Source organism: Jaculus jaculus, chromosome 6, assembly GCF_020740685.1.
Source record: "Jaculus jaculus isolate mJacJac1 chromosome 6, mJacJac1.mat.Y.cur, whole genome shotgun sequence".
Lineage (NCBI taxonomy): Eukaryota > Metazoa > Chordata > Mammalia > Rodentia > Dipodidae > Jaculus > Jaculus jaculus.
This window is the reverse complement of record NC_059107.1, coordinates 134,189,072-134,261,160: the sequence shown is the minus strand read 5'-3', so window position 1 is coordinate 134,261,160 and position 72,089 is coordinate 134,189,072. Positions and strand designations below refer to the sequence as shown.

Here is a 72,089-nt window from a genome sequence, read left to right as displayed (position 1 = left end):
GAAATTATTTGCTGTGTTTATGATTTATGAGATCTTTTTGTGATGATAATAGCTGGCTGAGACTATCACACTTAACAGAAGTTTGTCAGGGAAACATTCTGACTGAGTTGCAACAGGACTCATTTCTTGGTTTAAAAAGTATGGCATGTGAGCTAGTTAAGCATCTCTCCTCCATTCCATAGGGAATGACTTGGGCTACTCTTGCTCACCACGTCCACCTGCACTTCGTTAGAGCACGGTATGTTCACATGCCATACCGCAAGAGCCCCACAGTGACATAACTCTATCCAGAGACTGGCGTGACTGGGCTGCTCTCCCCCTCCCCCCCCCACACACCCTCCTCAGCTCTTGTATCACTGACAATCTGGCAGGCAGTTCGTGCTCACAGAGTTTACAGCATATATTGGTGGATTCTTGTCCACACTGCATCTGCTTTAGGAATTAACGAAGCAGTGTCAGGATTGTAAGGTAAGTGCTCTTTTAACTATCGCCCAGGGGATGCTGTTAGGGGCAGCGTTTAATGTTAACAGCAACAGAAAAAAAAAAAAAAAAATCTCCAGAGTAACTTTGCCAAATGCCCTTCAACAGCAAATCCACAGGTTTGAATATTCAGTTTCAAATTTTGTTGAATATGCTTTCTGTGATTAATGGATTTGTGATACATTTCACACAATCTATGCTGTACTGAGGGGCAAGGAAAATTTTAAAATATTTTAGGGATGATAAAACAGTTGACCTAGACACTGAAAAGGTATGAATATTAAAGTGCTTGTTACATATTCTGATTCATTATGTAGGTAATAACTGTTGAAAATCTAATATTGAGGCAAAGAAAGGTCACTTCCATCAGCAGTGAACATATTTTGCAATAAATATCTTGTTACAAACTTTCTACATTATAGAATGTTAACTAAATTATTTAAACAGTTGTATTTATTGCTTGTTTTGATTTTGCTCATTTTAAAGATTTATGTTTGGGGATGTGACTTAAAGAGCATATTTTAAAAGATTTCTGGAACATGATTTATTTTTTTGCAACTTGCATTTCCTGTACAGCCACAGGTATTTAAAAGGGGGGAAGGGGAGAACACAGCTCTTGCCTCACAGTGGAGGCATTGTATAATTACAAACTCTCTTTAGATTCAGAACCTTAGCTTTTACTCTGCCCAAAGTAGTTAAGCATTTTTGTTGGTATGCATATTTAACTTAAAATTAAATAGAAGCTTAATAATAAAGATAAATCAAGATAAATCTTCACAGTACTAATACATTCTAACATAAAGAATACTCATAAAGTGTTATTGTATTCATATTAGTAGTTTGCATCCAATGTGAGCATGTTCTGAGAGCTAAAGTCTGCATCAAAATTATAGGGAACAATTTATTAAGAATCTGATTACAGATATTAGAAACTGAAGTGTTTCCAAAACGTTTTTTTTAGTGTTTATTCTGACACAAAGTTTATTACATTCCCAAATTAAAGAAAAGCAAATATGCTTCAAATTCATGATTCCTATATATTCCAAGCTGTTGCTCCACATAATGTGTTGTCTATGAGAATGTGGACTCTCACAGGAATGTCAAATGATCTGTAACATCACTGTATAAGTGTCAGCTCATATATTCTAGTTTTCCTCTGCTACACCATTCTTAGTAAGTGGAAATATTAATGACCCTCACTTTTTCATGAAAAGATAACTTCTGAAAAATATTTGAAATTTACATGCTTTTGTTTCTGTTTTTTTTTTTTTTTTTTTTTTGTTGTTGTTGTTGTTGGGTTTTTTTTTTTGTTGTTTTTTTTTTTGGTTTTTTTTTGAGGTAAGATCTCACTCTAACCCAGGCTGACCTGTAACTCACTGTGTAGTCTGAGGCTGGCCTCCAAGGTCATCCTCTTACCTCTGCCTCCCAAGTGCTTGGATCAAGGGCATGAGCCCCTGTGCCCATCTTCAAACTTGCATTCTTGATTGAATACTTCCCAAGACAGTTGATATTGCCAGTACAAAAAAAAAAAAAAAAAAAGCCCTCTCTTTTATTTCTCTTTCTCTCTCTTTCCATTGCATGGAGACACTAAACTTCATATCAACAGGTCATGCTATGGAACATGTTGATATGACTGAATCATTTAACACACAAACACACACACACACAAGAGAGAGAGAGAGACAGAGACAGAGAGAGAGAGAAACAGAGAGTGAGACACAGAGAGAGAACACTTTATTTCAAAAGTTAGAGGATATATTTTTCTCTGCCAGTTGGTTCTTTCTAGGTTTACAGAGTTCTTTAGGATATATCACATATTTCTGATGGGTAAACATTTTTCTAAAATTATTTTACTAAATATTAGCTTCAGAATACAGCTTTACACAGGACTTAAACTATGGAATACTAAACAAACGTGGGATACATGTGCACACCAAGAATTCCATGTTCCTTCCTCTGAAGCAGCAATGACAAGGCCTTTTGACAGGAAGGCGCCCCTGCATGCTTCTACCCTAACATGGAGTAATAAGAATAGTTTAAAAACCACAGACTGCCCATGTTCCCCATAAGGATCTTTTTAATGAGACACTTTAATGAGGTTGGATGGCTGAGTAAAGTGTGCAGTGTACAATTGTCTTCTAATTATCACTTCTCTGGCTTTGAGAAATGTTTTAAAGCACTGCTCTAGCTCAGTGGTAAATAGGCATTACCCACAAACCCCTCGAAGAAGGCATTTAATTAAGCAAGGGCAGAAAAAGAGATTGACTGGAACAGTTAGGTCAGTCACGCCCAGAAGGGGGCGCATGGGTATGCACCGGAAACCTGTTCTCTGCTCAAAATTATAAATGTACACCCTTATCCTCATACTTAAATAAAAACGTAAGATTCACCAAATACACTCGTTTTAGATGTACTAAAAAAAAAAACCCTCAGATTATAAACTAACAAAAATACACTTTTGTTGATAAGTTTAACATGGTAAATTGCAGTGTCCCTAAAGTATGTTATTTTGTTTTATTTTTTTAATAATTTGCATCTGCTTTATTTAGGCTTTAGCTGAAAATGAATCTAAGTGCCCTTAGTCTTGTCTTGGCATTAGTTTGTGGTGCTAATGCCCAGTACTATGACTATGACATTCCTCTCTTCATGTATGGGCACTTATCACCAAACTGTGCTCCAGAATGCAACTGCCCCCACAGCTACCCCAGTGCCATGTACTGTGATGAGCTGAAGTTGAAAAGTGTGCCCATGGTGCCTGCCGGAATCAAGTACCTTTACCTCCGGAACAACCAGATCGACCACATTGATGAAAAGGCCTTTGAGAACGTCACGGATCTGCAGTGGCTCATTCTCGATCACAACCTCCTGGAAAACTCCAAGATCAAAGGGAAAGTTTTCTCGAAACTGAAGCAACTGAAGAAGCTTCACATCAACCACAACAACCTGACAGAGTCCGTGGGACCCCTGCCCAAGTCTCTGGAGGACCTGCAGCTCACTCATAACAAGATCACCAAGCTGGGCTCCTTTGATGGACTGGTAAACCTGACCTTCATCCACCTGCAACACAATCAGCTCAAAGAGGATGCCGTCTCGGCTTCCCTGAAAGGTCTTAAGTCACTTGAGTACCTTGACTTGAGCTTCAATCAGATGTCCAAGCTGCCTTCTGGTCTCCCCGCTTCACTTCTCACTCTCTACCTAGACAACAACAAGATTAACAACATCCCCGATGAATATTTCAAGCGCTTTAACGGGCTGCAGTACCTTCGTTTATCCCACAACGAACTGGCTGATAGTGGCATACCCGGAAACTTGTTTAATATTTCATCTCTGGTGGAGCTGGACCTCTCTTACAATAAGCTCAAAAGCATACCGACTGTTAATGAAAACCTTGAAAATTACTACCTGGAAGTCAATGAACTTGAAAGTAAGTAGAGTGCTGTGGCTATGTTTGTTTTGATTAATGCATCTTCAAGTTTTTAAATACCCACAAGGGGCCCCACAAACAGTACAACTGGCTCCATTAAATAAAAGTGAACTAAGATATCAACAAAATATATCTTTAATTCAAGCATAGAAGAACTCTGGCTCAATTCTCTACCCAATAATTTCTAGCCTGTTTTTAGAATATCTAGATGAAACAATGGTTCAAGTAATAGATTTTATATAAATTTTCTTCAGATTCAATATTCTGGGCTAATTAGTGCTACAGTGTTATCTATTGTCATTTATCTGTTAATGCTTACTTACTTTAGGACTTAAATCGGTGCACTATGTTTCTCTCCTGGTAATATTCACCTGGGGGAAAGAAATAGACAAGTTCAGAAGAGGTTTAGTTAGCAAAGGCTGTCTCACATCCCTTCTACTTATCAGTCTCTCAATAGACCATGTTCTCATGAACTTCCCTCACATCTTGAGGTCCAGCATGGAGCTCTGCTGATGTGACCATCATCCACTTCTCTCATCTATTGTGATATTTATGACCTTCACAGTGCTCTGAGAACCTCAAGGCAGATTGAGAAACAAAACTCAATGATGTGGCATTGGGATACCTATTTCTTTTTAAAATAGCATCATAGACTCCTTATCTCTTTTTTTTTTAATTTTTTTTTTTTTTTGAGAGCGACAGACACAGAGAGAAAGACAGATAGAGGGAGAGAGAGAGAATGGGCGCGCCAGGGCTTCCAGCCTCTGCAAACGAACTCCAGACTCGTGCACCCCCTTGTGCATCTGGCTAAAGTGGGACCTGGGGAATCGAGCCTCGAACCGGGGTCCTTAGGCTTCACAGCCAAGCGCTTAACCGCTAAGCCATCTCTCCAGCCCTCCTTATCTTTTATTACACCATTCCTTCTCTTGCTGCAGTACCTTATTTTTCATTTACATTCTGGATGGATGTAATCTCCTTGTATTTTCTTTTGGTCTTCTGGATCACATTGCAATTTGGGCAGTATAGACTAATGTGGGAAATTAAAACATACCATTCATATTTTACTCTTTAACAGAGTTTGCCAAGAAAGTCATGGTTCCAAATAAATGCTGTTTTAGAATGAGGAGAAAACCAAGTGCAAACTGATTAGAATATATGAAGCAATTGTATCTGCAAAATTATCTACTAAACATCTTTAACTGATGAAACTTGGTCCCCTTTTCATACAGAATTGAGATTCGGGTATCAGAAAAATTATGTTGACCATTGTGACCACACTGCAATTCTGAAGTAATTCCATGTAACTTATGGGTTGGCATATTATCCTGAAGGAGACCATGATGACCAAGGCAAATAATATGAGCCCTTGGTTGAATTTTGAATGTAGACAAAGCCACATTTGGAAATATTCAACTATTATCTGATACATAGTTCAAATGATCATAACTGAACTTTTATAGTTGTTTCCAGTGCCACATTGACTACGTGGCAGTGCATGACTCTACATTTAAGCACTTGTGTTTAGACAAAAGGGAATCCCAACAAACCAACATGACAGACAGATTTGAGATAATTGAGAGCTGGAGCAGTCAATCAGGTTTGTTGGTAGGGCACAATCATAGTGGTAAAAGTATTGACGTCTCTGCTGTCATAAAGAGGAAGGATGGTGGTGGAGGCCTTTGCTTGTGTCAGCTGTCTGAGTGATGGATGGGAGAGCCAGGTAGGAAACAGGAAGTGATCAGTAGGAGAAAGACTGACAGACCCATAGTGTCAAGCTTCTACAGAAACCATAGTACCAGTGCACAGTGATCATTTGAACACATAAGATATGGTTACTTTCTTCTTTCCTTATTTACCCTTAAAATTTGATGAAGTAATGGTAATTAGTTTTTCTTTCAGCCTTTCAATCTAACAATCTAGTGTTATTTTGCATTTAATATGTATTCATATTAACAGTATCTTAATATAAATAAGCTCCCATATGCTTAAGGTCTAAGATTACATTTAATGACTAATATTTACAAAATATTCAGGCATCCCTTAGTACCTATAGAAAACTTGTTCCAGAGCCATCTTTAATATTAAAATCCATGGGTGCCCAACTTTTTTATATACACGATGTTATGGTTTCATGGGGCTCTATACACATCCTCCCAAATATGCTAAATCATTGGATATTAATTATTATATCAATACATTGTAAACTCTACCTAAATATTCATGCTCTGTGTTCAAGGACAATGGTAACAAAAAGTCTGAGAGTTAACTATAGATGCTATTAAAAAATATTTCTGGTCTGTGGTTGATTAAAAATATGGATCCAAAATACAGAGGGCCTATATGCCATGATAAAACAATTCTTCATAATTCAACCCTGAAAATATAAGATTTAACCTAATCTTCCTAAATGTGAAGTAATTTGGGAAAGAAAACCCTACTGAGACATTGGTAATTAGAGCTGGAGAGATGGCTGAGCAATTAAGGCACTTTCCTTTGAAGCCTTAAGGACCCAGATTCAATTCTCCAGGTCCCACGTAAGCCAGAGGCACAAGGTGGTACATACATCTGGAGTTTGTTTGCAGTGCCTAGAGGCCTTGGCACACCTATTGTCACTCACTATCACTCCCTTACTCTGTCTCTAATAAGTAAATAAAAATAAATCTTAAAAAGATGACAACATTAAGCCGGGTATGGTGGCGCACACCTTTAATCCCAGCACTCGGGAGGCAGAGGTAGGAGGATTGCCGTGAGTTCGAGGCCACCCTGAGACTACATAGTGAATTCCAGGTCAACTTGAGCCAAAGTGAGACCCTACCTTGAAAAACCAAAAAAAAAAAAAAAAAAAAAAGACAACATTAAAAGATATCAGTAATTACTTCTGGTACTCATACTACATGAATCCTTTAAATTAATTTCCATGCAACTCACTGAAGTACATGTATCAGATAGAAAGACTGGCGATGTAGTCCTAGGTCACTCAGCTAATTGCATACCAGGGATGGAAACCCAACACAAGCCTATCAACATCTGGTCTATACTTTCACAGAAATGGTTCCCATAGACAGATCCAATAGTTAGGCTTATGGGTTATTTAAATAAACATCTTAGAAGAAAGGATTCCAGTGTGCTTGCTTTTACCCTGACATCATTACTAACTAGAGTTTGAGAATGGAATACCAAAGTCCAGATAAGCTAAAGTTGAAATAGACTTTGCCAAACATAGATTGTTTCTGTGTGCCAACACTTACACAGTCTAGTAATAGTCTTAGTTTCTGTGTACATCTAGACTAGTTTTCATTAGTGGCAGCTTTTCAACCACAGAAGAACATTGGCTCAGATACTAGAAGTGTGATAATTTGGGTTTTGCCCCTGAAGATATAATTACCTGCCATGGTGTGTGGTCCCTGGGAATGACTGAATGATCGTCTACTTAAATATGTCATTTTCAAATGGAAAAACCAAGGATGGTATTGGTTCACTTGTGAAGTTGGCCATACCATGTGTTTTCCTTGAGCTCAGGTTAAACATTTAAAACAAATTCTTACTAAGTCATACCCATTGAATGTCATTCTAAAATATGCCCCTAATATTAAATTAGTTTTCTTGTTTATACAATAAAAATGATCTAAATTTTCTATTCTTTATTTTTCAGAGTTTGACGTCAAGAGCTTTTGCAAGATCCTGGGGCCATTATCCTACTCTAAGATCAAGCATTTACGTTTGGATGGCAATCCCCTCACTCGAACCAGTTTGCCAAATGATATGTATGAATGTCTACGTGTAGCAAATGAAATCACTGTTGATTAATATCTGCTATTTCCTACTTTATTGAAGTCTATTCTGGAGCAGTACTTTATCATTAGGTTTTTGTGAGAGTGTGTGTAAACTTTTCATACCTTTTTATTGCTGTTTATTATTTCATGAATTTTAAATAATGAAGGAAATGTTTTGTGAACATTTACCACTTTTTAGTAGTAGAAAAGATGAAAAGCAGGCCTATTTCATCACAAGAACACACAGAGATATTAAACTTTAGGCTATATTTATAAATTTAGTGTCTTCTGCATCTCTATGGGCAAGCAAAATGCAAAAGCCTTTTTAGCGGTTGTATTGAAGTCAACCAAACTTTATAATATTGACATCTGAATTTATTTTAACAGATTCAAAAATATGGAATAAATACAAATGGATATTTGCTACCTTTATCCAAAGTATCTTGATATGATCACATTTATTTTATTGAAAAATAGTTGTTAAATACTTTGAGACCAAAAACTACCAAAAAATTTATGAAGCCACATACACAAAAAGAAGTAAATTTAGTATTAAGCATTTTGTTTAATTAGTTAATGAAACATTTTTTCTTTTCTTGGATTGTTTTCAACTCTGTCATGTATATGTTTCTTTTTGATTATTTGCATGTTATGTTTAACAAGCTAATAGCAAAATAAAACATAGTAAATGGCACCACTTTTCTTGTAGAATTTATATCTATGTTACAAAAAAAAAACCACATTGAATAACACATTGGAATTCAAAGACATCTCTAGGACATAATTCTTTTACTGGTTTTAACATAGGATTTCCAACTATTTTTGTTTGACTTTACTATCTATTTAGGATGAATTGTAAAACTCAGTTTACAATATGCAATTCTATCTCACAGTTTCCACTTTTTGGATATCATTAATTCCAGTATACCATTCCAGCTATTTTTAAAACACATTTTTATTTGCAAGCAGAGAAAAAGACAGCCAGAAGGTGGGAGTGGGAAAGAAAGAGCACACCAGGGCCTCTAGTCGCTGCAAACAAACTCCAGGTGCATGTGCCACTTTGTGCATCTGGCTTTATGTAGGTCCTGGGGAATTAAAACCCTGGCCGTTATGTTTTGTAAACAAATGCCTTAACCACCAAGAAATTTCTCCAGGCTGATTCTAACTTTTTGTTTGTTTGTTTGTTTGCTTGCTTGTTTGTTTGTTTTCAGGGTAAAGTCTGACCTGGAATTCACTCTGTAATTTCAGGCTGCTCATGAAGTCATGGTGGTGTCCCTACCTCTGTTTCCCATGTGTTAGGATTAAAGGCGTGCTTCACCATGCCCGCCATTCTAACTATTTTTAATGAATAATATAAAATGACATCCTAAATAAGAAGATGCTGAAAATATTAGCAATTATTTCTTGATTCTTAAATTACATGGTGGCTAACTCCCAAGATTTTAAAAATTGAATAGCCATGCCTTTAAAATAGACATTTTAGGAGCTAGGGATATAGCTTAGAGGTTACAGCACATTCCTGCAAAGCCTAAGGATCCAGGTTCAACTGTGCAGGACCTGTGTAAGCCAGATGCATATGGTGACACATGCATCTGGAGTTTGTTTGCAGTGACAAGAGGTCCTGGTGCATCTATTCTCTCTCTCTCTCTCTCTTTGCCCCTCTCTCTCTCCCTCTCAAATAAATAAATAAAAATAAAAATATTTCGAAAAATAAAATAAAAAGAGATTTTAAAAATCAATATACTTTAATATGTGTGGTATATAGGACTTGATTTTCTAATCTAGTAATAACAGCTTTTAGCTTAGATTAAGGGCATCTATAATCCTGTACAACAAAAATAATCAGTAATAATATCCCATTACAGTATGATTGTTCCCAAACGCTATGGAGTGAGAAGTGCACTCATCCCATGTCAGTGTGCTGATATTCAAATCCAAACATATATCTCCCTAAAGTGTGATGCTTGAGTGGACAAGACTTACCGAATGCTACCTTATGGTCAAATCAACAAAGATGATAATTACTGAAGACTAAACTGACTGAAAGATATGCAAGATGCATATGACACCAGCTCTTGAGTACTTTTTAGTCTCATGCATTTCCTTCATAGAATCATTTTCCTTAACCTGTGACAGTTCTTACATCATCTCTTTGTAGAAACGTTGAAAGAAAACAACTTCTTTTGGGGCTAGAGAGATGGCTTAGCAATTAAAGGCACTTGATTGTAAAGCCTAATGATCTTGGTCTGATTCCCCAGTACCCACATAAAGCCAGATGCACAGAGTGGGGCATGTACCTGGAGTCATTTTCAGTGACAGGAAACCTGGTATGCCCATGTGTCCCTCCTCATAAATGAATAATTTTTTTTTCTTAAAAAAAAACAAACATACTATTTTTCCCATGCAAATACTAGCTAAGCCAGTACATGCATGCCTTATGAGATGAGATAAGGTTGTGCATCTCCAGAGTGGGGTGGCCACAGTCAATAGCATTGGCCAGGAAGCTAGAAAGAGGCCACAACAAAGAAGCAAGGAGAGGGCCAGGTGAGGTGGTGCATGCCTTTAATCCCAACACTCGGGAAGCAGAGGTAGGAGGATCAACATGAGTTCGAGGCCACCCTGAGACCTCATAGTGAATTCCAGGTCAGCCTGGGTTAGAGTGAAACCCCACCTCAAAAATAAAAATAATAATAATAAAAAAAGAAGCAGGGAGAGAGTAGTGAAGGTGACCATACATATAAGGAGGGAAACAGAATACAGGGCATAGAAAGGTTCAAATGGGAGTGAGGGAAAGGTAGGGAGGTGTTTAAGACTGGGGAGAGGAAAGGCAGTATGAAAAAGTCATGTAGAAGCCTCCTTCTTTGTTACTAAATATACATAACAGAGAGAGAGAGAGAGAGAGAGAGAGAGAGAGAGAGAAAATATTCTGCAGTAGAGGAATATGTTGTACCCAGAATCCTGGGGTTGTTTCAGATAAGGCCAGTAGCAGGAGTAGGTCTTCTCTTCCAGTGAGTCATTTGGTTATACAGGCCAATGAGCCTTCCAAAACAACAGAAGCTGTGGCTAAGGCTCTTTGTTGTTCATGAGAATGAGATGATAAGCCCTTGCTCTTGCAGACACCACCTGCTTCAGATACAGGGCACTGAGAAGTCAAGCTGGACGCTCTAGAATCTTCCTCCTTTCTGGCTGTCATAGGGTTGAGAATTTCTATGCAGGCTTCCAGAGGAGGAAAGTCATTAACAAATTAGACCAGCAATGTATTCTGCAAAATACACACTGCAGCAACTTTGAACAATGTGCCCACTGGTGTAATAGTGACATTTAAGCTATAGGACTAACCAATTTCTTCCTAATTGGATTTGAAGCCTGCTCCATGCAAGCTGGGTAGGCCTGCCTGATACTGATGAAGTAGTCAAAAGACTATGGCTTGGAAGGTTAGAGGCCATAGAAAGGAAACTATTATTGTTCTTTTCTAAACAGATACATTGTGTCCAACAAATTATCCACTATACAATTATATTTATTCTTAAAAATTTGGGCTATCCTCCTTTTGGTTAGACAATCTCATTATTGTAGATGGTGGCAAATCCTGGGGAGATTCAGGACTCATCAAGGTGAGAAGAAGAGACAGTTCAGCATCTAGCCATCCTATCACACCAGCCAGGAAGCAGGGAAAATTGCAGAGGTAATGGAAGAAAGGAAGGTGGTGGTGTTCACTGCTGACCAGAGAAGCTTCTCTATGGAGATGGCAGTAGTTACCTAGAACACTAATACCAAGGATACTATAAACTCATCAATGTACTAAAGATAACAGGTAGTGTAGAGCTGAGTGCTAAATGATACATTTCTTTCATGCACTCTAAGGCTCAGGGATCATTGCTAAAGGCAGCAACAAAGAATGGGTGGGAGGAATAATTTGGAGCATGAAGGAGCAGTGGAAAGGGAATATGATCAACTTACTATATGTTCATGTATTAAAATTCTTAATGAAATGTTAAACATTTTCCTCTCAAAAAAACTGTTTATAAAAGAAGTAAAAAATAACATTTCCTACCTCGCAGGGGGTAAAATTCATCATCAGTTCTTGGAAAGCTGCTCTCAGTTAGGTAGTAGACAAGGTAGTATCAACTCTAGCAAGTATGTGTGGAATTCAGTGAATGTTTGTCTTTATTCCATTTAGGCAAAATGGCTCAGCTGGCCATAAGTCTGCCTTTGATTTACCTCTATCTAAGTGGTGTTCTTGTCAAAAATTGTAAAACTAAAAACCGAAATTCGATTTGTAGTTTATTTGATTTGACAAGAACAAGATTAACAGTGGACAACAGTTCTTTGTAGAAGTGCCTGGTGTAGACAGTCAGACCCTGTCTGAGAATCCTTCTTCTTTCCAGAGCCTGGATTCCATCTCCTCAGTTCAGAGCTAACCAGATAAACTGCCAGCTCACTCTTCAGTCCCTGGGAAGGTTGACAAGAAGGGAATGCTGGAAACTCATTATATGTTCTTCCCTCATCACCCAAGTATGGTAATCTCTTCATAATGGACAGTGTCTAAAGAACAGGCAATGGCACTTTTACAAATACAGATTATTGGACAAGTATCCCAGATATGCAGATCTATAAAGTCAGATTCCTTGTTTTAGGGTCAGTCTCATAATGGTTCTCAGAAGCATATATTTTTGAAAATATTCACTCATTTTTTTTTTCAGTTTCTTCCTATCTAATTAAGCAAAGTTAATGCTAATTTTGAAAAGCTAGCATTAGACTATACTACCTCTGAACTCACCAGAGTTGGTCATACACATTTTGCTAGTCTATGTCCTTTTCCTTTCAGAATTGTTCAGTTTGGACTCTAGCAAGACAGATAGATAGCTTCAAATTCATTTGGATCAAATTTTCAAGAAGATATCATAGAAAATGTATTAAAATAGGATGAATTTAGGACAGGAGCATGTCTCAGTTATTTCATTTGGAATAAATTCTTCCATCAATGGAGAAAAGCTTCTTTTCCTAACTCTGATCACTCTGATCAAAGCCTCAAGTGTAGCTTCCTGTCTGAGTGGAAAGTAAAATGATCAGAAACCTCCCTTCTTGGTCTAAACAAGCCCGTTTCAAAATTATGGCTAGGTGGAGCCTTCATTATGAATTGAGAACTATAATGTATGCACACTGGAGGTTTATGAAGAATTGTCATATTCTATTAATGTACAAAAATAGACAAATAATCACTAGGTAGACCATAAGAATACTGATTTCTAGTTAAAAGTTCTTCTACCAGCCAGGTGTGGTGATGCACACTTTTAATCCCAGCACTCAGAAGGCAGAGGAAAGAGGATCACTATGAGTTCGAGGCCAGCCTGAGACTACATAGTAAATTCCATGTCAGCCTGAGCTAGAATGAAATCCTAACTTGGGAAAAAACAATCTTCTACCAGTAATAGCTTTGTTTTCAGTAATACTGGAAAGCTTAACATCTTAGGCTTACAATGACTGAATTTTTCTGCACTTGTGATCTTTTAAGCTTTGGACTCTTGTCTTTCCAAAGCAATAATTTTATCATAATGATGGTCTTAAATTTTTCTTCAGAGGGATTTTTGTTTAACATGCTCTTGCAGCAAAATAAGTAAATAAAAACATGCTCATGTGATTTAAAGGAAAATCAAAAACTAACAGAGCTAAAACTTATGAAAAATAATAATATCAGCACTATGAAATGAATATCAAGGCATTTAAAGATACCTAGTAAGTTAGATTTGTTTATTCACTCATATATTTAGTAGATTTTGTGTCTAGACAAGATTATGAGAAATAGAAATACAATGGATGAAGGGAAAGAAGAAATTTACATATCATACAAAAGTTCTTATGCAGATGATCTCACTTTTTACAGCCCTAAGATCTATATTTCATGTAGGAGTTCCTCTTTAAAATATTGCTTGCCTAAAAACTATACTTGACATTTTAAAAGTACCCAGCACTCTAAATAACTAATAGTTATGATTTTGTTAAGTTTTAGGAGTAGGAGAGTGGTGAGGGGTAGTGATTATTACTGAGATGGGTTTTTCTGGGGCATTAAAATGTTGCCTTTGATCCATAACTTTAAAATATTAAAATAATAATTCAATATACATTTTAAAATATTAACTTTTAAAGTATTAAATTATAGTCCAATAAAGTTATATAGCTGGTGAGATGGCTAAGTAGTTAAATGCACTTGCTTGCAATCCCTGCAGGCCTAAGGTTCAACTCTCCAGTACCCACATAAAGCCAAATGCATAAAGTATGTATGCATCTGGATTTTGTAAACATGCAGAGGCAAGAAGTCTTGGCATACCTATATTCTCTCTTTCTTTCCTTCCTTCTTTCTTTCTTCCTTCCTTCCTTTTCTCTATCTCTTTTCCTTCCTCCTTCTCTCTGCCATTCCCTTTCTTTCCCTCTTTGCAAATAAATAAATCACAATTTTTTAAAAAAGTTAAGTGGCTAATAAAAAGATATTTCTAGAAATAAACAAGAAGTTTTTTTTTTTTTTTTTTTTTTTAAGAAGCATGTTAAAAGATTTTCTAACAAAGAGTGAACAGGAAAAACCATAGGGAATAACCATAGTTAATTAGAAGGCTTTTACATGGACATACCCTCTCCTTTTAGCCAAAGAACAGTCAGTACAAGGGAGGACCAACAAACATAAGTATAACAAAAAAGAAAAATCAGCTGCCTCGCTTGAGACAAGTCATTTCTATCACATCTGCCAGGACCCAGAAAACATTATATAGGAAGCGGCAGATTAAATATGAATGCTGCATCCACTAATAGCCTGAGAACCTCCATCACAGAAGTTTCTTATTACAATGGACAGTGTTTAATGAGGAGATGCTTTGCAGGAAAAAAATGTCAAAAATAAGCAACTACTGTGTGCTCATTATCAAACAGGACAACCAAACTACACCGTAAAGACTCAGGGAACCTAAGGAAGAGGGAACAGATAGAATTCAAGAAAAAGGGAATGGTGAGGAGGGTGGCATATTGCTCTCTTCTGGATATGCCATAGCCATAGCTACTATACTTATGAATTTAAACACCTGTAGTTTCCTGTCAGGATAGGGCTTTAAATATTCTAGTATTAATGGGGAGAGGGTACATGAGGCCCCACATATTCCAGAAGAATGTTGATCAGTGGTACATACACTGGTAACTTGTCCATTCTATGACAAATAACTGTCCACTAATGATCATTAAAGAAATTCTCATTTAACTCAGTAAGTTAAAAAAAAATAATAACCTGATGTGATGCCCACACAAGTGCAATAGTGGCACACAGCCATGGTGGGGAACCATCTGCTCTTGATTTGGCTAACTGATCCCCTCAGTGGTAGGAGATCCATAGCTGGAGCTGGGAAACAAGTCAGAACCATACCCAAACATAAGCCCACTCTCCAATATCAAGCTACCATCAATCTTGGGGTACAAGAGGACCTACACCTATCAAACTCTCTATCAAAAAAGTAATTGTTATCTTAATTTTCCGGGTGCTAACTTACTCTCTGTTGGAGAATCTGCTTCTCTTTTTCAGATAGATGCAGATCCTAAGGAGAGAGCTGCCCCAACATACCTCAAAAGGGGCCCGACTGAAACTAAGCACAATTGGTGAAACAAGCAAGGGTGATGTTTTCCTGATGAACAGGATACCAGCACAAAGGGGAAGGAGACCAACCCGAGAAAAATCAACTCCTACCAAATCAGAGAGCCAGAGCCTCAGAGGCCCCCAACACCTCAGCACTGAAGCAGACCAAAAATGAACCCAACATGGCTCAGGGAAATTTTGCGGAAGAGGGGGGCGGAAAGATTGTCAGAGTCACATGTTGGGTCATGATATGCAGAGACATTTATTGTACCAATAACTGTGGGCTAACTCCACAATGCACGACCCATTTACATCAACAAGGAGGGTCCAATGGGAGGGGGTAGATCATGGATGAGCCTAAACAATGGTACCAAACTGCCTGTATTTGCTGAAAAGAAAACTAATAAATTAAATTAAAAAAAAAAAAAGACAAGCAGAGTTAGTACAAGGAAATCAACCTGTTTTTGTGTTTGCCACAGAGCCAATGTTTTATGCAGATGTTCAGTAGATACATAAGCAAGTATCATCCTTATGAGTTTGTCTAAAGTTCACTGTTTTGTGTACTACTCCAAATAAACATGTTGCTGATGCTACTAAAAAAAGTAAAAATAAAAAAAATAAAAAGCATAGGTGAAATAAATATGAAAATAAATATCTGTGGTTATATTCAGGATGGAGGCTCAGTTACAATCAGTAGCTCAGTAAGATGTAAAGCACAGCTATGTTGTAGATAAAGTTTGAGCTCCCTCCACACATACCAACTATAAACAAGCTATCATAGACGTTCCTACCTCAACTGGGAACTAAAAATATAGGAAATATCATAGTCCAAAGCAGTTAACAGTTCTTCTAAAACATATGATTGTTCTAATTGGATTTTAAATTCCTGAAATAAAGATCTTTCATGAACCACAAATAGCAAAACATATCTCAATAAATTTTATAAAGGTTAAATCAAAAAAAAAAGCATGAAAGGAAGGTGGGGATTATTAGAAAAAATGGTGTTAATGGAGTGGATGACAAGTGAGGGAAATATAAGGGGATAAAATAAAATTATATTATATGAAAATATCAAATCAGAAACAATGAATATAAATTCAAAGTAATTATGATTGGAAGAGAATGGCCTTGCCAATTTTGAGAGAAGTTTTCTTCTCAAGACCTTCATGGATTTTGCAGGCCTGCTTGGCATCCCTTTCTATACTTGTCCTGAAGAGCTCTGCTTACTTCAATTCCTAAATGGTGCTGTGAATAGATGACAGGAAGGTCTGGACATCATCTGCTTTACTGGTTAGTCTTGGCCAGTGCTTATTCCTTGAGCAGTTCTAGCTCCCCAGACAAATACAGATGGATATCTGGCCTCTTCCTATGGGATCTGAGCAATGTATTTGGTAATAGCACATTTTCTCTTCTATCGAGTGTGGTAGAATCTGTCTAAGATTTTATATTTACTTTTCAGATTACCAACTTAATGGCAAACAATAGTTCCATCTGTATCCCCATTTCTATTGCTTGGCATTTTCCCAGAAACAATCTTGGATGGATGTTACATTTTAACTTTATTTAATGGCCTAAGTACAAATCTTTTAATTCTAGGTTTATTATTCCACTTTTTTTTTGTTATTGTTCTGAGACAATAATGACCTTTAATTTGCCTAAGATGGCAACCACAAGCCTATGACTTCACTGCTATTAGGACACATAAGGAGGTGCTCACATGCCCCAGCCTTGAAAATGTCAAGGCATTGCCCAGATTCTTTGCCAAGACTTGTTTGAAGAAAGATTTTTTAAAATGAAAACAAAAGAAAAGCAAATGCCTTTTTGTTAACTTCTCTAGCCATGACTTACAATTTACAGAAGGGATATTGCCCAGGAAATAAATAGTGAATGATGCAAAAAATATCAACATACTCTCAGAGGCTGACATCTGGATTTATATTATTTTCCTGATGTATGTTTAAAGGCACCTTTGTGCAATGAGTTTTCATTTTCATTGTTGCCTCAGCTTTTCCTAAAGCTAAGCCTTTCTTCTCTGTAATTAGTTTTCTCTTGGCTGTTTGTAGAACTTTACCCACCCACCCCCAAACGAAAACAAAACAAAAACAAAAAATATGTTCTATCTAAATACCCCATTTCACTACTACAGTTACAAAGGTAATCAAATGAAATAGATTACCCGAAAAGAAATCTCATGCATACCAGACAGCAACTCTGGAGCAATAGTAGCCTGACTTTATGCAATAGATACATTTTAAAATATTCTCAATTTCAAAAAAAGATCCTGGGGTTGCCTTTATCTCTAGACTCTCCTTATCTTTCCCGAGGCATAAGAGCTATGCAGAGTTAGATTTCATTTAGGCCTTGACAAGTTATTGGAGATACATTTCAAGGCTATTTGTAACTGTGATACATATCTCACACTTAGCACCAAAGAAGTCTTTTATTTTTGTACTTTTTTTCCCCCTCTAAACTCTATCCAATTTTGTCTTCAAAGATAAAATATCATGCAGCAGCCTGCCTGGTTCCAAGAGATTCTCTTACTGAAGAATTTAAATGCTTTCTTTGTTACCGAAGGAAACCCATCAGGCATTGGTTCAGTTAATACACAATTCCAATAGCACAGGCCAGTTCTCCACGGGAAAGTTCACAAATGTTTAGATGGAGAAAGAAGAATCCACTTGTACCATTTCCATCTCAAATTCGGAACGAGGACAAAGATTAAAGGTTTCGTTATTCATCCAAAGTGTGGTAGCCTGTTCTTTCTCTTCCTCCTCCTTTACCTTCTCCCCTGCTCTTTCTCCTCCTCCCTCTACTATTTTTTCCATCCCTGCTCCAAGGACTACACAGTATAAATTGTGTCAATAAACATAAATGACACTGATATAATAATGCATTTTATATACACAACTTAAATACATTTTAAAAATAATTAGCATTTGAACTCAAAACCCTCATTGAACCATCTCCCATAATAAGTATACAGGTTCTAGGAGGCAACTAGCATTCTCATTGAACTACCTATGATTCTGTGGTTTAGAAGAAATAATCACCCAAATAAACTTCATAAGACAGTAAATTTTGAATCTTACATTTAACCTGTAATGAGTCTCATCCAAATAACTCTGAGCTGTATCATAGTCAAACCACATACTGGAAGAGAGAAAATAAAGTAAAATTTCCTCACTAAAAAGGCAGCTTCACACAGTGGAAATGGTGCATTTGGGGTGGGGGGGGGAGAGGCCTGGTTTAGGCAACTAAATATGTCACTGAGTTTTTACTTTTTGCCCTAAGGAAAAAAAAAATGAAGACTGGACTAGAGGGTCCTGCAGTCTTTTAGGCTTGAATATTCTGCGTCATGCATATAATGCCACAGAGGTAGACAACATTAGAATTCCTAAGGGTGTTGAGTATTGTCTCTGATGGTAAGTAAGAAAGAGAGACAAAAGGTACTGAGAAATCCCAGAGAGCATTGCTGAACTTGTGCTAACCTGCACAGGAGACAGAGTTGACATCCAGTTCATCTTGGGTGGCCTCTTCCTTTACCATCACCCTTAGGTCTATTTGTGGCGGCTGTCCACCCAGCCTCCAGGAACCAAACCCTACCAGAACACTGCTCGACACATCAAGTGGAGTGCCTTCAGCAATCTTTATTTATTTATTTATTTATTTATTTATTTATTTATTTGAGAGCGACAGACACAGAGAGAAAGACAGATAGAGGGAGAGAGAGAGAATGGGCGCGCCAGGGCTTCCAGCTTCTGCAAAGGAACTCCAGACGCGTGCGCCCCCTTGTGCATCTGGCTAACGTGGGACCTGGGGAACCGAGCCTCAAACCGGGGTCCTTAGGCTTCACAGGCAAGCGCTTAAACGCTAAGCCATCTCTCCAGCCCCCTTCAGCAATCTTGACCCAAACTGGTTCTTCTCTGACCTTATTTCAGTGACTTCAGCCCTCCAGAGGCTGCTGCACAGTGGACTTCCCCTGCCTGCCTTGGGTATGGTCGATTCAAGTGTGGCTTATGAAGACTCAGTGCAGCCTTCGCCTCTGTGCATTCCGTCTGGTTCCTGGAAGAGAGAGGTGTAATGACAACAGGTCAGCACAGACATGGGAACCCTTTCATTTTGACCACTCACTAAATTCTTATTAGATATAGGGAACTGAAAACTCAAGGGAAAAATCAAATGTTAAGAAATTACAACAAATTGAAATAGCTCGGAAGAAGCCAGATTCCCCCTTCCACATGCAGTTCATCATGTTTACTAGCATTACTGGAAAAGCAAAAGCTAAATTACAAATAAAGACAAGAAAAATGTGATGCCTACACGATCTCTTTTAAGGGCTTAAAAAAAAAAGAAAAGAAAGAAACCTTAGCAAGTAAAGAAAACCTTGTTTGAGAGCCCTAAAAAATAAGGTAGGGGGAAATGGGAGTTGCTTGTTTTATAACAAACTCTCAAAATGCTCAGCATTAGTTGTTTTACTTTTAATTTTTCGGTTTATATGGTTGCATGATATATGCATCTTTATGGCATGCATGTTCATGTGTGAATGTGGGCATGCATGTGCCATAGCACATACATGAAGGTCAGAGGATAATCTCCTATGTTTTTCCAGCTTGTTTGATGCAGGGGGTTTTGATTGCCAATGCATATGCCAAGCTAGTTTGCCCATGAGATTCTCTTGTCTCTGCCTTGCACCTGACCAAGAGAGTGCCGGCTTACAGACACTCACTTCTGAGTTCAGTTTAGTATGGATTCAAAGATTCAAATTCAGGTTGTCACACATTTATATCAAGGACTTTAACAGGCTGAGCCATCTCCCCAGCCCTACCTTTTTCGTTTTGGGTTTTATCAGCCCTTATGGACATACTTAGAGTTTGGGTTCCATGAAAGAGGTGTTTATTTCCATTTATTCAAATAAATATTGAGGGTAACACAGTTCCAAAAATTGAGGTAGGTTCAGGGGAACTCAAAATACTTCCTACCTACAATTTATTCAACTAATTCTGTGAACACATCTGCTGAGCTAGGCAAGCTAGGGAAAGGAATGGAGTTTCCTTTCTCGTGTCCTGGGAATAAGCTCATCTTAACAAGGGAATGTGCAACAAGGATTAATGTTAACAACTAACTAGTAACTTTTGTAATGATACATTTCCCCAGAGAAGGATGCAATGCTGATAAAGGAGGATCTTGTCAACACTGGAGCTGATACTCCGGATAGTCCACCCCACCCAGCCCAAGGGGCTTTTGTAAAGTGAAGTGTTATGATAGATTCCATCTGCTAAAATGGTAAGAAAGCAACCCGGGATTTTTGTTACAACCTCCCCCCCCCCCCATCAACATAAGAGCCAATTGGCAGGTTTTTAAGTTCAAGATTTTTCTACTCCTTTCTCTGCTTTTAGGCTATGGAAAGCTCTAAAACATTAAAGGATACAATTCAGAGGTGACAGCTAAAATCTATGACCTTCTCTCCACCTCAAGCTCAAAGAATGTGTTTCTGGGCCAGTTTCATAAAGCAGAAGAGATCTGAGTAGCCCCACCTGGTATTTGCTCTCTAAAGAAGCATGGGGCAAAGAGAATGATTAAACGTGTAGAACTACTATTTAATGCCAATACAAAGCAAGCACCTGCAGACTGTTGCTCTTGGCCAGTCTGAGTCAGCAAAACATTGTTCCCAAAGTATAGATTCTTTAAAACAATATTTATTTATTTATTTATTTATTTATTTATGAGAGATAAAGAGAAAAGCAGAAAGAGAGAGAAAGTCAGGGCATCCTGCCACTGCAAACGCCAGACCCGTGCAGCACCTTGTGCGTCTGGTTTTACGTGAGTACTAGGTCACTGGGCTTTGTCTGCAAGTCCCTTTAATCGCTGAGCCATCTCTCCAACCCAAAAGATATTATGTTTAAAAAAAGTCTGAGATTTTATCGTTGTTCTTGGACTCTATGAACTGAGAGAGAAGTTATGGTTTATATTTGAAGTTACGTTTTGGATACTCTCAGTAAGTTTCATTAGAAAGTATACATTTAAAGTTGTGCAATTCTGGACTGGAGAGATGGCTTAGTAGTTAAAGCATTTGCCTGCAAAGCCAAAGGACCCAGGTTTGAATCTCCAGGACCCACATAAGCCAGATTCTCAAGGTGGTACATGGGTCTGGAGTTCATTTACAGTGGCTGAAGGCCCTGGTGCCCCCATTCTCTCTTTATCTACCTCTTTCTCTGCTCTCTCAAATAAAGACAATAAATAATTTTTAAAAATGTGCAATTCTTCAGATATTAAAGGACTTGGTATGACAAATAATTTACATAATCTTCCATAAACTTATGGAACTGAGCTGAAATCCTAGAAATGAAGAGAGGGAGAGGAGACAGGGAGTCAGAGGAAATATAGAGAGAATTGAACATAAAGCTAATAAGACTTCTTTAGCAGCTTAAAATGAATTTTACAGTGAAAATATTTATAGTGTTTTGCCTAGAAATATTTCAAATTAAGTTGCTGGCTTAGGAAAAATTTGTAAAATGCATAGTCAAGCAAGTTGCCAGTTCTGTCAAAATCTCTGATACCCCAAATAAAAATCTACAAATCTTCACATAAAGGAAAGAGTATAAAAACTACTTGGTGGCTTATAGCCCAGCCAAGTCACTTTAGATTCCAACAGACTTGCTTTACTTTATAAGAATTCTTGTCTATAAATGTGTAGGCTTGTTCAATTCTATCCATATCATTTTTTATATAATTAAGTTCCTTTGGTAAAATTCCAAACCGTGGAACAATTCCAAACAGATGTTGGAATAACTTTGATTAGAATAGATCATATGAAAAACTGAATTAGCAACCATGTTATTTGAATATAGACCATTTTATTAACAAAATGCCTGAACTCACTACAAAGTTTCAGCCAAATGTAAAGAACTACTGCATCGGATGTGGGGAAAGCAAAATATCTTTGCAAAACCTAGTGTCTAGCAATCTGCTTGCTAGGGTGTGTCAGATTGTGGAGGTTACTTCAAAGGCCCAGTTGGTCACTCAATCCTGTCATCGTTCTTGTGGCCCAGCTAGTTAGGATTTTTTCCAGGAAAAAAAAAATACACAGGAGAGTGTAAAATAATAACATATTCAATCTGGTATTGGTACTCCCCTGGTAGTCTGGATGGTTAAAACCACTTTTAATAACAGCAAATCCCCACACATGTACATAAAAGATTAAAAAGTATTAAAGATTCTAGAAATAAGACATTATGAAATAGTAAACCCAGTTAAGATTATGGACAGCAATCATTTTGTGCAACTTTTCCAGTATAAATAAATATAAGGTTGTGAAATCAGAGAAAAAAATTAATTTTGTGATAGTTCAAGGTTACAAAGTTAATTATCTCCAAGAAACTGTACTCTAAGATCAACTAATATACTAGCATGCTTTTGAACTTATAATTATTTCATAATTGCCTTAAGTGGAAATTATGGCACAGTGACTTTGAGTGTCCCAGTTAATAGCTGACTGAGTAGAGAAATGGCTCAGTATCTCACAGCCCCACGTAACCGTCTCCTCTTTATGCCATTGATCCTTTGCTGCAGCTGGTAAGATTTATCATAGACTGCCAAGGTGAGATGGATTGATATAGAAATGAAATATTAACTATTTTATTAAAATAGGGCCCATTGTCCACAAAGTTAAAAAAAATCCCTCACCTTAAATTCAAGCTATCATATTCTTTCAATCTGCTTTCCTTTGTAAAAGAATGAATTATATTAATTCCATCAGTGATTGTCATCAAGTTTCAAATCACAACACAGGGACCAAATGAATTTCCTGATGGACTTTCCCCTTCCCATGTCCTCCTCCTCTTCCTTCTCTTTTTTCTTTCTCCAAGAAGCCCTGAATCATAGCTAATTTTTCCTGTTTTTATTTCATTCATTTAAGTACTAATTCAGGATTTTTTAAACCAAAGAATGCATAAGTTATACTGCATATAAAATTATAGAAATTAAGAGAGGTAAACATTAGTAATGAGGAATTTTAAATGAGAAAAGTGAGTTGATGAGGTTTGCTTATTGTTAGTGAAAAATGTCTTTTAAAGATTGGATAGAGAACAAAAGTCATCAGGTTGAGACCTTCACAATACATTTGCAATCACAATTTCTGTTTCCCCAATTTAGAGGGTGGAGAAACGTTGGCAGTTTTAGCATCAGTGCAGCTCTGTTCTTCAAGTTCAATAAATGACTTTTACAGTGGTTTCTGGAATCTCCATTACTATACTGGAACCAAGTACAAAATAAAAAACACACATTTTGTTTGGTTTTTCAAGAAAATCAAGGCTTACATACACAAACACACACACACACACACACACAAAGTAGGTTTGTGTCACACTTCCTTAGCATCAGTAATTACTATGACCAGTCAAGAGCACTGGGCATTATTCTTCTTTATGGTTTTTGAGATAAATTCTTTATTAAGTATTCAATTAGGAATAAGATCCTTTAATAGAAAAGAAGTAAGTAGCATCTTATAAAAAAATTATGAATATGGAAGTTATCTTTATCCTGGAATATGAATAGCTATTCCAAAAGAAAATGAAAAGTCAGAAAATCTTATAAAATATTCTAACTGCTATAAAATAAGTTTAAATTTACAAATAGAAGTCATGGATCAGTTGTATATATTAAAATACTGAATGATAAAATAAATAGTGAATTATTTAAAAAACAAAAAAGCTACATAGCAAGACTGTATCTAAGAAAAAATCCCAAAGGGGCTGGGGAAATTGCTTAGTGGTTAAGGCATTTGCCTGCAAAGCTGAAAGGCTCTGGTTTGATTCCCCAGGACCCACATAAGCCAGATGCACAAGGAGGCACATAGATCTGGAGTTCATATGCAGTGGCTGGAGGCCCTGGAGCACCTATACTCTCTATCTGCCTTTCTCACTCTTTCTCTCTCTCTCTCTCATATATAAATAAATAAAAAATTTAAAAAAATGAAAACACACTAATACAAAGCCTTGAATTTCATAGGAGAATACAGATACATGTTAATTATATTAAAAGTAATATATACTGCCAAGGCATTAATCAATTGACCCCTAGACGTGGGACTTCTCAGCTTCCACTGCTGTGAGAAATAAGTTTAAGATATTTTGTTTAGTAGTATGAAGAAAAAAGTGGAAGCCTGTGTTTGGAATGCTTCAAATACTAAATGATACTTAAATGTTATAATAACCTAATGAGGGGCTGCATAGACATCTCTGTGGTTAAGGCACTTTCCTGTAAACCTAATGACCTAAGTTCAATTCCCTAGTGCCTACATAAAGCCATACATACACAGTGGTACATGCTTCTTTGTTTGAAGTGGCTAGATGCCTTGGCATGCCCAATCTCTCTTCTCTTTCTTTGCTTGCAAATAAAAATTTAAAATGAAATTTTTAAAATAACATAACGTAGGGTGTTGATATTTTTTTTTTTTCCTAATAAGACTTAGTTGAATTATCCAAGATCATATGTAGTTACACATGGAAATTCAAGCACGGCTTTACCTCTGTATCTCAGGTCCCACCTAAACCTCTGTGCAGAGTTGTACTCAGTGTGCTTCACTCATTGCATACTATCTTTGTTATGAAGGCATTTAGTGCTATGAATTTTCCTCTGTGGATTGCCTTCATTGTGTCCCATGTTTTGGTATGATGTGTTCTCATTGTCATTCATCTCTAGAAATTTCGCAATTTCATTTTTTATTTTGTCCACTACCCATTTATTGTTTAAAAGTGTGCTGTTCAGTTTCCAGAAGCCAATGGGATTCTTAATGGGTCTTTTGTTATTAATTTTTTACAATATAGCATACATTTCCAGCTGTTATTTTAAAAAGTAAATCTGACCACTCAATAATAAAAGTAACAAAAGGCCCGTATTCAAAGGTGATTTTTTTGTACCAAAAGTTGTAATAACTAGAAACAAATAACAAAATACAAAAGAGAAATAATAAGGAAAGGTATTTATAGAGAATAATTTAATTGCAAAATTTATCTCTAGTATTTATAATCTGTAGCTATAAAAATTACTAATATGATGAAAGAAAATATACTGGTGATTCATATTAAATCATTGTATTTTTTTTTTTAAATAACTGATTCTTATAGCTCAGAAGAGTTAGGAAGTCAAAGCTTAACATTCAAGAGAGGTCTGGGGATGTAGCTTAGCAGTGGAACCCTAGCACCACAGAATTAATTAGCTAAATTCCAAAGGAGAAGCCAGCTGGGCATGGTGTCACATGTCTTTAATCCCAACACTTGGGAAGTAGATGTAAAAGGACTGCCATGAGTTCAAGGCCACTATGAAACTCCACTGTGAGTTCCATGTCAGCCTAGAATAGAGTGAAACTCTAACTCAAAAAAACAAAAAGTAAAACAAATATATAAAACAAATTTCAAAAGGAGAGGCCACATAAGGTTATTTTGCTAGGTGGGAAAAGGTGTCGGTTTATTTGAGCATTGACCACTTTTAATTTCTCTTTGTTATTGTAAGCACTTATACCAGCAGTTTCAGTTGTTGACAATAAAATAAGGAAAAATAATTTGTCAGGTTGAAGAAAACAACAGTGTATTAGCTAGTTCTCAGTGCTGTGAAAACTTATCTGACAAAAGCAAATTAAGGAAATAGAGGTAACTTTTCACTCACAGTTTGAGAGTACAGTGCATCATGGCAGGGAAGTCATGTCAATAGGAGCTTGTGATAGCTGGTCACATTACATCTGCAGTAAAGAAGCATAAACGATGAAAGCTAGTCTTTGATTGGCTTTCACTTTCTTATTCAGTTGAAGAATGAACTCCATGGAATGGTGTTGCCCATAATCAGGGTGTGTCTTTCCATCTCAATTATACCAATCTCAAAACTCTATCATAGTAAAAAGCCCAGGGATTTGTCTCCTAGGTGATTCTGATACTGACAAGTTGCATCACAACAGGTAATGACTTTATGTGCAAGCATCTGAGTCTACACACCACTGAAAGTGTTGTGTCTACAAGCAGCACAGGGGTGTGTGCCCCAAGGGCAGGAAGTACAGGGAAGTTTCCCAGAATAAGTGAGAGAGGAGTTACAGCAGAAAACATGTGGGAATTTTTGAAGAATAAGCAAGGGAAAAATAATGGAGGATACTGCTGGGCTGAAAAAAGTCCACTTTATCCCTTTCATCAGGTCGTTGCATAAGGCTTGATAAAAGTCCCAACTCCAACATGTCTTGCTGAATGTAAGGAATTGTCTTGATTATAATATGAGAGAAAACCAACAGCTAGCTCTCAAACATGTCTCCTCTACTTAGCCTCTAAAAGCCAGGGTGGAGTAGAATTACTCAAGCAGTTGTTGGTTCTTGGTTGAAAATCTATCTACAGTGATACCCTGTGGAGGCTGTCAGCAGGACCCCCTGCTCCTTCTCATGTGCAGTAATGAAATAATGGCAGATTATTTAAACTAGTCAGATCATTCAGACTTTCCAAGACCCTCCTACTTTCTGCCTATTTTTCAAATGAAGCTCTACATCCATCTCTAGTTTACTCCTTTAGTAGTATCCTATGGCTCAGGGAAATTCATAGAAGGGGGGGGAGATGGTTAGAACCACAGGTTGGGACATTGTGCACAGAGACATTGCCTCTTCCCTGTAATTGATAGCTAACCACACAATGCACCACCCACCATCCCCATGGGGAGAACTTGTATCCCCAACAAGGAGGGTTCCTTCAGAGGGGAGACAGGGATGAGGGTAAGGTTGGTACCAATATGTGTTGTTTACACACTGAGTATGTACATAACTAAAAAGAAAGAAATATTGATTGATTTGCATGGTTATTTATGTATTTACTTAAAACATTCAGTTACCACCTGGGGCTTAGAACACAGAGCAATACTTAATGAATATATTTGCCCCAAAATAAGTTACTGACCTCAGATATTTGGACAGGTTTTGAATGCAAAATTTGTTGGATACATAATTTAGGTATAAGGCAATAAAAACCCAGAAATGATTTTTGGAATAAGAATGTGGAAAACATTGGCTCACATATAATGGAGGTATTACATGTGCTTATCTGATGGTTTAACCCTTAGATATCAGACTTGGAGGGTCATGAAATGGGTTCAAGGAGCAAATAGCTTCATCAAAAAGCCTTCTAAACCACTGGAAAAGAGAGAATAGGGAAGTTCAAGTCTAAATTCTCAGCACATGCTTAGGAATTTAAACCTATGGAATATATAAAATTATTTTAAATATAAATATCTCATTTATTTCCATTTCAGGAGTGAGTCTTATGGGCTTGTTGTCTTGACTCAATGAAGTAACTATAACAAAACCTCAAAATGTGAGTAGCTTGTATGTAACAGGAATTTACTTCTTATACTCTAGAGTCTGGGAACCAAGGTCAAGGCACTGGAAGATTCAGGTTCTCCTTTCTGTATCATATAGTGACTTCTTGCTCTTCCATTCTGTGGTGGAAGGGCAGGGTATTTTCTCTTGGGACTCTTTTCAAAGAGCACTAATCCTTTTTATGAAGGCTCTTCTAACTCCATCACCTCAGTGGTTATAAGTTTTCAACATATGAATTGCTGAGATGAACACACATTCAGCCATTAGGATTGGTGAAAGGACTGACAGTAAAAACTGACAGCTTGATTTCAAGGAGGAAGTGTAAATCTAAAGTGGAAAGAGTCAAATAGTATCATTAACTGCCAGAGAGTGAAATGAATACATCTTCTATTGGCAGGTCTACACATAAAGTGAGAATGGTCTTACTGAAGTGAATTTAATAATGACAAATTAAGAAATACATTTCTAGTGCTGGGAAAATGGCTCAGTGAGTAAAGTGCTTGCTATGTAAACATGAAGACCTGAGTTTAAATACTCAGAACTCATGTAAAATGCCAAGCATGATGGACAACATTCTTGATTCACACACTGGGGAGAAAGAGACAGAAAAATACCTGGGGGTTCTTAGCTAGCTAGTCTCTTCAAGTAGGTAAAATCCATGCTCTGCAATCATTCCTGTCTCAAAGAATAAAGTGGAGTGAAATCGAAGACACATGATGTTGACTTCTGTCCTCCATTCACAGCTGCATGCACAAAAACATACCTACATACCCTCACAAAACATTAACACACACAAAAGAAGAAAGAAAGAAAGGGAAGGAGAGAGGAATAAAGAGGAGTTACATTGCCACATTTCTGGTAATCAAAGCTATGTGAACCCTTTTATAAATCTCCTTAACTTGTAAAATCAACACCATCTATGAGAACTGGCCATCAAAATATTTAAATGAGCTAATATGATATAAACATTGAATGTTTGCTCTTCGCTAAGACCTCAGTTCAATTATGGACCTAACAATCTCACAATGAAAAGAGAGCACCACATCCAGGTGTGGTGGTATATGCCTTTAATCCCAGCACTCAGGAGGCAGAGGTAGGAAGATCACTGTGAGTTCAAGGCCAGCATGAGACTACATAGTGAATTCCAGGTCAGCCTGAGCTAGAGTGAGACCCTACCTTGAAAAAAACAAAACACAACAAAACAAAAAAAAAAAAAAACAAAGAGCAGGACACTAGGAATAAGTAACTTTTTACTTAGTTGCTAGCATGTGTTTTCATTTATTGTCTTAGTTGAATTTTTCCCTAAAAAAGACCAAAGGCAATTTTGCCAGAATAATTGTGCTGAGAAGGAAAACATCATTTTGCAGCAAAACTAATGTCTGAAGACAGAAGTCACTTTTTAAGTCCAATACAAATAGCAGTTTGATGGTATTGGTATTAAATGTAAACCTTACCTGATTTGGGGGTGGAGGGATGGCTTAGTGGTTAAGGCAGGTGCATGTAAAGCCAAAGGACCCCAGTTCAATTACCCAGGCCCATGTAAACCAGATGGAGTAGAATTACTCAAGCAGTTGTTGGTTCTTGGTTGAAAATCTATCTACAGTGATGCCCTGTGGAGGCTGTCAGCAGGACCCCCTGCTCCTTCTCATGTGCAGTAATGAAATAATGGCAGATTATTTAAACTAGTCAGATCATTCAGACTTTCCAAGACCCTCCTACTTTCTGCCTATTTTTCAAATGCAGCTCTACATCCATCTCTAGTTTACTCCTTCAGTAGTATCCTATGGCTCAGGGAAATTCATAGGAGGGAGATGGTTAGAACCACAGGTTGGTACATTGTGCACAGAGACATTGCCTCTTCCCTGTAATTGATAGCTAACCACACAATGCACCACCCACCATCCCCATGGGGAGAACTTGTATCCCCAACAAGGAGGGTTCCTTCAGAGGGGGAGACAGCTTACCTTATTCTAGCTTCTCTCTTTTCTTATATTCCTTTTTCAAGTTCCCAGTTGGAAGATATGATTTCACAGAGTGCTTGCTTTCTCACATAGGCTCCATAGTTCCTGAAAGAAGGGTAATTTCATTTGAAAAGACCAAATTAATATTGCAAAGTTACTCTCTACTATAAAATATAAATAATAAAATAATTCCCTCAATAAAAGATTAAAAACATCAATGGACCCTTCCAAAATATATTTACCCAGGGTTAATAATTTCAAGATTCCTTTCAAAGTTTAAAGTTTGGCAGTGCAATGGATATATAATTTGAGAAGATAAAAATGGATTTTGTAAAGTTTAATTAGATAGCAACTCTTGTTCTAACTGCTGCTCCTTATGTACTTTGAATTGTTACAACTCTTAGTGCTTGTATGGAACATTTGACTTGAGTAATGTCTTTTTGTTCTATTCAGATAAACACAATTACTAGAGGCAATCTGCTTCCTTTCACTAAAAAATAGCAATATAATTTTACCATACTGTTCCTGAATTGTTTCAACTTTTGACTTTGTTCCATATTGTAGTCATCAGAAATTCCATCTCATATGATATCAAGGCATGCATTCCAGAGAGTAAACTTTATTAAGTAGGGACATGGGTTAGAAATGTGAATGCTAGCACATTGAATATAAATGTAATGGAAACTAAAGATCTACTCAGTAATTACTATAACTGGTTTTGCATTAAGAAAAGATCACACCCTCCAAAGAGAAAATGAATTGCTAAACACTATATATTGCTATGAGAACCATTGTCTGTTTTCTGAAATCCACATATCACCATATGTAAATGAGTTTCCTGGTGTTGTTTTGAAGCTGTAAAATTTGAGTTGCCCAAAAAGGCTGTGATGATAGTTGAGGGCAGAGTGAGTTCATCACCCATCAGCCATTAGATTAAATGATGTTTCAAGAGTGTGTTACAAATTAACATACCATGCCAAGTTATCTATAAGCCTGTATAGGTAAGTTAAGCCTCTTGTTTTTTTCAAACAAAGACATGATGTCTTTGCTAAATTTGGATTAATGCTTTGAGAAACTGGACCCTGGAATGCCTGAAAAATAAATCAGTGTTATCTTCTCATAGGTACACTGTTATCTGCTCTATCAATCTAAATTGTGCAAGAGAGTTGATTCAGTAAGGACACATTGTGCTTAGGAATGGCATCAGACTAGAATTAGTCCACTATCAGACTAGAATTAGTTACTAAAGACCTCGTGGGGTCTTTCTCTACACCAGAAGTTTGAGAAGACCCTAAATATAATTTGGCTATAACTGCCATTACATGATATTTAGAAATCAAAGGAGAGTGGACTGCTGTGGTAATGTCGCTCTAAGGCAGGGTGACCCAAAATAGGTATTTCCCAATTCTTAGCCTGTAGGAGGTTAAAGATGATGAGAATGGGTATATATAGGATTCAAAGGTCTCTCCTCAATATTAATAGAGACATTATGAGCCTAAAAGTATTTTCTCTACTTTCTGATGGAATGGTACCATCTACCAAATATTTTCTGAAGTATAGTTTTAAATTACAATATTTGTAAGCTTCCTAACCCATCATGTGATATCTCTGTACTCCCTGGAGGCCACTGTCCCTTGAAAGAAATGCAGAGGACTTGAGAACCTAGGGAAATGTGGTCTTCTGGCAAAATGGCTCTGGGCAGCTGCTCACAGATCACCAGAAACACTTGCAAGGACATTTTTATTACTATTTTAAAATTCAGCAATAAAAACTTTTCTATAGTGTCCTGGAGCAATTGGCACCAAAACAAGTCATAAATGTCAAGACTAAATCAAAATGTAAATAGCATAGACATGACCATGTTTATGAATATTTTCAGATCAGTTTGGGAATCAGCATTGTCTCAGATTTCTTCAGATGGGAAAGATAAGTAATGCTGTCTGTTTGCAATGATAGGAAGTATTTTTATTAATGTTAATTTAAAATTAATAGTTGTAATATGTCTTAAATTCACATGTTCATTTTTGTTAATTTATGCCTAGTATATATGTATGATCACATTCCGATATATAGTGAAGGTGAGAGAAAAGAAGAAGAGGAGGAAGTGAGAGGACAGAAGGTAGGGGTTGAAAGATAGTTTCAATAAATAAAATACTTATTGATTAACTCTGCATGCCTTAGTTAATATCCTGAGAGCCACATAAAAGGGAAGCTGGGCAAACTTCTATAATCTCAGTGTGACTAAAACAAGAAAAAAAAGTAGTGACATAATTTCCCAAGCTCCCCAGTGGAGTGCTTAACAATTACAAGCCCTGCCTTAAAAAAGCTGCAAGCCAACAAGTGATCTGAGAGTTATCCTCTCACCTCCGTGTATAGTGTGTGATGGATATGGGCATGCCTACACTTATAGACATGAATACAGACATACACGTGCACACAGGAATACACACACAAACACAACAAATAAGTAAATATTTAATGATATTTATTTATTTATTTATTTGACACAGAAAGAGAGAGAGAGAGAAAGAGAATGGGCATACCAGGGCCTCTAGCCACTGCAAGCAAACTCCAGACACATGAGACACCATGAGTATTTGGCATATGTGGGACCTGGAGAATCAAACTTGCGTCCTTATTCTTTGCAGCCATGTGCCTTAACTGCTAAGCCATCCATTTCTCCAGCCCAAATAACTGGTTTTTTTTTTTGTTTGTTTGTTTGGTTTTTTTTTTGTATTTCGAGGTAGGGTCTCACTCTATCTCAGGCTGACCTGGAATTCACTATGTAGTCTTAGGTGGCTACAAACTCATGGCAATCTTCCTAACTCTGCCTCCCAAGTGCTAGGATTAAAGGCGTGTGCCACAATGCCCTGCAAATAACTATTTTTTTTTAAATAAAGTTGTATACATGTATGTGTGTGTGTGTAGAAATTTAATAACAACAGAGAAGATAACTATGAACATAATTGGGACTTGATGTCTACAATGACTTAGGATAGTCTGTACATTGTCATTCTGAAAAGAAGCTAAAAAACACTGCCAATTTTTATGGATCTTGCAAAGTCATCAACAGAGGTGAGTGGAATGTCCAGTATGAGACATCTCTAGAATTAAGGCCAAAACAAAGGGAAAAACAAAGAAAAGTAAGCAAAACTATTGCAAACAGCTAAAACATCACAAAACCGTATAGTTAACAGAGTGAATGGAATAAGGAAAATAATCACTATATGAAGAGGAAAAAAATTGGGTCCTGGGGAATAGAACCTGAGTCCTTTGGCTTTTTAAGCAAATGTGTTAACCACTAAGCAATCCCTCCAGCTCATGCACAGTTTTTGACCAAGTGATTTTCTCAAAAGAAAATAAGAATTAACAATACCTAGGATAACATGAGATAGTAAACATATGTATCCCATTAACACTACGCAGTGATCCAGGACAGGATAGAACACCATATGAGTGAAGTAGGAAGTCAAATAACAGAGGATAGCTAGATAATGTGATGCCCAAGACTATAGCAATTCCATAGGCCCAGGAAGCAGTGTTTTATTACCCATAAATAAACTTAAAATCAAAATATTGCAAGAGATAACCAATCATTATAGCTAGACTTAGTGAACATTTGAAGGAACATTAAAACAAAGACATTCTACTGTACTTGAATACATATTGTAAATACATGTCAATGATATGAGTTACAACTACCTTGCAAGTTCATTAGATGTAATATATCCATATAAAGGAAGGTCTCCTATAAGAACCCTGTGACAATGAGGCAACTGACATATTGACTAGAGAATCTGGTAATAGTTAAACTGCCAAATTCTTTCAGGTTTGTAATAGTGATAAGATGTCACTGAAGTGGGAGATGGCAAATGACAGAACTAGCAATCAGGACAAAAGTGAACTTAAGATACCTGATTTCATCTATCAGTACATTTATAACACTTAATTTTTTTAAGATTGTATTTTTATTTATTTGTGTGTGTATGTGTGTGAAGAGAGAGAGAAAGAGAGTGAGAGAATGGGCACATCAGGGCCCCTAGCCACTCCAAAGGAACTCCAGATACATGTGCATCTGGCTTACGTTGGACCTGGAGAATAGAACCTGGGTCCTTAGGTTTCACAGGCATGCACCTTAAATTCTAAGCCATCTTTGTAGCCCAACACTTTATATTTGAATTGTCAGTTTCTTTAATCTTCATTGCCACAGTATGAGGCAGATACTTTTACTATTACTATTATCACTTTTCAAAAAATGGACAAAGAGACTGAGGCAAAGAGAAATAGTTTTCCAGGGCATCATTTTTATTTGGGACACAGACATATATACACCAGAGTACAGGTCTTGTTCTAAGACTGGGTCAGAGATATTGATTTAGGAGTTATACTAATAGAAGGGGAAGTTAGAACAATGGATATGGTGCAGGAAGCGGGTATAAGTCAAGAAGATCACGGGGCACAAGATGGAGCCTCAGAGTTGTACACTTTTGAAAACAGTTCTAATGTTTTACAGTGTGATGGGTAGAGGACACAACTTCAAGATGGAGACTGCAAGAAGAAAGTAAAAAAGAAGAGAAAGGCCTGGAGAGAATATCGCCATCAGAACTTAGAGGAGCATTTAATGGGAGAAGAGGATGGCTATTGCCCAAAGTTCTAGGTGAAATAAGAGAAATAGGAAAAAACTTGACTGGATCAGCATATATGAATACCATTGCTGATTTTTTGTCAGAACAATGCAGGAAGTTGCAGAACTACAAATCATGTTTTAGGGAGTAGATAGACCATGTAGTGGAACTGGTAGGAGAAAATAGACTGCAGGGAAACTGAAGGGCCATAATTTTGCTATAGTGAACAAAGAGCAGATAAGTGCAATAAGGTTAATAAATGACTGAAATCAATTTTCCTAAAAAAGAAAATACATAGTAGCAAGATGGGACAGTGAATATTTTAACACCATTTGTTTATATCCTGCTGTTGTTTCTCTTTTCTGCTTCTTAACAAGGCAAATAGGAAAAATGTAGTGGACAAAGGATATAGTTTTCATTATAATTCAAATAGCTCTTAATTGTTTTCTTGATATGATATGATATGATATGATATGATATGATATGATATGATATGATGTTCCTTAAGGAAAAGATATATTGCAATAATACCTTAGTATGTAAGAACACTTTAACATGAATACATTTTCCAGTTGGCAATGTGGTTGCTAATATCAGAGAAAGGTCAGTCTTTCGATGGCAAAGCCTAACTTCTAGCAATCTGCCTAAAGTAAGGCAGAAGGAAAGGCATGTCTCATAGTTGTTGTTTTTTTTTTTTTCCTACTCCAGTATGTTACCTTTGTTTCAAGTAGCCTTTGCTACAACTCATGTGAGCAGTGTTGATGGAACATATGTATTCAACTCCATCCTAGGGAAATAATGCATACATTTAAAAATTATTACAATCAGCAGAATACTGTCTGAAAAGAGAGCTTTCTTAAAATTGTGTGTCTGTAGTATGTGGGGTGTATGTATGCAGATGTGTAGACCATGAAGTTGTAGGGAAGAATATTTGAGTGTCCTACTTTATTATCATCCCTCTGGATTCCCTGCAGGTTCACTGAACCTGAAGCTGCCATCCACACTGTCTGGCAAGCTAGCCCCAGCAATTCGCTGGTGTCATGACCAACAGGACTGGGGATACCAACATGTATGACCCGGACCCTCTGTTTACCGGGTACTGGGGAAATCTGCTCCTTTTAGGCCCTTAGGTTTGTGCTTCTTTAGGCTAAGGCATCTCCCCAGCACCAAGGAGAGTTGTTTTTTTTTTTTCTTTTTTTCTTTATGTCTTTCCTTGTGAAGTTTAGTAATTTTCTCTTGACTGTAAGAGAAGGAAGACCTTAATTTAGGCATATGTTAAAGGAAAGAAATCCAACACAATGTATTGCAAGGCTCTAAATGTAAAACATGTGTTATATTATAATAGTAAACATCGTTCCATTTTAATCATTATGTGGAATATATTATTAAAGAATAAAATAATAGAAATTCAAAACAATTCTGTAAACAAATTAGATTACCAGTTCTAGTATCAAAATCAAATATAACTATACAAATAGAATTTTAATTTTTTTCAAACATGGTTTTCTCTTTTTCTTTTAATCAAAATATGGTCACATCTGTTTTATATCATAAATGAGTAAAATATGTCCATAAAGCAGAGGAAATTGGACTTTATTATTTTGTATTTATTGTTTTTTTTTCTTTAAAGATCATCTAGAAAAATATTTCAAATCCCTTTTTGTCATAGTCAAAATTAAAATTCTTTTAAGATGCCAGCCTAGTGGGTCAGATCTATACATCTGAAACATTATAACATCATTGGAATTGTGAATTAGGAGTGAATGTTGCTTTGAATATTATAATGCAGTTTTGAATTTAAAATAAGAATGTTCTTTGCTGAGCTTTCTGGGCATCAAAATGCTGTAATTGTCTTAGGGGTTAAGGTTGGAACCACTGTTGCATATATATCATGGAGAATTCATAAAATCCCAACAGCAGAGACTGGGTCAATCCATTCCTGTGAACAGGCAGTGACCAATAGGAAAGCAAGACGAAGATCCAAGAAATCTGAGGTAAGGCATCTCCCGAAGCCCTGTCAAAGTGGAAATGATACATCTAAGGTGTTCAGGGTAACTGGTCCAGGGGCTTTATGATTTTTTTTCTGATAGGAGGCTTACCAGCATAAAGACAAATAAAAAATTTTCCAGTCTCTCTCTCTTTCTCTTTTTTTTTTCAACTCATTTTACCAAGCTGCTGACCGAGATACAGAACTGAACGGGTATTCCTGGAAGGCAAGGTAAATGATTTTGTGCTTTTTACAACATCAAATTTGGAATTCAGACTTTTGATTCATAAGATGTAAGATTACATCTTCAATAACTAAAGTAAATCCCTATTAGAAAAAAAAAAAAGTGTCTCTATTGGAAGAAGGCCAGAGCAGCTTTCTGGAATCAGAGGAAATTTAACAGCTTGTAGAAACATCTCTGCACATGTCATTTTATACAATTTAATGACAAATGAAAGATCAGCATTTTGTTAATGATTAAGTTTATCTATTCCCAAGAAACCTCTAAAATTTATTGCATGATTAGTATCATATAGTTTAACTTATGTACTTTGATCAATTTATTTATAAATATATATGTAATATACTTTATAAGTTAATATTTATAATATGTATTATATATACATGTATTTCTGTTTAAATGGTATTTTTGTGATCATAATTTCTAATGATACTCAGTTTATATCCCTTAAATGTATAACATATTAGGAAGCAGTAGCCTAGTATTTGTTATTTTCCACACAGAAAATAGGTAATTAATTTCTTGTGTCATCAATGTATTTCTTGTTGTGTTTCTTGTTGAGCATAATACTGATACAGCTGTATATACATATACAGCAAAATTACATAAATGGAATTTCCAACTCTATGTAAACTCTCTGTGTTATATATAAGTATGTGTGTGTGCATGTGTATCTCACAGAGAGCATATGAAAGGGGGATTATATGACAGAGGGATTATATAAGATTTATAACCCAGTTTCTTGGCTGTACAGCTTGATTCTGGTTCTGTACTTAAAATTATACAAGTTTTTCCTCTCTACTAAAAATGAAATTTACCTGAAAGATTCAGCAATACAAAAGGAGATTAATCACATACTTTTCTTCAAATCCAAGAACTTTCCATCACAATAAAATGCTAAAGCGTTCTTTCATCTCTTCATATTTTTTTGTTATTTTAAGGACTAGGGAGGCTGAGAAATCTCCTCCAGATGTGATGCTCATTTAAGGAGAAAAATAAAAGCCATAAGCATATGTCTACCTCTTTAGAAAAACCCAGACTCTAAATATGAGTTATTATATAACTTTCATACTCATATTCAACTACTGGTTTCAGTTAAATTCCTTGAATTAAATTATTTGAAAGGAAAAAGTATTTAAAGCTGCTAAAAGTTGTTTCCCATCCCCAATTTTCACTGTGATTCAATTCAAACCAGAACATTTAAAGTCAGTAAATTTGTTTTGATGTTTGCACAATGCCTTGCAAATGAAACCTACTATTAGTATGTACTAGTGTATAGTTATGAGTGAAAAGTTGTTATGCTCACTTCTCCTGTATAGAAGCAGTGTTCACTGATCATTCTGGTGCATGCTATTATATAAGGGTCAAGATCTCTAAATATTTAACAATTATGTCTCTTATTCTATAGGCACTACAATGGCAACCACAGTATGTTTCATCATCTGGGTGTTATTCACCACAGATACTGTGTGGACTCAAAGTGTGAGACAGGCCTATGAGGTCCGTGAGCCAGAGGACTGGGATGTGGATGACTATGACTGTCCCAGGGAATGTTTCTGCCCTCCCAGTTTCCCCACTGCTTTATACTGTGAAAATCGAGGTCTCAAAGAAATCCCTGCGATTCCTTCAAGGATCCGGTATCTCTACCTTGAAAACAATCTGATAGAAACCATCCCTGAGAAGCCTTTTGAGAATGCCACCCAGCTGAGGTGGATAAACTTAAACAAGAACAAAATCACCAACCGTGGAATTGAAAAGGGAGCTCTGAGCCAGCTAAAGAAGCTGCTTTTCCTATTCCTGGAGGACAATGAGCTGGAGGAGGTGCCTGCCCCACTGCCAAGGAGTTTAGAACAGTTACAATTAGCTAGAAACAAGGTGTCCAAAATTCCTCAAGGGACCTTCAGCAATCTTGAAAACCTGACCCTTCTTGACCTGCAGCACAATAAGCTGTTAGATAATGCCTTCCAAAGAGACACATTCAAGGGACTCAAGAATCTCATGCAGCTAAACATGGCCAAGAATGCCCTGCGAAACATGCCCCCAAGATTACCCGCCAACACCATGCAGCTGTTTCTAGACAACAACTCCATCGAAGGAATACCTGAGAACTATTTCAATGTGATTCCTAAAGTGGCCTTCCTGAGACTCAACTATAACAGACTGTCCGACACAGGTCTCCCATCGAGAGGTTTTGATGCTTCATCCATTCTAGAACTTCAGCTGTCTCACAATCGGCTCACCAAGTTTCCCCGAATCAGTGCTTTCCTGCAGCACCTCCACCTTGACCACAACAAAATCAAAAGTAAGTGACTATCAGGGTGCGTCTATGATCGAAATGTTCATCAGTATAACCTTTGAATCAATGCTGTGCTCCCTGACCAAAAAGTAATAAGCTCACATTTTAAAAAGTATTTTCGGTTATAATGACTATCCTTTATCTACTCACTCCAAATGAACCAAGAAGTCTAAATCCTCAAACTCAAGGTTGAAAAGTAGAACTTGGTAATCTAATGTGCTCTTTTCTATCAGACAAAGTAAAGATGTCAATGTTCTTTTACTTTTAGATTCTGATATTTCTGCCTCTGTAAGTATAGTTATTTTATTCCTTTCTTTTCTTTTCATTATTTTCTTCTGTTTAAACAGAGCCCTAATGGCCTCGAACTCAAAAGCATCTTCTTGCATGGGCCTCTTAAGTACCTGCTTTGCAGGTTGTGCTACTTAAGTGAACAAGTTTTTCATGATGCAAGTTATGGTCTTCTATAAGTGAATTCCTTACCCAACACAAAATCCCCACAGACAATTGGTGTCAGATAATAATTTAAAGTGATTTTAAATAGATACCTGTTTGTGACATGGAGATTACACCCTGAGAACTTGAGAATGAGGGTGATAGGGGTAAGGAAGCATTGTTGAAAGAAATTTGAAGAGCAGAGCATTCTGTCTTTCCTCTACTGAATTTTTACAGATTTTTGTACATCTTTATATTTCAATCATTCTCATATCTTAGCATCAGATTTTTCTGTGAGCTTGTGAAATGTTTCTGGGTCCCCCACACTCCTAAGGGATTATGAATTGTGAGTCTAAGTTGGAGCCTAACTGTAATTCTTGAGTTATCCCAAGACCTTCATGTGACATTATTAAGCAATTCTACAAAGAAGAAACTGAATCTCAACTGGTTACAGATATTTGTCCAGTGACAAAGACCAAACGCACAGCCATCAGGCCTGAGGCCAGTACTTCTCATATTACATGAAATGAAATCATTTCTCCTCCTTTAGAATTAATCATAGTTTAAGGCCTCCGTATACAATAATTGAGAAAAAATTCTTTAAGTCATACTGTAGCTACATCAATAGAGGGCAACTAAAATTTTACACATTAATGAATATTTCAAGTATGATCATTTCTACATTCCAAAAAAATAAGTATAAAACAAGAATTTCCCCAGCTGGAATTATTGGACCATAAGTATATCATACTGTGTTAAAATAACTACTAATGTACTTAGTTCCTCTTGCCACATTATCCCATTGTTAATAGCATTGTTCCTAAGATACATACCTTTTACATTAACCTAAAGAATTTACCAAGAACTGTCTTTTTACAGTATGATAAAAGTATATTTATCTCTTCTATACATAGTAAAAGACCTAAAACGTGGTGGGAAAGTATATAACTCTTCAGGTGAGTTACATCCTTGCATCCTTTAAGAAACACAAATTGTAATTTATGAAAATATAACTAAAATTAGAACCCTTATTTCTTATATACTATCTATTGAGTAATGCTCTAGTTGTGAGGTCTGACTGTGATAGGCAGAGCAAATGAGATGATGAAAGGTGCACAGTCTCCACAGTAGATAACAGATCCAAACAGAAGAATGTTCCAACATTCCCAGGTGGGAAGATGAAACAAGCAAGAATGTGAGAAAAATAAGTTTAAACACAAAACTGCTCTACATATGTGACTCATTATATCTATCAAGTTACATTCACTTAGGCATAAGGTTTGAATAAGCATACTTACTCTAATGATGAAGTATTCCATGAAGATGAATGTGCAAGCACAGCAGAACACAGATGAGAGTCTCCGCCCCAGTTGATCGTTCTAATTAGGAACGAACTCTTGCTCAAAACAATTTGAGAAAGGCAGTATGACATATGGATTCATGTTTTAAATCAACCTGTACAGACTTATCTAAATTGATAATCTAACATCCATTCTTTTTTGGAATTGTGCCCCTAAACCTCAGAATAGCTGTTGTTGCCCAGGGGTCTGATCCAAAGCAGGTGTACAATTTCTTCTATCATGGCCATGTGAAAAGGTTGATAGGATATTTCTTGGCTTCAATCCTTTGTAATTCAAATATTACTAAATGGGCTCTCTCCAATTAAATATATTTAACTGTGGTGATTCATGGCTATAAGTACCACATATGGAAATTTACATTAATTTCACTTTTACAAACTTATATATCATTTCATCTTTTAAGGAAACTTTCAAGCATATTCCCTGATAGTAGGTTATTCCCCTGCCACCATCAATCACCAATCCATCCACCCATTTGTTACTTTTTTTTATCCACACACTTCTTAACAATTTTCTCAATACAAGGTCTGAACTGTTGTCTCCATCTCTAATCCCCTGCATAATATCTGTCATATACTATAATTATAGTATAGCAATTTAAACAAGTTTTGTCTCACCTGTAAACTTAGAAGAGTGATATATCATATACTTTGGTTTCTCTTACAGTTCTTTACTTTCTAATGTTCACTGCACTAAATATAGGAAGATGTGGAGTGAGGAGACAGTAGTAACTAAGTCATACAGTTTTTCAGCATTATATGAACAAAACAGTTATGAATATTAACATGCTCAACAATGGCTTGTATCTCTATCTCTTTCATACACAAAGTCACTTGCTATTCATTAGTACCTGTGTCTCTCTCTGAGCTCTAGTCCTTCCTGTGTTCTGTTCAGTCATCCGTTCTATCTTGGACTCCATAGGTGTGAACATCTCTGTCATATGCCCTACTGCCACTCTGCGTGCAGATCAAGATGCCTTCATTCATGGACCCCAACTGAGCTACCTGCGTCTGGATGGAAATGAGATCAAGTCACCAATCCCAATGGATTTAATGTCATGTTTTAAGCTTCTTCAAGCTGTCATTATATAAACATATCCTCACAAATCCAAACTTGGTTCAAGAGCCAGTGTGTGTGAAATTAAATCTGGTTACTACTCTTAGATCTACACAAAGGCACTCACATTTCCACTTGCTCTTGGCCACCAATTTCAACTGTGCAGCTTCTGTTTTGCTAATCTAAGATGCTTCCGCCACTGACACAAAGGTACAGCTTTATCCGTTTGCTTTTCTTTAAGGAAGAGAAAACAGACACAGAGTTGAAATAGATTTTTCAGCTCAAAGGTAGTTATTTTTTCTGTCTCTCACAGTTATTCACATCAAATAATTCACTTACATTGTTACACACTGAAAACAATTTATTTGTGTGTGCTTAAATTTATTCCTGCAGGGGTTGCATTTGCTGGGTAAGTGCGGCAGTGGGGAAGAACTGGGTAGACCTGAAGAAAATAAACAATTAAGTATTGCTTGATTTTGATTGTAATGAATTTAGTGCAAATGATGAGTGGTAGAGACCCATGCAAGCTTGGCATTTAGCTCGGGAGTGGGTATCAAAGAAACCAAGAGCTTTGTGAAGAGTCTTCTAGTCAGTTGATCTTAAATAACAAAGCAGAGATATCATCAGTAGTTCGCTGCCATTTCCTAGTGATGTTTTTCTTAGATCTGGCACACTATTCTCCAAGTAAAATCCTATATTTTGCACTTATTATAACACATTGCTCACAAGAAAATGTTATTTTAACAGTAGAAAATTATTCAAATTGCAAATATGCAGCTCTTCATTGGACCATGATTGTTGGATTTTTCTTAATAAAAAGAGCAAATGCTTTCTAACAAAACAGAAGTATAATACTTTTTAAAGACCATTACTCTTAAATTTTATTTAGGGACATATTTTAAATAAAAAGTGTCATAATATAAATTATTTTTCTCACATAAAAATAAACAAATAAGGTTTTCCCCATTATGTTTTTCTTCTTTTTCTCTAAAAAAAAGAACATCAGAAATATATTCTATTACAGGACATAGTATTCCCATTTTGGATGGATGAGTGTAGAAATCCCCTGTTTTCATTATGCAACTAAGTATACTTTGCCTTAGCATTCTAATTTTATATCTTATAATTAATAAATAATGAACATGGAGATGCACATATGCCTTTTGATATGTTTTCTAAGCAGTTTCTTCAACACTACTAGGAAGTTTGAACTTTTCCCTATTACAAGGATCATATATGTTTGTGAAACACTAAGTTAAAGAAAATCTAACTGTGCCTGGGAAGTTAGCTCTGTCAGTAGATTACTTGCCCTGTAAACGTGAGGGCATGAGTTCATTTTGCAGAACCAACATAAAAAAATGGGGTGTATGTGACCTAAATATACTGCATGCACATATGGAACTGTCAAAAATATAAATAAGAAGAACATGGCTATACTGGTGGGTGCTTATGACCCCAATGCTGGGGAAACAGAGACAGGTGGGTCATTGGTGCTCACTGGCCTGCTAATATAGACCATTTGCTGAGTTCCAGCTCTATGAAAGTTTTTGTCTCAAAAAAAGGAAGTGGACAGCATTCCTAAAAATGACGTCCAAAAGTTTACCTCTGATCTTTACACATAGGCATACACATGTGCACTTGCACACAGGAACACACAGAGAAAGTCCAACAGTTTCTGATACCCCAAAGCGCCTCCAAAACTTACATTATTCTGTAACATGAATCCTCATGGGAGAATAGAGTACGCAACACTATCTATTTATTTTCATACCAAAACTTATTTAGGATAAGGGGAGAAAAAACAATTAATACAATTGAACATATATTTTTAAAAATGCAATCTGAAGGTAAGAAATCAAAATTAATACAATTTTTTAACCTTAAAGCATATAAATAAATTATACAATTTATGTCGTATTTATTTAGTTCCTAAAAATTTGAAATATTGGACACCAGCAGACTTGGAAAAAATAACACATGTAAAAAACATACAAGTTTAAATATTTAAAATCTTATCATTTGAAGATAGTTCGCAAATCTCTAAAATGAATAGTTTAACTTATCAGTTAAACTTAAAATGACTCATATTTTAGTTCCAGCAAGTATAGCTTTTCTAAAATGACATTCTGTCCTTATCTGCAGTGTTGCTTTTTACAGTTTCAATTGCCTTTTGTTAACTGTAATTTGAAAGCACTAATAGCAACATTCATATTACAACATCATAAAGAAAGAGGGCTGGGAAGATGACAATGGTTAAGGGCACTTGTTTTTAAAGACTGTCTGGCCTTCCTTGGTTCAATTCCTGAGCCACCCACATAACCTAGGTGCAAAAAGCGATACACGTGTATGGTGTTCATTTGCAGTGGCAAGAAACTTTGGTGCTCCCATAAACATACATGTGCATGCATGCATGCATGCACACATGAACATACACACACATGAATGAATATATAAAAATTGTAATTAATGGAATAAAGAAACTAACTATAAGTTTTAAATTCTGCATTATTTTGAGAACAATAATGAACTATCCCATTGCATGGTATTATTTCTTCCATATGAAGCATTTCTTTGTCCAGAGTATTCATACCATATAACCTACCCACCTTTAGACACTCTGTAATCATCTGAGTTATCAGATCTGCCATCACAGTGTCATATATTCATACCCAAGAATCACATACTCAGCAGAGAAACACAACCTCACAGGCCCTACGTTGTCCTCACTTCATTTTATTCTGTAGGCACTGTGACATCTCCCATCATTATCAGGAAGGTCTGTGAGAACAAAGCTGTACTGGGGAAGACCTCCACATGACTTTCATTATAGTATTTTTAAATCATTGCTCCCTCTTCTTAGTTGCTATTATGAATCTCTTACTGAACCTAACATAAATTAAATGTTGACATATGTATGTATGTATGCATGTATGTACAGGACACAATATACTTATAGTTTTGTACTGTCAAAGGTTTTAGGTATAGGTTGAGTGTGTGAGAACATACCCTTCACAAATAAGAAGTGACTACTATATTCATTCAGAATTTCCCAGTAACATTTTCTATCCCTTCATTTTTTTTTTTCTGGAAGTACAGTTCACCAGTGGAATAGTTAAAGTAACTAATTGTTGATGATTCAAGAGAAAGAAGATAAAAAGTATTCCAATATAAAATAGATTTGTTTTGAAATGCTTCTGGCAGATCTTTATGACTCACAATTGCTTTCTTTCCTTCTTTTATCCTTCCTTTTCTTTTCCTTCCCTTCCCTTTTCTTTCCTTTTTCTCTTCCTTTATCTCCTCTCCTCCCTTCCTCTACCTTCACCTTCTGTCTTTCTTGTTTCATTATCTTATTTAGTTCAAGGATATATTGAGCAGCATGCATATGCCGATGCATATACACATCAGATTATATCATACAGAGACGATCTAATTAATTCAGCTTATACGATGCAAAAATTAACTGAATAATTAAAACCTATATAGAATTTTTATCTGTGATAAATGTCAAAAAGAGCTTCAGGCTGCAAGGGAAGCAGTGTGCATGATTTAAAAGATGGAAGGATTTTCTAAAGATGTAATCACTAGGGCTGGAGAGATGGCTCAGAAGATGCCCGTGAAGCCTAAGGACCCATGATCCATTTCCCAGTACCCACATATCCCAGATGCACAAGGTGATACGTGTGCTGAAGTTTGTTTGCAATGGCTGGAGGCCCTGGCACTCCCATTTTTTTTTCTCTCTCTCTCCCTTTCTCACTCTCAAAAATGAATAAATATGGGCTGGAGAGATGGCTTAGCGGTTAAGCGCTTGCCAGTGAAGCCTAAGGACCCCGGTTCGAGGCTCGGTTCCCCAGGTCCCACGTTAGCCAGATGCACAAGGGGGCGCATGCGTCTGGAGTTCGTTTGCAGAGGCTGGAAGCCCTGGCGCGCCCATTCTCTCTCTCTCCCTCTATCTGTCTTTCTCTCTGTGTCTGTCGCTCTCAAATTAAAAAAAAAAAAAGAATAAATAAATATTTACAAGAAGAAACAATGACTAAGGAAACATAAAACATGAAGGTATTTAGCAGCACAAGAGGGGTGAAAAGGGTTTTCCAGGTAGAATTTAAAGACCATAATCCCTAGGAACCATTTAGAAGTTGCAGAGGTGGTTTTAGGTAAAAGGTATTATGTTTGTGATTGTTAACATCATATAGTGGGAAAAAAATCAACCAAAATACTAAAGTTGTTGAGGTTAGATTCTAACTTCACCCACTTAGTAAAAAAGTGGTCTAGTTTAGAACTTTAAAATTCTCTGTAACTCAGTTTATTTTCATCTGTAAAATAGGGACAAGTAATTTTACCTGCCGTATGGTGAGGGTTAAATAAGTGACAACACTGGAGAAGTCTGGAAGGACCAAAAAAAAAAAAAAAAAAAAAAATCGAGCAAGCAAAAGAGAGAGAGAAAGAGAGATTTGGAATAATAGGAGACTGCTACTTGTGCTATAAATAGCATTAGACAAATAGTAGAGCCTCAGTGGGCAAACTTGTTAAGATTTGGTAATGGACTGGGGAGAGGAACAAGAAGAGAGAAGAGGCTGGAGAAGATGGCTTAGAAGTTAAAGTGTTTGCCTGCAAAGCCAAAGGACCCAGGTTTGATTGCCCAGGACCCATGTTAGCCAGATGCACAATGGGGCTCATGTGTCTGGAGTTCCCTTGCAGTGGCTGGAGGCCCTAATGTGCCCATTCTCTCTCTCTCTCTCTCTCTCTCTCTCTCTCTCTCTCTTTCTCTGTCAAATAAATAAATAAAAATATTTAAAAAGAAGGAGGAAAATGTTAAGGTTTCTGTCTCAAATAACAAAATGCATGGCAGTTCATTTTTCTAGTGAGACATGTTCATAGAAGGTCATTTTATTTTTGGCTATTCAAAATGGCTTTGATTTAATTAACTGTTGAATAATATTTCTAATTAAAAGATGTCTATATGAAATTATAAACAGGACATTTTTTCAATCAATCTAATAATCTTAGAATAATGGGCATGGGAAGAATGATGTAGTGAGACTGGTCAAGGGGGGAAAAGATTAGGAGCATGCAAGAGAACTAACAAATGAAGCTATGAGAAGTGAGCTAGTCTTCCTGTCTAAAATTTCTGGACATATTTACAAAGTTATGAATTTTCTAAAGATTTTAAATGATATGCTACTCTTTTTCCATTGTGGTTCTGATGCAACCATCATAAAATATTAAAGTGTAATAACAAAGAGAAGCTTAAACCATTTTTTAAACATACATATTTAGAGGACAATTTGATTGTCATAGTATATCTATTTAAGAAAACTATAGTGGTAAATTCTCTCCCCCATGGCCTCGCACACATAGGCTTTTGACCAGGCTTGCAGCACCAGACATGAATTCCCTCCTGTGTAATGAGCCACAAATCCAATCAGAGAGCAGTCAGTTGTCCCTATAAGAGTCATGTCACTATGATATCAGTAGGCACATTTTCCCAGTTTTGCAGCTTGTAAAATCTGTCACTAGATTACTTTGTTGATGACTTCCACCCCGCCCCCAAAAGCCTGTATAGCACTTTCTAACACTATAACATCTAGACAGCAAGGAGGAAGATTACAGCTCAACTCCAGTTTGATTTCTCAGTGTCCTGCAACTGAAGCATATGGTATCTTCAGCAATAAGGTCTTATCATCTAGTGCAGGTGGGCAATCAAGAGTTCTGCCACCAGACCCTATTGTTTTGAGTGGTCAGGACCTCCCTGTCAAGCCATTTTTCTAAAAAAAAAATATTTTTTTAATTAATTAATTTATTTATTTGAGAGCGACACAGAGAGAAAGACAGATAGAGGGAGAGAGAAAGAATAGGCGCACCAGGGCCTCCAGCCTCTGCAAACGAACTCCAGACACGTGCGCCCCCTTGTGTATCTGCCTAACGTGGGACCTGGGGAACCGAGCCTCGAACTGGGGTCCTTAGGCTTCACAGGCAAGCGCTTAACCGCTAATCCATCTCTCCAGCCCAAGCCATTTTTCTAAATGATGAACTCTTAAGGACAGACAAGCATACAATAAGCAAAGCCAATAGATTACCCACAGAATGGGAGAAAATATTTGTGGGATATCCAGCTGATAGAGGCCTAATCTATAGAATCAACAAAGAACTCAGAAATCGAAAAAATAAGAAGTCAAACACCCCACTTACAAAATGGGGCAAAGAGCTGAATAGGCAGTTCACAGAGGAAGAAATACAAATGGCAAACACATACTTAAGAAAATATTCATCATCCCTAATCATCAGAGAAATGCAAATTAAAATAACTATGGTCATCCATTTTGATAATATAATTAAAACACCAAACAAACATGTTGTCTCTTATATGTGGATCATAGATACAAATGTATAGACTTGTGTATAAGCTGGAACCAAAACTCAGTAACAGAGGCCCATAAGCTAGCAAAAGGCTATAAGAAAGGGAGGATAGGGAAGAACGTTAGGGCCTGATATTGTATAGATGTAATTAGAAGAACAGATTGCAGGGAGGAGAAAGGCCTAAGTGAGGTCAGGGGAAGACATTGTATATAAAAGAAGGGTGGGGGAAGAGGGTCAATCAAAATTCAAGATATTCTGAATAAGACATATGAAAATCTACTTTCTTGAATCATGGCACATACAGAAGCCATAGATTGTTGCTAGAAAATTTTCAGTGCCAGGAATGGGATACCTTCCAGTGAGTTGTTGGCTAGGGAGGTCACTGTTGCCTCCAAAACGTTATAGGTTTTGGCCGAGGCCCTTGGTTTTCTATGAGAAAGAGATAGTAAGACCCTATTGCTGAAGACTTCACATGCCTGAGCAGCAAAGTCACTGAGAAATCAAGCTGGTACTGAGCAGAAAACCTTCTTCCTGTAGCCCAGCCAACTGAAAGCTTGAAAAAAAGCTGCACTGTATGCAGCCTTATGGGAGACAGAAGTCATCAGCGGTGAAAACAATGGACACTGGAAGCCTCAAGTTTGGCCAGACAGGCCAAATGACTGAATGAGTGCAATACTGGCATGTCTGCTCTGGGGGAAACCGATTGTTCTCTAGTTGGACTGAAGGCCCACTCTATGGGAGGGAATATATGCCTGGTACTGAAAATCTAATCAAAAGCCTATGACAAGGGAGAGCATGTGTCTTAGGGATGTAAAGCCTACTCTTGTCTTGAAAAATGCATATATTACTTTCACCAAGTTGCCGGGAAAGCACTACACTTAATGTTCATTTCATATATTAATGCTAATCTCACTTCTGGTTAGAGAAGCTTCTCTTTTCAGATGGTGATGACCACTGGCATTACCCGAAAGGTAACATAGTGTTGAGAAAAAGGGATGGATAAGTGTCCAGCACTGAAATATCTTACACCTTCCAAGGCTCAGGGTCCACTGCAAAAAAGGTAGTGGAAAGAATGTAAGAGCCAAAGGAAGTGTACCACTCCTTACATACAACTGTCTGGACAGAAATTGAACTCGATATCCAAAACTTCGTAGTGCCTAGCAATACCTACATAAGACCCTCATAATAGGAGAAAAAGAGAAAAAGATGATGACACAAAATTAAAAGAGAGACTAATGGAGAGAGGGAGGGGATATGATGGAGAGCAGAGTCATGAAGGGGAAAGCAGGAGAGGGGAGGGAAATACCATGGTTTTTTGTCTGTAAGTAGAGAAGTTATATATATATATATAAACACAATTTTATCTATGGCCTTTTTAGAATGCCACATAAACTTGATGCACAGGCAAGAAGAAAAGTACATAAATCAAAGGAAAATAAATTTGAAATTATAGAATCTCCATTTATAAATCATGATCTTAAAATATAAGCTTCTGTAGTAAAATCTCTGTGCCAGAGACTGTTTTCATTGATTTACCCAAATTCTTTTTAAAACTAAATAGAAAAACTTAAATGGAATAGTGAATTTCTCTTGTGACTTCTTTGAACAAAAGTAGAATCAAAAAATCTAATTAACTCTCAATTCAATAAAATGTTTATATGTGTGTAGGATTGTGCACGTGTATACGTAAGAAATTGGAGGGCTGGGGAGAGAGCTCAGTGGTATAGTGTGCTTCCTACACAAGCAGGAAGGACAGAGTTTGAGAACCAGATCCCACAGAAACATCTGGGCATGGCCATGTACACCCATTATCCAGTGTTAAAAGGAAGCAAAGATTCCAAGGAATGACCCAGGCTTATGTAAAATAACCAACTCTGTTCTCAGTAAGGAGACTCTGGCTCAAGTAAGAATGGGCTGAAGAGCAATGGGGTGAGAAAACCTCACTTTGGCTCAGGCCAGCAAGGGTGAGCCCTAACTTCACAGGTAACACATGGGGGTGCCACAAGCTGAAATGGATGCACATATACCACATAACACAAACATGTGTACACATGACTATGTGTGTATGTGTGATAGAGAGGCTATAAAGAAAAAAGGCAGATTTTCCCCCTAATTTTATGATCAAAACACAGCATTTCATATTTTGGCACAAACATGTGTAGAGACTTTTCTCCAGTGAATATCAGCCAGGTGTCCTACAATTAGTCATTGCTCACAACTGATGATGGCAGTTCCTGCAAGCCTACGCTTGAGCCCCAGAAGAATGAGTTTCTGTTGCCCCTTACACCTCCCAGCAACCACTGGAGTTCCACGACTCCCTCTTTAGGCATCTTTTTCTATGATTCACAGACATCTATCTTATTTTGACATTGCAAAGGACACAGAAGAAGTCTTTAGGAAAAGATGCATTGGGTAAGGAGGGTGATAGAGGGGCATGGAGTTCCAGAGCAAGAGTAACAAGGGGCGCCCAATCCAGGTACACTTACCGTTCTAACACATAGATGTTCAGCAATTGGACAACTCTCCAAAGCTCGCGCTTAGTTTTTCTGTACCTTATGGAGGGATGTAATGATGAGTGATGGTTCATTTTCTGCTAGTGGTCACCTCATCCTTAGGTTCCTCCTACCTCAATAGAGATTCAGGAGAGGAGGTGAAAGTCCCAGACCTTTAAGCATAAGATGGGTCTGCTTGAAAAGTACCTATCCCGAAACTACCAGGAATTGACACTTTAGAAAAAGATACTTTCTTCCTATTAAAAATTTAAGGGGGCCTGGAGAGATGGCTTAGCGGTTAAGCGTTTGCCTGTGAAGCCTAAGGACCCGGGTTCGAGGCTCGGTTCCCCAGGTCCCACGTTAGCCAGATACACAAGGGGGCGCACGCGTCTGGAGTTCGTTTGCAGAGGCTGGAGGCCCTGGCACGCCCATTCTCTCTCTCTCCCTCTATCTGTCCTTCTCTCTGTGTCTGTCGCTCTCAAATAAATAAATAAAAAATTTAAAAAAAAATTTAAGGGATCTAGGAGCTGTGTCAATAACTAGGTTCAATGTGCAAGTTTTAAAAGAGAACAGCTACATAGTTTTCTCATCTACAAGTGGCACTGCTCTGTGTTAGAGCTCAGGAGAAAAGAATAGTATTTGTTTGATAAATAATTACAGAGTGATATTTGAAATTCAAAAGGACTGATATCACTGTTTTGGTTGGATCCTTAGGTTTATTGGCTAAGGAAAGTGATTTTTTTTTTTTTCAGTTACTCAGCATAGAGTCAGATAACTGCCAAGCTAATGCAAAAGAAGAATAAAACTGGATTTTTTTATGGAATCCAACAGGAGTAATTAGAAAGCTTAGCAACAAGAACAGAGATAGTGAATTCATATAATTAAATGACATTTTAAACCATGTGTATCAGTAAGCACATATACAAAGACTACTCGCTACTCTGCAAGAAAAGATAGAATTTCAAATCCAGTCTATGCCCTTTACCACTTCTTTGATCTTTTACACAGGTCTGAGCCTTTCTAAGCACTGGATTCTCATCTGTAAAATAAGGAGCACTATCATCTATCTCACAGGATTGCTGTGAGAATCTAGAAAAAGAACAGATGTTGAAGTTTTATCACCTAACACATGGAACCTACCCAACACATGGTTAAGTTACAGTTTTATTCTCAATGAGCACTCATATACACATAATAGTTTGGATTTTTCTCCCTGAAGTAGACCAAAACACAAAGCAAGAAAGGAGCAAAATTAATGACTTGTGTGCTTCATGTTAAGGTTTGAAGTTTTGATTCTCTGTGTGTGTAAAGAGTCAAGTGAAGTCAGGAGCGATAAGAAGGAGCTGCTGGAGACTGACATAAATGTTGTATCATAAAATAAATTAATTTAGTGGAAACATTATTTGGAGGCTCACTTGAATGAAGTACAGATATGAGTGGAATTGTGATACATGTGAGCTAGAAAAAAAAAGTAGTTATCCTAACCTGACAGATTATAATTTAAGAAGTCTTAAATGGCTCAAGGCTGAGAAATGAAAAAAAAAAAAATTCTGAGTGGGGACTGTGGAAAACAATTACTAATAAAAATGGAATAAAGGCTTATATAAGTCAAAAGTGCAGAGAACCACAATATTTACACAAACCTGATGCAAATGCTTATAAAAGAACCAGTGCAAAATGATGAAATTTCTGAATTATTCTAATAGTGGTTGATCAGATTTCAAGTTGTTTGGCTTCAGAACCCCCTCCTTGCTTTGGAATTGAATACTATACCATTTTCTTATGAAATGCTGTGCCATCATAGTTTCTCAAAAATAAAAAAAATATATTCTATATGTGCCTATAGCAATTGTTTGTTAAAATAGCAGCTGAAGGTCTGGAAAGATGACTCAGTACTAAGTGCACTTACTGTGCAAGCCTGAGAGACTGATGGGCTGTGAGTGCCTGTGTTTGAATCCCCAGAACCTACATAAGCAGCTGGTGTGGCCACTCACATCAGTAACTCTAGTCTTTTGGAGAGCAGAGATGAGAGAATTGCAGGGACGAGCTTACAGCATGCTCCAGAAGCAGTAAGAAATGCTATTGCAAGGAAAACCAGGTAGGTGAGCAATGGAGTGTGGGGGTTACTTCAGAGAGATTAACAGCTTAACATCTCTCTCTCTTTCTCCCTCTCTCTCTCCCCTCTCTCTCTCTCTCTCTCTCTCTCTCTCTCTCTCTCTCTCTGACATACACACTAAACCACAGCATACATACAATGGCAGGCAAAAAGGTTATGCTATACCAGTTTAAAATGTCTACGTGCTGTTAAATAATATTTGGTCCAATATTTGAAACATTGATTTAACAAAAGAGTAAATTGTCTTATTCACACAAAACTCTAAAAAAATTCATTCCCCATAAATTTTAATAGGGAAATGTCTTCCTAAGAATAATTCTATGTTGGGAAAAGAAAGAAAATAATACATAAAATTATTATAGAATCCAAGCCTTCCAGGTAAATTTAAGACATAATTACAAAATCAGATGATTATTTTGTTTGTATGTATTATTCTGTCTTCAAAATATCTTTTTTTTCTGACACTCAGCTGAGCAAAACAATTTTAGTAAGGAAAGTCACTGTCTGAGTTTTCATAGGCTTTTGAAGGCAAGTTAACATTTTCCTGGATAAAGATCAGAACAGTAAAATCACTAACAGGACTGAGTATTGTTTTTTTTTTTTTTTTCTTTTCTTCTCAAAAATCATCTGAAAAGTTATCCATAGTATATGATGCCAGAGTTTGTTGCCAGGTATTCCATTTTCAGGCCTTTTGCTTGCATTCAATAAATGACATAACAAAGCTGTTGGTCACCAAGAGTAGAGATGGGAGACATTATCCAGATGGAGAGGTAGAGACTCTGCCCTAAACAAATGGACATAAAGATGAGCAAACAGTATTTTTACATAAGCCACACCACCTCTGCAAATTTCAAACATTTACAGTCTTAAATATAATTGGAAAAACATTGAAACTTCTTCAAGTGCCTTACGATCATGAATGGTGAAGTATAGTAGGAAGACATAGATGCCAGTACTAAGGTAACTGCTTGGAAGTTTACTGATTTGACTGAAATGATCAGTGTTTACCTAGATTATTTTCCAATCAGAAGTAAATAGAAGGATATAAACTTATACATCTCAAGAAATAAAATCTGGCCACTGTGCAGTAAGTGGATATGACAGATACCACTTCTGGACCAAAGGATTACAGCATATACGTGCACCACATTGTTCCCTTCCCCTTGCTGTGGGAGAGGGAAGTTTGCATGTTCCAGGATGCAGATGGTGGAGGGACTGCCATTCCATCAGCTCAGCCTGGCTTTATAGGAGATACCAGGTGCAAGACTGCTCTGCTGACTGGTGTGGAAGACTTGGGGTCTTTTGTAGTAAGCCAGTGAGATTTGTGGTATTTGTTATTATAGCATATTAGGCAATCTTGCATAACTCATTTATAGTTTGTATATATTTTTGGTGCAATAAATTAATAAATTAAAAACAATCACTGTTATAAAATGGTTGTAATATTTGCAATTAAATTTCTAAATGACATAGGGACTTGGTAAAAAGTTGTATAGCTAGGAAAACCACGCAGTGTGATATCCAGTTTGTGTCCCAGCTCCTCTTTCTCAGTCTAAAGGTGTCGAGGCAGCCACGTTAATTATTCCTGGTTTTATTTTCTTTAGGTTTTCTCTATATGGCTGGTATTATGTTGTTCTATCTCTTTGATTTCACCACTTTAAGCAAATTAAATTACATGGACCCAGTTATGGAAGACCTTTGACTATGCTCACATATATCAATTCCTCCTTTCCTATGCTAACAGCCATGATTTTATTTTTTGTATTTCTTTATTTAGTTAATCGACTCTGAGAAATTTACATATCACACCTCTATGTCTAGTTCCAACAACTCTACAAGGTCATCTCAGTGTTCTGCTATGTGAGATGAAGTACTTACTATGTGGACCCTTTTCTCCATGATGTTATCATCTTCCATCAGATCCATTTGTAGTTTCAGATTTAGATTATTTTAAACCATTAACTATGGTTCTCATGCATTTTCCATGAATCAGTTTTACATGTGTTTAAAGCAGAATGCTTTGTAACATAAAGCGAACACAAACTCCCTTCTCTCCCAGCCTTGGTCCCAATAAATCCCAGGCTCTCACTTTTTTGTACTTAGCAAATTCTGAACTGTTTTAACTTACCATTGAACACATTTCTCTTGTATTTATATTATAGCAAAAGAAATCAGAGCCTTTCCCTCACACTTGACCTTCCCAATTCTTTTGTTATAATTGATGTGTTCCTTTTCATTCTTGAATATTTTTTCTAATTTTTGTACTCAGTGAGTGGTCAAGTTGGTACCATTGTTAGATTACTCTGTGTCCTTCCCGCTCTACAGGAACCAGCCTTGCTGGGGCAAATGAGTCCTGCATTGTGGGGTTAGCCTTCAGTTTGGGGTAGGAGGAAATGTCTCTGCTTGTCATGACCCAATGTGTGGCTCTGACATTCTTTCCGCCCCCTCTTCTGTAAATTTCCCTGAGCCATGTTGGGTTCATTTTAGTGTGCTTCAGTGTTGAGATCTTTGGAGCCTCTGTGTCTCTGGATATCTGGTTTGGTGGGGGTTGATTATTCTCTGTGTCTATTTCCTTTATCATTGTGCTGGTTCCTGGTTCACCAAGAAAACAGCATTCTTGCATGTTTCTCCAATTATTCTTTTTTTAAATTTTAATTGTTTTTATTAGTTTTCTATTCAGTATATACAGGCAGTTTGGTACCATTATTAGGCTCATCCATGACCTAGCCCCTCCTCATTGGCCCCTCCTTGTTGAGGTATATGGGTCATGCCTTGTGGAGTTAGCCCACAGTTATTGGTGTGATAAATGTCTCTGCATATCCTGACCCTTCTTGGGTGCTGATCTGTAACTCCCAGTACCAGCTGGTGGATGTCATCCACAATGAGCTTTTGATCAGAGAGACCAACAAAGTTTCCCAAAAGAAGATAGATTTCTGTCAGAGTGCTTGATGACCCACCATAGGTTAGTGGTAAGACCCTACTGTTGAAGACATCATATGCTGGTGACACGTAACATGGAGTGACATGGCTGGAAGCTGGAAGAAAGTCAGTCCCTAGACAGTGTGTCTAGCACCAAAAGCTGCTACGTGAGCAACTGGAGGAAAATGATCAATATCTGCCCAAGCAAAGCATGGTATAACCTACTTAGCAGCAAATAACTTGACATGATGCTCATACAAGCGGTCCTCAGCCATGGTGGGAAACCAATTGCTCTGGATTTGGCTAACTGATCTGCTCAGTTGTATGGAACCCATAGCTGGAACTGGGAAACAAGTCAGAACCATATCCAAAAATGAGCCTGCTCTCCATTATCAAGGTACCACCAATAATGGGCTTCAAGTGGGCCTACACCTATTAAACTCTCTCTAAAAAAATAATGGTTATCACATTTATTTGATGTTGACTGTACTCTCCTTTGGAGAATCTGCTCTTCTCTTTCAAATAGATGCAGATCCTTAGGAGAGAGTCACCCCATCATACTTCAAAAGGGCCCCAGCTGAAACTAAGAATAATTGGGGTGGTGGTGCACACCTTTAATTCCAGCATTCAGGAGGCAGAGGTAGGAGGATCAGAGGATCACTGTGAATTTGAGGCCACTCTGAGACTCCATAGTGAATTCCAGGTCAGCCTGGGCTAGAGTGAGACCCTACCTCAAAAAAACCAAAAGCAACATAATACTTTCAAGATAGCTTTCTTCTATTAAGTATTAAAATTACTTTCCCCATGTTTGTGCAATGATCCTGTTTCTCAGCAGTTCAAATTTCCTCTTCTTATGGCAATATTAGTCAGATACCACCTCTGCTTTCTTTCAAATCTTCAACTCATCTGATTGTAAATAATTTCCAATTTATGGTTAATTGGGTTTCTGTCTTTCTAGGATACTAAAATAACATTTGAAAATTAGTAGTGTCTATTTATTTATATCATTTTGAGCATTTAATAGAGGCATATTGCAAGTTATATATGTATTTCGCTCAGTTTCTCGATCTAAACATTGCTAGTCAGTAGTATCTACAAGTACTCATGCTAGCAGGTTTCAGAGCCTTGTGGATATGCTGATGATAGCATTAGTTGCTATAGCCTTAAGGATAATTCAGCTGGTTAATTTAAAAACTTCTTATGTATAAGGCCTCTCAACAATAGTAAAACCCTTCTAGTTACTGTGAGATTCAGTACTCAGCCATAAGCTGTAGAAAATACACAAAGCTTTACATTTAAACATACATACTTCCTAGATGGAAGAAATGAATGCATGAAACGTTGCCTCAATCACTTCATTGCTTATGAAGGCAGGAGCTTTTCTTCTGGGAATCTAAGCAAATGAATCTTATTAAAAATGAGGGATCAGATAAACTTGCTTCAAGATGAAATGACAAAGATAGTCCAGCAATTTCTAAGTTATTTGACAGAGTCATTTGTTTCCAAGGAATAATTCCAAATGTCATGAAAGATCTCAAAAGAAAAAAAATGAGAACTGCCACATCAAAGCCTGTGCATTTGTAGAAGAAACAGCTGTGACAAATGACCCTGAGGGCAATGAATTAATTCTGAAGAGATGCTATGAATTTGAAAATATAAGCTCACACACATTTAAAATGATCTTTACAGGTGATGTGCAAATATATACCAGTGTGCCTTTTTATTAGACCATGTATGATTTGTTCTGCAACTTCATGCCAAAAATAGACTGTGCTTCTTTGAAATTTAAATAATACAGAGTGGCAAATGAGAATGAATATTCTGAAATGTTGGCCTATTAGCATATTATCCTACACACACACACACACACACACACACACACACACACACACGGCATAAAAGCAGTGAAAACAGTACAAATGTGGAAGGAATTATATCATCTCTTCATTGGCAAACCCAAAGGAAAAGTTCACAAGGAAGTTAGCTTTGCATGTAATTTCTCACATTTTATGCACACAAGAAAAATAGTTGGCAGTGTTTTTATGTCATTTGTTACAATCTAAAGATGGCTTTTTCTACAAAAATATTGTAAAGATGTCAAAATGTTCTTTCTTCATATGATTTGCAAAATGACAAGCATTCTGATCCAGATGCTACATCTTGCACAATATCATTTATCATGAGTTACAGGACTCCAAGCCCATAAAAGCCTTTTGCAAAAAAAAGTGCAATGAGTCTACTTTTTATTTCTCCTTTTATTTGGGATAGGGATAATGGTCTGAATTTCTAGGATAACGTCTAACTGTATTCTTGAAAAGCGATAAACAATCAGAAACAACTTTGCTCTTTTCCTCAAAGTCAGCCTTTACTCACAGGTATTTTATGAGTCAGTTATTGAACTCTTAATTTCTCTAAAGGAGTGAGAAAATCTGCACAATAAAGTAGCTTAAAAAATCACCAGTATTCCAAGGATAGCAAGAACATAATTGATCAATTTTGAGAAGATAAAATATCAAAATTGCTATTCTCTATCTATATGATATATAATTGGAGAATTATAGAATTAGAAGTTATACTATAGCTCTAAACCTTAGAGAATTGGGTACTTACAATCAATTAACTTCCTATATGCCCCTATAGCCTTGGGTGTTTGTGATTAAGGTTTCTACTTAGTAATCACGTGGTAAAGTCTTTAGTCTTTGGCAAGTGGAGCACTGCAGGAGGGATATCACTTGGGATGGACCTTGGGGTTGAATCCATCTCTACGGTGTGTGCTTTAATGGAGCACGTGGCTGCTGATGATGGCTGCTCCTCCTTCTCTGCTGTGGATACATGATGAAATGAACCAGCTACGTCCACCATGATGAAGCTTCCCTTGCAAACCGTAAACCAGCAATAAACCCTTTCCTCCCATAAACTGCTTCTGGTTGGGTGGGTGTTCTTCCCAGCAACAAAAAGGGAGTTACAACTCTTCCTATATACAAGAAGCATCTAGTTTTTGAGGTTATAGGTAAGATCAAGAAGGAAAATATACAGAGACAAATTCACTGAATTTTGAATCATTGGAAGCAAATTTCAGAAATAGATAACATTTAAGTGTCTGTTGCTGTAATACATATTGAGCAGCACCTAATAGCAGTAGGTTTAATTCTGCAAACAACCCAGGGGAATTATTATAGATAAGACACAAAATCTGATATTTATATTCTGAAAAGAAGGACAAAGAAGTTGCAGAACAAGGTAAGGCAAAATAAGTACAGCACTTTTATTTGTTATTCTAGCCACAGGGATCATGTTCTCACATCCTATGATTGGAAGCATATAGATGACACATTTGTTATTCCTGTCACTCACCCACTGACTTGGGTTGTGATCCTGGACAACTTCAATACAACAAGAATTTCACTCTGTCATGTTAGAAATGTAATCAATAACATATTCTAAAGCAGAAATGGTTGGTTGCTTAAAACTAAAGTCATTCCAAAGTAACATTTTCTATTTCTCACTTTTGTAATGATGAATAGAAACGCTAAACATTTACCATTTCAATTCTTCCTTTGTCTTGATTTAAACTTTCCACATCTTAGATTTTGATACAAGGATTTACGAGTGAATGGTTCATGGAGTTTACTCCAAGAAAGAAGTGAGTCAGGAAAGGGAATAAAGGATAAACCATGAATAATTACCATGGTGGGACATGTGGAGCAAATTTTCTGAGGATTCTGAGATACTATATAGCACATCTCATGGAAATATTCAGGGATTAGTAAAGAAACTGGGTATTGTATATAACTTACTGATTCAAATGGTGGACATCAGTACATGCCTAGATCACACATAACTGAAAAAGTAAATATACCTTGAAAAAAGTTATGTTAAATTATGCACTAGACTGGGGAGACAGCTCATTTATAGAGTGCTTTTTTAGTATGCCCTTGGTCCTGGGTTCAATCCACCACCTTGCAAAAACTAAAAGCAGTGCTTGAGGGTTGGGTCACAAGTCAGGGAGAGTATGGTGGCCTAAAGTTATATAACATTGTGTTTGTATGTCCTATGCCCTTCACTGCTTACAAACCACTGTAAATTAGAGTACAACATAAGATGAGGACATCTAACCCTGGTATTACAAAGAGAATCACCTACCCTGTATTTGGAGTTTTTAATTGGTAAAGAATTAGCTTTAATCATTGATGAAACTAACTCTTCTTTCAATTCTACAGGTTTTTGATTCAATATATTTTCAGAGCACTACAATAATTTGTCTCTTTTATTAGGATCTTAAAGTCTCTGATTCCTCATTTATTATTATTATTTTTTGATTAAAGAGGAAACAACGTCTTTCCAATATCAACAACATCTGTAAAGTGTGTAAATTATCATGACTAAAACAAAAAATATCCATAGAAGAAATCAAATTATACATTAAATAAATTCTACAAAACTTGCATTTTCATGACAGCCCATGTAGTAACAGCAATATTTCCTCAAAACATGGTAAGAATTTGTTAATGTTTAATCCAAAATTTTTAAGAGAGAATAAATTAGAATAACACGATATGTAAATAATAAAAATGTAATCTCTAACCAGATACTAAACAAAAACTTCATGATGCAAGTTTCCAATCCACCCCGTTATTGGTGCCAGATGTTAATCCTGGAAACAGCAGATAAAGAACTTACGGAGAAAGAAAGCTGTATTTTAAGTAGTAGGAAGTTAACTTATGAAAATGAAAGGTTGGTGCATGTCTGCTTAGACAATAAGCCTTCTATGACGTATTAAATATTTTTTCCACTGATGACCATAGTTTATAAAGTCAAAAAGTAATTTTATAGGTCAAAATTCATGATTTTTAGAAGAGCAGGGAAACAGCCTGAGCAAAATCAGAGATGGGAGGCATGGGTGGTAAGAACTGTACATCCCACAACTCATATTTCAAATATTACAGCTTCATTTATCCTTCTCTTTTGTGCTATTTTTGTATAAACTTCATCTGATCCTTTCTCATACTTGTAGAAATATATTGGTTGTTCCTGAAAGTTTTTAAAATGAGTTAATGTGTTGTATTTATGCCCATATTTATCATTTCTGATGTTTTGCATTTCTTCCTTCAGCCTCAAGTTCTTCTTCAGTCTGAAAAACTTCCTTTACTACTCTTGTACTTCCATTATGTAAATCCAAATACTTTATTTTATTTTGTTTTATTATTGACAACTTCCTTAACTGTAAACAATATCCAATGGTAGTTCCCTCCTTCCCTCCACTTTCCCCTCCCCCCCTTTTTTCCCTCCACCCTCCATCTTATCTCCTCCCCTCTCAATCAGTCTCTCATGTATTTTGATGTTATCATCTTTCCTCCTATTATGATGGTCTTGTGTAGGTAGTGTCAGACACTGTGAGGTCATGAATATCCAGGCCATTTTGTGCCTGGAGGAGCACATTGTAAAGAGTCCTACCCTTCCTTTGGCTCTTACATTCTTTCCACCGCCTCTTCCGCAATGGACCCTGAACCTTGGAAGGTGTGATAGAGATATTTCAGTACTGAGCACTCCTCTGTCACTTCTTCTCAGCCACCATAGTGCCTTCTGAGACATCCCAAGGTCACTGCCATCTGAGAAGAGAAGCTTCTCTAGGCAAAAGTTAGAGTAGTGTTAATATATGGGTATGAACATTAAAGAAGTGCTGACTGGGCAGTTTGGTGAGCATGGTATATGCATTTAGCCAGACAACAGCAGACATTACACCCCTAGGGCTCATGACTACCCCTGTTGTAGGTATTCAGTATCAGGGATGTATTCCCTCCCACAGAGTAGGCCTCCAGTCTAATTAAAAAGTGGTTGGTTTCTCCCATAACATATGTGCAACTATTGCACCCATTGACTCATTGAGCCTGGCTGGCAAAATTTAAGCCTTGTCGTGTCTACTGCTGAGTATTTTCAGTGGTGATTTCTCTCTCTCCCATTTAATTGCATGCAGCATAGCTTTTTCCAGCTGTCATCTGGTCTACATGGAGGAGGTTTTCAGCTCAGCTCCAGCAGTATTTCTTACTAACCATGTACCCTAACTACATGGAGTCTTCAGCAGTAGGGTCTTACCATCTATTCCTGGTGGGAAACCAAGGGCCTTGGCAGTGGCTTGTAATGTTTGGGGGTTATCAGGAACCTCCTTGGTCAATAACTCATGGGAAGTTAGCCCATCCTTGGCACTGAAATTTTTCTAGTAGCAATCTATGGCTTATGAGTGTTACATTGTCCAAAAAAGTATAACATGATTAGCCAAATACTTTTTATATGTAATTATTAAAAATGTCCTCATTTTACATTCAGTTTTGAAATATTGTTTGAGATATAAACTTCATGGTTAACTCTCTTTATACCCTTCAAAGTCATCGCTCTTCTGTCATCCTACTGCCATTGTTTTGATAGGAATTCAGATGGTGTTTGTACTTTTAATTTCCTAGAGCAAATATAATGTTTTTCGCCCTCTGTTCTTGAAATTATTTTTTTATTTTCAGTTTTATGATGATCAATAGCAGTGATGTATAAATGTAGAAAACTTTGTTATGTTTGTTATAAATGTAGAAAACATTTTATTATGTTTAAAATAACTTGTTCCAGTCAGTCCCTTGTGCATGCTGGTACTATAGAATTTTTCCAGTTACCACAAAGTAATCAAGAATTTATCATAAGCATATAATTGCATATAAAAAGTAATTAAATCAAGCAGGCAATAAAATGTGATAGATAATGGAATCCACAGTACTGCCAGCATCACAAGGAGTAGGACTGGACTCTAAGTAGCTCTAGAAGGGAAGTAGTAGTCAGATTTTAATGCATGGTCACTATCTTTCCAATACCTGTTATTCATTCTTTGCCCCAAACCAGACTATTTCTTCAATCCTTTTGCTTTCTAAAAAGTTTGCTTCCTTTATGATTCTTTAAACTTTCCTATTAAAAGCCTTTATCTCTAGTATAGACTTTAGATACCTTTTTCTATGAGAAAATATACTCTTCCAATTTGCATTAATAGAAACGTAAAATGAAACATAACATATATAAAACATAATTAATTGTATAGAAATGACAGGTAAAAATTTCCTATTGATTTCAGAATTGTTGTTGCAAAGAAACAAATAATATTTCTGTCTCTCCCCTCCCTTTTCTTCATGTCCCTTCTTTTCTATTTTGTTTTTTTTTCTCCCCTCCTTTATATCTTCTCTACTCTCTCTTCTTCTCTCTTTTCTAGGTCATAGAAAGATAAATAGATGATAGACAGATGAATAAGATTGATATATAGACATAGAGACAGATGATAGGCAGATGACAGATAGATAGATTAGATAGATATAAAGGGGGCAAGATGACACCAACAGTCCTCAAGTATCAATTTATTTCAATGACCTAGATAGAAAAAAATCTGTATTGAAATAGCCCCAATATAATGTCTTCAAATAAGACCATAATGATTCAAATTGACATAGCTTATTAAGACTCATCTCTGTTCCAATCTCCATATCACACTTATGGCATATCCAGCAATTTTTTTCATTTTCCAAGTTATTCATTTTCTAAAAGAAACGTGGAAAGAAATAATTATTTCTCATAGAAGAGAACTAACTTGCATTCTATAATTCTTAATTGAGATAATGAGAATATTTATGTTGTAGCTAATATCAGTTTATTCTTTGCACCATCATAGCTTGGCATCATTATGTTTTTCTTAGATGCAGCCTTTAGTCACAGATTCATAGTAAATACTTATGCGTGGTATCCTGTTGTACAAAATAAACAGCTAAAGAGGATAACCCTGTCATAAAAGTTCTGAGTGGGACTGTTTTTTTTTAAGTGTTTAAAAGTTTTGAGGTTTGGAAGCTATTATTGAAACATTTAATTAAATAACTATAATATTAATAAAAGTTTGTTGGTTTTTATATTTTTATACATCAAACATATTTTATACATAAAAATATAATTCTGTCCCTTGAATTTATTTTCAAAAGGTCGAAGAACTCCTTTCCATGATGATAGCACTCCTGCCAACATGGTGAACATCCCTAAAACTCGTCAGACTTGCTGCAAGAAGTGCGGCAAGCACCAGCCCCACAAAAGTGACCCAGTACAAGAAGGGAAAGGACTCTGCATGCCCAGGGAAAGCAGCATTATGACTGAAAGCAGAGTGGCTACGAAGTGCAGCCTAAGCCTATATTCCAGAAAAAGGTTAAGACTACGAAGAAGATTGTGCTGAGGCTTGAGTGTGTTGAACCCAACTGCAGATCTAAGAGAATGCTGACTACTAAGAGATGCAAGCATTTTGAACTGGGAGGAGATGAGAAAGGGCCAAGTGATCCAGTTCTAAGCCAATTTTGCTATGAAGACAATAAAATGAGATTATATTCGCCTGAAAAAGAAAAAGGTCAAAGAACAAGTGCTTTACCTCTTATTGCAATGGTCACACTAGATACTGGCATTTCTGAAAACACTGTGTTAGGTTAGAGAGATGACTTGGCTTAATGTTTAGGTAGACTGCTAAACTGAGAGTTAAAAAAGTTAGAAAGGAACTATTTGAAGCGTTAGCTTGACTGCATTCATTTGGTCAAATTAAGTAATTTTAGAGTTATAAGTCTTTATTCAAACCGAAGATGATTTCACAAAATGGTAACTCAGACAAGCAAAATTCTGGAATAAACTTTACCCAGAATGGTATCTCTATTACTCTGCTTGTAGCTTTATATTTTACCTTTCAAAGTAAAATACATTAAGAGTTAAAGAAAATCAGCTAATATTCATTATATGTATAAATATTTTTAGTCAAATACTGACTTCCAAACATAGCAAAAGAAAAGTAAGTATATATATATGTAACAAAATCAAAGAGATATAATAAGATATTTAATGATCTGCTTCATAAGTATCTCAAGTATTTTCACCATAACAATTCAGTCATATATTACCAAATATGAAGCCTTATGAAAAATTATACTTCATCCTGAAAAATAAACACCCCCCAAAATGAAAGGTTCCTTTCCTTTCTATCTCTAAATCGATGACAGACCTCAAACCTAGGAATCCTTAAAATGTAAATTCTAAATTAAGTATTTAATAATCCTAAAGGTATTCCAATAAAATTAAAAGGAAATTCTCTTTCCTGAACCAAAGTTTCTTCATGCAATCCTCACCACAAGACATATGGCTGGACTGACCTACCAGCTTAACATAACACTTGTATAAACATGGTATTTTCATAAAGTTCTAGAAGGTCCATTCTAGTTTCCAAGTGTACTCCACATGTTTGAAGTCTTCCATAGCTCTTGTTTTCAGTGAGATATAGCAACAGAAAACTATTTGTTGCTACAAGTATTTCCCAGGGTTCTTTTAACTTTACCCTGCTGTAAGTTACTTTCTCTTCCATCAGGCTATGAAGAGCAAGGGTAGCAGAACAGGAAATCAGCTGCCATCATCCCATCACCAGGGAGGAGGAAGAGAGCACCATGAGCAGAGCTGCTTAGCTTCTTCTCTCCTTTCTTATACAGCCCATGACCCCTGCTCATGTAATGGTACAGCTGAGAGTTAAGTTTTGTCTTCCCATCTCAGTAAACCTAATCAAGATAATCCCTCAAGACAGGCAACAAACTAATCTAAATAATTGAAACTAATCAAAATAATTCCTCACAGGTGACTACAGGTCCTTTGCGGCTGACCTGTGAACCTCCATACCCACTCAATGCAGTCCTTGAAAATTGCAGTAGTGGCTTATTTACTGTTTGCTTTTTTATTTATTTATAAGACTTGGAAACATGCAATGTACACATGTATCCCTCCCTTTTTCAACTGGGAAATAAAAGTGACTGCTGGATAATCTGTGTGGTTCCAAGTTATCAGGTGGCTTATGATGCCCTGGCACTCCCAAAGCTCACTCTAACTATGATCTTCAGATTAATTTTATGAACTTCTTAATGTACTTTTATGAGTTAAGAAATAGAAGGAATTTTGACCCTAGTTGTGAAGGTCTCTATATCTATATTTATTTCATCTATATCTATATCATCAACTATATTATCTATATCTATCTATCATCTATCTATCTATCTATCTATCTATCTATCTATCTATCTATCTATCATGGAGAGAATATATTTCCTTGCTCATTAATTTTGCTCAAGTTCTGAGAGTCTCTTTGACCAATAACAGGTAAAACACAGTGCTGGTCTCTTTGAAGACAAATCACACACACACACACACACACACACACACACACACAGAGAGAGAGAGAGAGAGAGAGAGAGAGAGAGAGAGAGAGAGAGAGAGAGAGAGAGAGAGAGAAATTATTGGAAACAGAAACCAGAACGTTCCTGGAAACCTTGATTTTTAGACTTTTATTTTTATTTACTTATTTTTATTTTTTTGTGTTTTTGAGGTAGGGTCTCACTCTAACCCAGGCAGACCTGGAATTCACTATGGAGTCCCAGGGTGGCCTCGAACTCATGGCAGTCTTCCTACCTCTGCCTCCCAAGTGCTGGGATCAAAGGCGTGCACCACCACGCCTAGCTTAAATTATGACTTTTAAGCACATCTACTATTTAGATGTGTCTCAACAAACATGTTGAGTGAGAGAACACATATATTTATGTAAAGTGCATATAGTCTGGTTTGCTCATAGAAAAATTATAGAGTAGAAACAAATATGTGTGTGTGTGTGTAATATATCCCTGTTTAATTCTTGCTCTAGACATTGGAATGCACAATGTGGAATTTCCTTAGACAACTCAGAGTTGATACTGTACTTTATTCTATTTTGATAACTGATGTTTGAATATAAAACATTTTGTAAACTTAACAATTTTAAAGTTAAGTTTTTCCAGAGAATGAGCCACTTTATAATATAGACTAAGAGGAAATGTCACTCTGTCCCTGGTTGGTGTGTGTGACAAGCTTCAGAGTTTTATGATTATGATATCTACTTTAGAATTAGCAGTGTTTATTGGTATTTGTATTTGAACCCTGAAACCATAGTAGTTTTCTTCTGTATGCTTGCAAGATTTTACTACTTGGACTTTATGCTTCTGTGTTTTTTTTGTTGTTGTTGTTGTTGTTTTTTTTAATCTTTCCTTGTGGCTTCTGGATGATTATCAAGGAAAAATATTTTAGTCAGCCAGGCTAAAATTAAAAACATGCCTGCCCAGAAAATTACCTTTGCCCTTGTTTTATTTTCTCTATAGCATATATGATTACTTAAAATTTGTTTCTTTATTATTACATTATTGTCATTTACCACAACTTGAAAGTACACAAAGTAAAAGCATTTGCTAATCCCTTATATATTTCTGAAGCCAGGTTGTATAGAAGAACTGATATTGCAATTAAATATTTATTGAGAATAGCTTTGAAAATATGGTTAAAACCTATTTTAAAAATATTTTTATTTTTATTTATTTGAGAGAGAGAGATAGAATGTGAACACTAGGGCCTCTAGCCACTGCAAATGGACTCCAGACGCACATGCTACCATATGCATCTGTTTTAAGTGGATTCTGGGTAATTGAACCTGACTCCTTAGGCTTCATAGGCAAGAGCCTTAACTGGTAATCCATCTCTCCATCCCTAAAATCTACTTTGTCCTCTGGGAAGGTGGTGCATACTTATAATCTCAGCACTCAACAAACTGAGACCAAAGTGATCAAAGTAGTCAAACTAAATCAGTCCAAAACTAAAGCGAAAACAAACTTTTATTTTCATCTACATAAGCCGTTTTTATACAAATATGATATACTTTGAATTGGTTGAATGCAATACAGATACAATCTAATTGCAAAACTGAGTTTAAACTTTATTTTAATGTAAAAAACACATGCATGCACACGTTATCACCCAGATTTCTTAGAAATAACTATTTGGTCACAAAGAATTCAAGTTTTATTCTATTTAATGGAATATTAAATAAAGGGATGACTTTATCATAAGACTTCCTAAAGTGTTTTGAGGACAACAAAACTTTGTAAAATATTACATTGATTCATACATTTAAAGAAGAAATTAGTCAGCCACATCAGCATGGACTTTAAAACAAAAGGACCTTTTCTTTATCATTTAAATTGTTTAGAATCTCCCTCCTGCCCAGACATTGCTCTGCCATGGTCTTCTCTTGCTGAGGAGCTTTTTCCCTGCTCCTCTACATCTGGTGACAATGGCCAGATTGAAGGAATGGGAATTGGATGGACCCAATAAGGCAGGGCCACAGCTGTGGACCTAGCAAATGACATCAGCAGGAAAAGCCCAGGACTCTGTGGGAATATTTGTTTTATTGGATTTAGTTTCCTTTTGAAAGGACTATCTGGGTTTTGAAAGGTAGGAAGAGACTTATTGGTTTGGGAATTCATTTTTAAATATTTTTATTATTTATTTATTTGAGAGAGAGAGAAAAAATGAGAAATAGTCAGACAGAGTATGAGCATGCCAGGGCCTATTGCCACTAGAAATGAACTCCAGACACATGTTCCACTTTGTGCATCTGACTTTACATAGGTACTAGGGAATGGAACCCAGGTCCATCATGCTTTGCAAAGAAACTCCTTTGACCACTGAGCTATCTCTCCATCCCCTTGCATTCATTTTTAATTTTCTTTCTTTCCTTATTTATTCATCTACAAATACTCATCCTCTGGATTAGAACTGCTCCCAGGAAACTACTACAGGTGTGCATTTACTGCTTCTCTTATTCCACATCTCCTTCCTCTCCTCACAAAAGATAAATCTGTCACCAAATGAATGGTTGCATTTCAGAATAACTGCTATAATTTTTCAAGATATTCACTAAATAAAACAGGAGATATATTAATTTATAATAATTAATTGGATATCTTCTTCATAACCTGTGTATATAAAACTCCCTTAGAAAACCTACCAAGAGGGCTGGAGAGATGGCTTAGCAGTTATGTGCTTGCCTGTGAAGCCGAAGGACCCCAGTTCGAGGCTTGGTTTCCCAGGTCCCACGTTAGCCAGATGCACAAGGGGATGCACGCATCTGGAGTTCGTTTGCAGAGGCTGGAAGCCCTGGCGCGCCCATTCTCTCTCTCTCCCTCTATCTGTCTTTCTCTCTGTGTCTGTTGCTCTCAAAATAATAAATTAAAAAATAAAAAATAAAAAAAATAAAATAAATAAAAATACGATTTAAAGAGGTGCAATGGTTCATCTTATATACTAACTTGACCAGGCTATGATGCCCACCCTTTTGCTGTGAAAGTGTTATGTAGATGTGATAAACAAATTTATTCATTTTTGATTCTTACACATCTATCAGTGATAGGTAGGCCAGCATTGAACTAAAACTAAAATGAATAAAGGGCCAACATGAAATGAGTAGAAAAAACTTGGAAAAACTTAATCTCTCACTGAGTATGTACAAATATGCTTTGTAAAACCAAGAGCTCAGGGGCTGGCACCAGCTTGGGTCTGACATAAGCAAGACTGAGTCACTGCCCCTACCAAGTACTGTTTCCATCTATAGACATGGCCTGTGAGGAAACTGTGAACAGCCTTTCTGAATTTCACATGGATCTCATGTATTTCTGTATAACATCCACCCAATTAAATGTAGTGGCTCAATGGTCCACACAACATATACTTTGCTATGGTGTTATATATTTAATAGTGTCATAATATTTCTCCATTTTTAATATCCCCAATTGCTCTCTCCATCCCCCCACTAATACCCTCCTCCTCCCCCACCCTTTTTATTTAACCCATTGGCTTAAATTTTATTACTAGCATAATCACAGGTGGTAGGTTATTCATTGCTGAAGGGCCACTTACCCCAGCTATACCATTGACGAACCTGATGAAGCAATGCCAGTGACTTTTAGGGCTTTGAGATACTCTGGGAGGAGTGGGATCTCATGTTTCCCACCTGCATGGATGGAAAAGTATTGTCAGGATCAATCTGAAAGAAATCTGCACATCTGCTGTGCATGTATGATTGTAATGCCCATTCTGGATGAGGAAGGCAGTTTTTCACAGCCCTACTTTCCAGCCTCCTGTGAATGTTTTCTTGTCATCCCTGTTTCTTTGACATGTCCTGACACTTGCAGTAGGTGGTATAGATTTCTCATTAGAAGCTGAGCATACAGTAGTCACTTATTCTTGGCAATTTTGTCAGCTGTGTGTCCCTATATTAACCAGAGTAGTAAGAAACATTTTTTCTTTCTCTTTTTTAAACCTTTTATTTTTCATTGATAACTTCTATACTTACAGACAATAAACCATGATACTCCCCTCCCCCACTTTCCCCTTCACAACTCTTCTCTCCATCATACCCCTCCCCTTCTCCATGTTGCCCTTTGGGTCATCCCAGTGGTCATTGCCATCTGAAAAGAGAAGCTTCTCTAACCAGAAGTGAGATTAGCATTAATATATGAATATGAACATTAAGGTATAGTGTTTTCACAGCAATTTGGTGAGAGTAATACATGCATTTATACAGACACAAGCAGGATTTATACCCCTAAGGCTCATGACCTCCCCCACCATAGGCTTTTGCTTAGGTTTTTAGTACCAGGCATGTATTCCCTCCCATAGAGTGGGTCTTCAGTCCAATTAAAGAGCAGTTGGTTTCCCCACAGTAGACATGCCACTATTACACTGTCTCCCATAAGGCTGCATACAGTATAGCTTTTCACAGCTTTCAGTGGGCTGGGCTACAGGGAGAAGGTTTTCTGCTCAGCACCAGTTTGATTCCTCAGTGACTTTGCCTCAGGCATGTGAAGTCTTCAGCAATAGGGTCTTATGATCTGTTTCTCAAGGGAAACCAAGGTCCTTAGCAACAGGCTGTAATGTTTTGGAGGTAACAGGGATTTCCCTGGCCAACAATTCATTAGAAGTTGTCCCATCCTTGGCACTGAATATTTTCTAGTAACAATATATGGCTTCTGGATGTACTATTAACCAAAAAAGTAGATTTTCATATGTTTTGTTCAGAAAATCTTGAATTGATTTTCTTTTTTTACCTTTCATATCTCCTTTTATATTTGATAATTTTATTTATTTATTTATTTATTATGAATTAGTTTTGTACTCAGCAAATACAGTCAATTTGGTACTATTATTAGACTCATCCATTACCTACCCCCTCTCCTTGGCCCCTCCTTGTTGAAGTATATGGGTCATGCATTCTGGAGTTAGCCCACAGTTAAGGGTAGAATAAATGTCTCTGCATATCATGACCCATCATGTGGCTCTGACATTCTTTCCGCCCCCTCTTCCACAAAATTTCCTTGAGCCATGTTGGGTTCATTTTTGGTCTGTTTCAGTGATGATGTGTTGGGGGCCTCTGGGTCTCTGGATCTCTGATTTGGTAGGAGTTGAATTTTCTCTGTGTTGATCTCCTTCACCCTTGTGCTTGTACCCGGTTCACCAAGAAAACAGCACCCTTGCTTGTTTCGCCAATTGTTCTTAGTTTCAGCCTGGGTCCTTTTGAGATATGATGGGGTGGCTTTTTCCTTAGGATCTACATCTGTCTGAAAAAGAGAAGCACATTCTCCAATGGAGAGGGAGTTATCACCAGACAAATGAGATAACTCTTACTTTTTATAGAGAACTTAATAGGTGTTGGCCCTCTTGTAGCCCACTATTGGTGGTTGCTTGATAGTGGAGAGTGGGCTTATGCTTGGAAATGGTTCTGAATTATTTCCCAGCTCCAGCTATGGGTCCCATACCACTGAGGGGATCAGTTAGCTGAATCAAGAGCAGTTGGTTTCCCACCATGGCTGTGTGCCACAATTGCACTTGTGTGAGCATCACTACAGGTTATTAGCTGCTAAGTAGGTGAGGCCATGAGTTGCTTAGACAGATATTGGTCATTTTTTTCTGTCACCCATGTAGCACCTTCTGGCAATAGACATGCTGACTGTCTGGGGACTGACTCTCTTCCAGCTTCCAGCCATGCTATTCCATTTTTGTGTCAACTACATAGGTTGTCTTCAGCAGTAGGGTCTTACTACTAACATTTGGTAGGTCATCAAGTACTTAGACAGAAATCTGTCTTTCTTTTAGGAAACCTTGTAAGTCTCTCTGATCAAAATCTCATTGTGGATGATAGCCACATGCTGGTACTGGGAGTTACAGGTCAGTGCCCACTAAGAATAGGAAGAAAAAGATAACTAATGTAAAAGAGATAGAGAGAAGAGAGAGAGGGGGAGGGAGACAGAGAGGCTGTAGAAGATCAAGGTCAGTCTTCATCATACCCTCTCCAGTGTCTTGTGGGACAGGTGTTTCCTCTAAGGCCCTGGTGAAAGTTCAGCCATTTGGTCTGCCTTTTAGGATGTAGAATTTTTATGGTACCATTGCTGTTTGGGTCTAGATTTGTGTTTCCCACACCCTCCATGGCCCTCTCCTCCCTTCCTACCCATCCTATTGTCTATGTGGCGATTTCTTTTCTGTGATTGGGTAAGTTCAGATTACATTCCCACCAAGAGTATAGAAGGGTGCCCCATTCTTGCCAATATTTATTATAATTTGTTTACTTGATGGTAGCCCTGTCAGATGTGTAGCTGGCAAAGGTTTTCTCCCATTCTGTAGGTTGTCTCTTTGATCTATTCACAGTGTCCTTTGCTATACAAAAGCTTTGGAATTTTG

At 36.9% G+C, this 72,089-nt stretch overlaps 2 protein-coding genes and 1 pseudogene across 2 annotated transcripts; all 3 read left to right on the top strand.

Annotated features, from left to right (window-relative positions):
- Nucleotides 1-127: 127 nt before the first annotated feature.
- Lum (lumican) lies at nucleotides 128-8,118 on the top strand. Its single transcript, XM_004650171.2, has 3 exons — nucleotides 128-468; nucleotides 3,030-3,904; nucleotides 7,557-8,118. Exons 2-3 carry the CDS (start codon nucleotides 3,043-3,045, stop codon nucleotides 7,709-7,711), a joined length of 1,017 nt encoding a protein of 338 aa, XP_004650228.1. The 5' UTR covers nucleotides 128-468; nucleotides 3,030-3,042; the 3' UTR covers nucleotides 7,712-8,118.
- A 28,232-nt stretch (nucleotides 8,119-36,350) lies between these two features.
- On the top strand, nucleotides 36,351-42,448 carry Kera (keratocan). Its single transcript, XM_004650170.2, has 3 exons — nucleotides 36,351-36,433; nucleotides 37,852-38,745; nucleotides 41,454-42,448. The coding sequence occupies exons 2-3, from the start codon at nucleotides 37,860-37,862 to the stop codon at nucleotides 41,621-41,623; spliced, it is 1,056 nt and encodes a 351-aa protein (XP_004650227.1). The 5' UTR covers nucleotides 36,351-36,433; nucleotides 37,852-37,859; the 3' UTR covers nucleotides 41,624-42,448.
- A 21,059-nt stretch (nucleotides 42,449-63,507) lies between these two features.
- LOC105944357 lies at nucleotides 63,508-63,822 on the top strand (annotated as a pseudogene).
- Nucleotides 63,823-72,089: the final 8,267 nt, after the last annotated feature.

Coding starts and splice junctions, on each gene's coding strand:
- Lum (XM_004650171.2), top strand. CDS start 3,043: ATGAATCTAAGTGCCCTTAGTCTTGTCTTGGCATTAGTTTGTGGTGCT. Junction 3,905..7,556: donor GGAAGTCAATGAACTTGAAA/GTAAGTAGAGTG, acceptor TTTATTTTTCAG/AGTTTGACGTCAAGAGCTTT.
- Kera (XM_004650170.2), top strand. CDS start 37,860: ATGGCAACCACAGTATGTTTCATCATCTGGGTGTTATTCACCACAGAT. Junction 38,746..41,453: donor TGACCACAACAAAATCAAAA/GTAAGTGACTAT, acceptor TGGACTCCATAG/GTGTGAACATCTCTGTCATA.